This window comes from Tauraco erythrolophus, chromosome Z (assembly GCF_009769465.1).
Source record: "Tauraco erythrolophus isolate bTauEry1 chromosome Z, bTauEry1.pri, whole genome shotgun sequence".
In the NCBI taxonomy this organism is placed as follows: Eukaryota; Metazoa; Chordata; class Aves; order Musophagiformes; family Musophagidae; genus Tauraco; species Tauraco erythrolophus.
The window spans coordinates 8,763,246-8,835,334 of record NC_141496.1 but is presented as its reverse complement, the minus strand read 5'-3'; positions in this window follow the sequence as shown (position 1 = coordinate 8,835,334).

The window sequence follows — 72,089 nt, the reverse complement described above, 5'->3', positions numbered from 1 at the left end:
GATGAGAGATTTGAGAGATGTCAAAACTGGAAAGTCTACTAGAACATCCCAGGATCACTGCTGTCCCTTATCCCAGAGTGTATGGTTGCTTGTGTTAGAACTAAATTCCTTGGCATTTAAAGGCTAACCATTCCATTGCAATCCATTTACTGTTTAATTATTCTCCCTTCTGAGAAGTTAAATTATTTTCCAGTGCTGAACTTTGCTAATATCTGCATCTAGTTAACTTTTGTTATGCTTTGGTTGGTAAGAATGAAAGACCCCTGAGTAACTTAAGTGATTTCAGATAAAGGTGAAGTCCTTCTCTTTCTTCTTTTTGGCAAGATAGTTAAACTAATCTGTTTATGCCTCAGTTTTTGAAGCTATTTCTTGGTCCTTAGATGCTGCTTCATCTCTCTCTTTGTTACAGATGGTAAACTTTATATTTTATCCACAGTATCATATGGGATGGATGCATCCACCTACTCCATTCCAAATACAGAACAGAAATATATACCATGTATTTCTGCTTTTTCTAAGTCACTATTTATGTTTTAACCATCTGCAGCTAGCAGACGTTCTTTTTTGTTCGTATTATATTTTAAAATACTTCTTTCATAATCTTTATTAGTCAACAGGATTTTTTTTCTTTGAATTCCCTTGACTGATTTCTACATTATTTAACTAGTAATACATATTTTTTACCATATATTTCCCTATTTCCATATTTTCTATATAGAAACTTAAAAAAGAAAAAAAAAAATCAGACTTTAAAATCTGGATTTAAATTGGATGACTTATCATAACAAATCTCTCTTTTTCACTTTCTATATTTTAGAATCTGACTACTGACAGATGATGCAGAATTTGCTTAAATAGTTTCAATGGTTTTATTTCCATTTCAGATTTGAATCTTTTCTCAATAATTATTTGAGAAAATATTTATTTTTCTCGATTTCAGGGTATTTTTAAAGATAACTAGAATGATAGTACAAAAAAATGTAATGTAGAAACATCATAAATTCCTAGAAGACTTCTAACATTCAGGTCAACAAATTATGCTATATGATCTATTATGTTAAGATCTTGTATTGAATTAATGAAACTAAAATACTTTTTCTTGTATTGTAAAATAGTTTTGGCTTGAGTTCTTCATGACACATTTTTTCAGGCATTTAAGCAAGACATCTATGGTAACCATGACTGTTTTAAGATTTTTAAAATTTAGATGCAAATTAAAAACTTGAATTGGGTATCTTAAATGCCATCCTTAGATACTTCCAATAATGGATGCAGAATTAAAGGATGTGTTCCTTGCATGACTGTTTGTGAAGGGATTTGTCATAATAAGGAGCCTACAGGCTGGTTTTAATATTTAAGTATGTGCAACTTGATTGTCATAGTATCATTTTCCCTCATTTATGTTGCTTTAAAACCCTCTTGATAATCCTAGAAAATCTATTAATTGTAAATGCTATCCTGTATAATGAGATTACCCTAAGAAGTGCTTTGAAAGAATAAGAGGTAGCGAAAAGGCTTTAAAAAATACGTCTTAGAAGGTTGTGCCAAACCTATGCCAGGAAATTTAAGATTCCCCAATTCAAGATAATCAAGCCATATTTGACTAACATAGGACAATCTTTAATTAAACTAATTTTTAACATCAATATCTCCCTTTGTCAAGGTGAATTAAAGATGTAAGGTATGTCCATATACCGAGATCTAAATACAAAGTTTCTCCACTGGCAATAATAGCGTTCCTGTATACTCTGACAAAAAGATGTGTTTTCCTGATCCATTCTGAAATACCTGAAAATTCAGTCATACTTTAGATGGTATATATAGACAATGTAGCACAAATAATAGTTCATTTAAAGTTAGAAGTTTTAGATATTTTTGAGGCCAAATGAAGACTCACTCTGCTTAAAGTCATATGGCGAATGATTCACCTCATTTACAGTCACTTGATTAAAATCTCTGGCATCTCACCGAAATTAGTTGTCTTGGCTCCAGTGTTAGTTAATGGAAAGAAATAGACATTTGTACGGAGTAATTCATTCAATAGTAAGAGAGAGGTGTGTGGAAAGAGTTGTCCTGTGCAGTTCCCCCTCTATCATTGTTGTTCATAACCAGAATTTAATTATCTAGTTTGGATCAGCTCCTTACTTTGAGATGGCTAAAACTGGATAAGATCAACACCATCTCCAATAATTACAACTTTCCTAATAACACATAATACAATTCCTTTCCTCTATTGAAGCATATATGTCTAAGAATCTTAAAGTGCGCTAAATAATTACGTTGTGAAACTCTTTGCTTCAGGATGAAGTGGTTATTGCAATTTTACATGTATTACAAAAATGATTGGATATGGTCATGGAAGAATAATTCACTGAAATCTGTTAGATGCAAAGACACCAAGCTCCAGGGAAAAAAAGATTTTTTTTCTTGAAAACCATTACAGCTATAAGAATATTCTGTACATTATCACAATATATATATTTTATATTTACAGTCTTTCTTGGGATTCAAATATTGTACATGTGTGAGATGAGATACTAAGCTAAGTGGTTGCTTGGTCTGTTTTAATATAGTTAATTGTATATTCTAAGTTCAGGTAAGGTTAAAGTAGTACTACTAATTTTAAAATAGAATTCATAGGCCAGTAGTTTCTACATAAGTCTGAGAAAAAAAAAAAGTGCTTTCTGTACCCTTTGCCACTGGGAACCAGAAAGTGAAACTAACCTGTCTGCTTTGATCGAATGAGGCAAGTGAGGTGCAAAAAGTACAGTACACAAGATTTTTTTTAAAACGTGACAGTCTTTGTTTCAGAAAATAAAAGTAAAAAAGTAAATATTAGTGAAAGCCTGATTCAAAAGCTGTTTTGTTTTCTACATGAGAGATTTTAAGGGGCATCATAATTTCCTATCCTTTGGGACAGCCCCAGGCAAAATTAACAGAACTGGCACAATTAACATAAGATGAATATCTGCTCAGGTATAATTCTCAGTCAAATAAGAGAATTATCAGGCCCTGATACAAGTATTTGGAAACAAGAATTCTGTTAAAAAAAAAAAAAAAAAGAGAATAAAATTTCTGCACTTCATTTTCATTCCACTGTAGATGTATAATAAAACTCCCTGATGTTTTACTGGGAAAACAAACAAACAAACAAAACTCCAACATCAACAATGACAACAACAAAAAGACAACAACAAAAAGACAAAAAAAACCCCACACCCAAACAACACACAAAATCCCCAAACAACAAACAAACCACCAAAACCCAATCAAACAAAAATAAAAGAAAAAGAATGTGATCTTGGATTATCCAATAACCCAGGAACTAAGGACAGCTACATAATGAGAGATAAGGAATTTTTAGATCATGTTCTCTTGCCATCACTTGTCAGTAGCATAAACTGTTATCTCTCCTCTTGAAGCTGTTCAATTGCATATAAGTAGTTTAGTCTTTGGCAGTGTTGATACTGTGGCTAGAGTTTTTGTCTACCAGGTGAGGAGTACAGAGTCATAGCTACTCAAGAACAGGGAAATCAAGGCTTAGGGCTACGCCAAAGGCCTCTCCTCTCAAGAAGGTTTTGGAGATATTATTTCCCAACAGAACTTAGTAAAACTGAGACACTCTGCAGTCTGACGAGTGCACTCTGCAGGAACTTTTGGCTGCAGGGAAAAGATATTTTCTGAGGAAAAGAGTATATTTCACCATTAAAATACCTACTGAGAAGCATAAGTTTATTTATAAATTTGAAATATGTTAAAAATTAGAAGGATTAGTTAACTAAATCTGAAATTTGCAAACTGAAGTTGTTAGCCACTTTTACAGCACATATAACTATAATTACTGTTCTCCAGGTTTTAAACTACTCAAAGTCAGTGATGGATACCCAAAACTTATGCAATGGCACGAATGAACTGAAATCTGTTTAGTTATTCTGATTCATTCACACCAACTAAGTAGATGAGGAACAGGCTACTGTTTTTTCTGATGTTTCTATTGTAGTAGCCCATGGCAGAGTGAAACTGGTGACATTTGCCTTCCATATCACCTATCCTTCCCTTCTGAATGCCCCAATCAAAATTACCTACCTGAAAATCCAAGAATCTTGACCAAGACTTACATTAACTTATTTTTCCTCAGAAAGTCATATTTTGAATTTCTGTATTTTCTTCTAAACAGTGCTCTGGACACTGTGCGTCATTTAGTCTCATAGCATTTTTGTCAGTAGGTGTGCAGTACAAATAACTGGCTGCTACATGTTGCATATAAAGATATATATTTAAATCTGGATAGATGTTGCCATTGAATCAACCTTTTGTATAACATTTATGAACTCTATATAAAGTCTTTACAATTTTTCAAGCATATGTTCACATATCTTTTATTCATTAGTCAAAAATAATACATATGAATGAGATTTACTTTGGACAAAATATGGAGTAATTTGCTTTCTGTTCTTTCAATAAGTTAGTGAGAACAGTTTATTTCATATTTTTGCTGGATCTGCATCAGCAAATAAATGATATGTTGACATGATCTGGTTTGTCAGATCAGCAACGCACTTAAGCATAGATCTTGATGTTAAAACCACTGAAGTACATACTTGCTCTAACCATATATTTACAGTCCATTAACATTCAGGCATTTTAGGCCCACTATGAATTTAAGCATGTACCTAAATAGATTTTTTTTTTTAAATAATAAAATAAAAAGAGAGTAAGTTCGTCAGTACTTTTGGGTAGCAGGCAAAATGAGAAGTTATTTTCAAGGGTTAAATGTTCTTTGTTTTGTTTTGTTTGCTTATAAATGCTATTTACAGCTTCTACTGCTGTATTTAAAATCCTAATTCAGTTGTCTAGTAAAGTTTACTGCTTTGATAAGGTACTTGTCTTGATATACGATTAATGGTTTTGCTAATTTTCAGTTTATTGTGAATCTGATCCAGTAATATTTAAATCAGTTGGTTTTGGAAATTTTTTTTTCTTTCCTTGAACAATAGAAAACTAAAAAAAAATCTAAACTCTTGCCTCCAAACATTTGAATTTCAAGTATTGTCAGTGACTGAATTACTTAATCTTAAATCTATTAATCTAATTTGTGAAGGAAGAATATTCCAGCAAATTTACTAAAACCCCAGTCCCTACAATACATACACACACAAACTGTAAGTTTCTCAGTTCAATTAGACTGAAATTAGATAAGTGTCTATCCTTTTAAACTTTATGCAACTATTTCCTGTTAGGTAAATTACAGCAAATGCAGGAAATTCTCTGAATTCTCATGTGATTAAAACACCCAGCAGAAAGCTTTCACTTCCATAAACTTTATGCTTAGAAATGCATATATATTTTTTAAATGAATAAAAGAAAAAAAAAGAAACAGCTTTTTTCCAATGAGAGCTATTAATATTTTATGTCTTGCTGAAGAGCTGCTTCTTTTTCTCTTTCTTGTTGATACCAGAGAGGCTATTAGCTCTTTATTTTTATGTCTCCCTTTTTCTCACCCCTACCGTGCCCCACAGCCCAAATAATAACAACAACAACTTCAATCTGCCTCTTTCTGGTCGGGACACCGTACTCACTATCTTTCCACTTTATTAACTTAAGCATTAGCTTTTTGAAGCGAGCAAAATTATAAATGACATGTAATCCTATGCTGGGTGGCAGAGGGCTGCTTTCTGAAGCCGTGATTGACTGAGGTGAACAGGGAAAGGGAAAAATTTGTTCTGAGGGTTGCAGAGTGCCAAGCGATATGTCATGGCCTCTGGCAACAAGAGCAGCATTGTATTTATAATCAGTGCAACATGCTGAGAGGGCAAATTAAGCTGCAGGAAGCCCAGCTGTGGCAGTGACATAAGGGGCCATACTTTACTCCATATCCTTTCGCAGATGTTAGCTTGTGCTGGAGCCGCAGCCCCAGCGACATGTTTTGGGTCTCACAGAAAGAAGGCTCTGCTCACAGATGAGGAATCACTCTTTCTCAGCTTGTGTGGCGTGGATCCTTGTATTTCACAAGCCGTTTAGTTCTATAAATCCCAATGGCTGTCCACACTTATGAAAACTGTTCCAAAAGAGGTTGACAGACTCCACTGTAAATTAGGGTCTCTGTTCAACTTGGGCCGGAGTAATAAAATGAAGGCTAGTGCGAGGTCAGACCCAATAAAGCAAATGTCAAAATTATGTCAGCAGGAAAATATGGAACTGACGCATCTTTAGGACTTCAGAGATAAATATCTGCCAGTGATGCACTGCAGGTCAGTGCCTGGATCACACAGCCTTTGAAAGAAGGAACACAGATTTTCTGCAAAAGTCCTTTTTTTGCAGTTGCTATTCGTATTAGAATGAGGCTGAAGTTTGGAACTGCAGTCAGTCTACTCGTGATGTTTCTGCTGTGCAATTCAGCGTGAATTTTAAACTCTCTGTTGTCAGTTGCTTTTTAATCTCCACTTCAAGATCTGAGAGACAGGGAAGTGTTAGTGCTACTCAATGCTGTGCTAGTGCTTGGAGAAAGGGAGGTCAGAACTCCAATAAAAGGTAAGGGAACAAAGTGCCAAAAGCCCATGTTTACCTAAACCTCGAAACTTGCATGTCAGTGGTAGCTGAGTGCGAAGCTATCTTGAAATTCTCTGAAAATCCCACACCTCAAAGAAACTCTTCCGCTAAACCAAAACCCATTCAGGTTTGTTAATTTTACATCAATGAGTAGAGATCAAAGTCCTCTTAGCTGAGATGATTAGAAATCTTGCAGCTTGGGATATCAGCACCAAATGACATCAAATCCTGCCTTTTTGAGGAGCTTTGGAGTTGGACACATTGTTAAAAATATCGACAATTTCACCAATTTCTTGCAAAAAGAGAAGCAAAGAGAGGAGGAGTATGGCAAAACCATATAAGAAAATAGACATGACAAGAAACAATTTAAGAGTTATACAGTTGACTTAAATGATATACAATTATTTGTTCAAACCAAGCTTTTTTTTAAACTCACATCCTTTTAACATCTGTTCTTTCTAGTTTATAATATGAGTCTAGCAACTGGTTTTGCTTGCACAGAGTGCATGAACCACAAACATTAATTAGACTGTAACTGAAAGAAATACTTCAACTTATTACTGTACCAAAAGTGAGATGTAGCCCCAAGTTTTAGCTTAGATGAAGTTGTACTCCAGTCTGGGTATTTCTTATGCATCTTGGACCAAGCATGATGGTGACTAGTTGAAAATATGTTTTTTCTCTTGACATTAGAGATATCAAGATAGTGATAGCGAATTAGCAGAGAATCCATGTGGTTTGTTATATTAAATATTAGCTTTAGTGAAAACATGCAAAAAAGTATTTTAAAACGTTGCAAATTATTTGCCAAATTCCATTATTTCTTAATCAGGAGTGAAAACTCTTCAAATCATCAGAATGACAATTTTCAGAGGAAAAAAAATATGAAACTACTGGCATGTCTTCCGAAGAAATGTTACACTGACAATCCTGGTGCAAACATCTAGCTTTATTTCACAGAATCATAGACTCGTCTGGTTGGAAGAGACCTTCAAGATCATCGAGTCCAACCATTCGCCCTGCACTGTCAGGGTCCCTAAACCATGTTCCTCAAGACCAAATCCACACGGTTTTTAAACACCTCCAGGGATGGGGATTCCACCACCTCCCTGGGCAGCTTGTTCCAATACCTCACAAACCCCTCTGTAAAGAAATTCTTCCTGATTTCTAACCTAAATTTCCCCTGGCGCAACTTGAGGCCGTTCCCTCTCATCCTGTCATTCATAACGTGGGAGAAGAGACTGACCCCCACCTCCCTACAACTTCCTTTCAGGTAATTGTAGAGAGCGATAAGGTCCCCCCTGAGCCTCCTCTTCTCCAGACTAAACAGTCCCAGCTCCCTCAGCCGCTCCTCATAGGACAAGTTCTCTAAACCCTTCACTAGTTTTGTTGCTTTTCTCTGAACCTGCTCCAGCACCTCAATGTCCTTCTTGAAGTGAATGGCCCAAAACTGGACACAGTACTCCACGTGTGGCCTCACTAGTGCTGAGAACAGGGGGACAATCACTTCCCTGCTCCTGCTGGTCACACTGTTTCTGATACATGCCAGGACTCCGTTGGCTTTCTTGGCTGCTTGGGCACACTGCTGGCTCATGTTCAGTTGGCTGTCGACCAGCACCCCCACGTCCTTCTCTGCTGTGCAGCTTTCCAGCCACACTTCCCCAAGCCTGTAACGCTGCAGGGGGTTGTTGTGGCCCAAGTGCAGGACCCGGCACTTGGTCTTGTTGAATTTCATACAGTTAGCCTCAGCCCATCGATCCAGTCTGTCCAGGTCCCTCTGTAGAGCCTCCTGATCCTCAGGCAGATCATCACTACCTCCCAATTTAGTGTCATCTGCAAACTTGCTGAGGGTGCACTCGATCCCCTCATCAAGATCATTGATAAAGATGTTAAAGAGAACAGGCCCCAACACTGAGCCCTGTGGAACACCACTGGTGACCAGCCACCAGCTGGATTTAACTCCATTCACCACCACTGTCTGGGCTCGGCTGTCCAGCCAGTTTTTGATCCAGCAAAGTGTACACCTGTCCAAGTCATAGGCAGCCAGCTTCTGCAGAAGAATATTATGGGAAACAGTGTCAAAGGCCTTGCTAAAATCGAGGTAAACAACATCCACAGTTTTTCCCTCATCTACTAAAAGAGTCATTTTATCATAGAAGGAGATCAAGTTGGTCAAACAAGACCTGCCCTTCATAAATCCATGTTGACTGGGCCTCATCATTTGACTGTCCTGTACATGACGCATGATAACACTAAGGATGATCTGTTTCATGAATTTACCTGGCACTGAGGTCAGACTGACAGGCCTGTAGTTCCCTGGGTCTTCCCTCTTACCTTTCTTGTAGACAGGCATCACGTTTGCCAACCGCCAGTCAGCCAGTACCTCCCCTGTTAGCCAGGATTGTTGGTAAATGATGGAAAGTGGCTTGGTAAGCACTTCCGCCAGCTCCCTCAGAACTCTTGGGTGGATCTCATCTGGCCCCATAGACTTCTGCACATTTAAGCTGTGCAGCAGTTCACTTACCGTTTCCTCTTGAAAGAAACTTTGATAATGCTCTCCATCTCCACCATTTGGTTCTAGAGGCATATCACCCAGTGAGTTAGTCTGACCATTAAAGACTGAAGCAAAGAAGGCATTGAGTACCTCAGCCTTTTCTTCATCCCCAGTCACTATTTGCCCCATTACATTTAGCAAGGGTGGAGATTCTCCCTAACCCTCCTTTTACTGTTAAGGTATTTGTAGAAAGTTTTCTTATTGTCTTTTATGTTAGCTGCCAGATTAAACTCCAGATGGGCTTTTGCCTTTCTAATTTTCTCCCTGCATCGTCTCACAGAATCCTTGTAGTTTTCATGAGTGATTGGCCCCTTTTTCCACAGGTCACAGTCTTTTTTTTTTTTTCTTGAGCTCTAGCCAGAGCTCTCTGTTCAGCCAGGCTGGTCTTCTGCCCTTCCGGCTCGTCTTGCGGTTCACTGGGACAGCCTACTCCTGGGCTCTGAAGATTTCCCTCTTGAGAATTGTCCAGGCTTTCTAGACCCCTTTGCCTTTCAGGACCAACTCCCAAGGGACCCTTCCAACCAGTCTCCTAAGAAGGTTGAAGTCTGCCCTCCGGAAGTCCAAGGCAGCAGTTCTGCTGACCCCTCTCCCTACCGCTTCTGTGACTGAAAATTCTATTATTTCATGGTCACCGTGTCCAAGACAACCTCCAACCTTAACACCATCAATGAGTCCTTCTCTATTGGTAAACAGCAGGTCCAGCTGGGAGCCTTCTCTGGTTGGTTCCCTCACCAGCTGTATCAGGAATCTGTCTTCCAGACACTCCAAGAACCTCCTGGACTTTTTCCTCACTGCTGTTATTCAAATTCCAGCAAATATCTGGTAGGTTGAAGTCACCCACAAGAACTAGTGGCTGTGATTGTGAGACTTCCCCTAATTGTTTGTAAAATATTTCATCTACATCTTCTTCCTGAGTGGATGGTCTATAGCAGACTCCCACTGTGATGCCAGCCCTATTGGCCTTCCCCCTTATTTTGACCCACAAGCATTCTACCCTTTCATCACCATAGCTGATCTCCAGACATTCAAAACTCTCCCTAACGTACAGTGCCACTCCCCCTCCTCTCCTGCCTGGCTTATCTCTCCTGAAGAGCTTGTAGCCATCCAACACAGCACTCCAGTTGTGTGTATCATCCTACCATATCTACGTGATGGCAATTATATCATAGTTTTCCTTTTGCACAATGACTTCCAGGTCTTCCTGTTTGTTGTCCACGCTGCATGCATTGACGTAGAAGCACTTTAGCTGGGCTAGTAATTTCTTCGCCTTTTCCTTGAAGGGAGAAGGCCTGACTCCTGTTTGACCTCTCCCTGTCACTGCCTCGACTCCTGGCAGGTCAGTGACCATTGGGTCTGACTTGTATCCAAACATAATGCACTCAATCTCTGCTGGTGCAGCATACCCACGTAACTCTCTGGGACATTGTCCGATTAACAACGTTATTCAGCTCTTAGGTTTAGTCCCAGCAAGCCAGACTGTATCCCCTTCCCCCTTTGAATCTAGTTTAAAGCCTTATCAATAAGCCCTGACAACTCCTGTGCAAGGATACTTCTCCCCTGATTTGTCAGGTGTACCCCATCAGATGCCAGCAAACCTGGTGCAGTATAAAGCAACCCATGATCAAAGAACCTGAAGCCCTGCGCAAGACACCGGGCTCAAAGTCAGGTATTGACCTGGTGGGTTCCCTGTTTATTCCCTCTTCATTCCTTGCCATTAAAAGGATTGAGGAGAACACCACTTGCGCTCCTGATCCCTTAAGCAGTCTCCCAAGGGCCCTGAAATCTCTTTTGATTTTTCTCAGGCTTCTTGCTTGGGGAATTTCATCACTGCCTAGTTGGAATGTTAGTAGCAGGTAATAATCAGTAGGCCGCACAAGAGCTGGAAGCTTCCTCACCACGTCTCTAACTTGAACCTCAGGCAGGCAACAGACTTCCCTGCGCAGTGGGTCAGGTCTGCATATTGGACCCTCAGTTCCCTTCAGAAGAGATTCACCTATGACAACGACCTGACATTTTTTCTTTGTTGCAGCAGTTTTTAAGTTAGGCTTATTTTGATTGATCCTAATTGAAGTTTCCCTTCTTAGTGAGTTATCGCTCTTGTGGTTGGTTGACTCAACCTGCAAAGCCTCATATCTATTACTTACGGGCACCTGGAAGGGTGGGGGACTTGTTAAGGCAACGCGCCTGCTACATCGGGCACGAACTTGTTGCCATTGCCTCTCATCATCCTGATCGTTATGTTCACCCTGGTGACGATGGGACAGGGAGCCTTCAGTATCTTGTGTTTCTGTAGTCAGTGGGGTCTGTCCCAGGGAAGGCAGGATGCTGTCCCAGTAGTCAATCTCCCGCTCAATCATCCTGATGCTCCTCAGTCTGTCCACCTTCTCTTGAAGCTTTGTCACTAGTTGGAGGAGTTCCTCTACCTGGGCACATCTCCCACAGGAACGCTCACCACTGCCATCCTGTACCGGTGTCATATCAGAGCACACACTGCAGGCTGACGCCAGGGTGGCTGCGTGATTCCACTGCACTTCTGTTTGTACAGTTGCATCGGTCATGGTGGGTGTAGCTCTTAGTGAGGCAGCAGGTCTCTGCTGAGTGGACACCATTCCTCACTGACCTGGGTAAGCAGCGCCGCAGCACCTCAGCGCCCTTCTCCCATGCCCTTCCTGGCAAACTGCCGCGCCATGCCCTGTTTGCCCATCCTGGTTGCTTGCACTCCCTGGGTGGGTCTGTTGTAGGGGTGGGAGGGACCGCCGTTGCTCTGGCAACGTCCAGGCCATGTCAGCATCTCTTGTGAAAGCTGTCAGCTCCTACTCAGGGGGTCTCTTCATTCCCTCGGCATCTCCTGACTTTTCAAGAAAAGCCCGTGTGTGCCAAGGTCTGCCGCTCCGCAGTGGGTTGGTCCAGCCCTGGTGCAGTTCCTTCGGCGACTGACATTTCAATCATTTAACTCACTATAGACTTTATCCATTCGGAATACTCGTAGGATTCTGATGAAAAGTTTGGAGAGGAAGATGTTATTCCAAGCTAAAAATGTGTCAGTTTACTTGAGTTGAATCCAAAATCTTGAAATAGCCTTTTCATTGTTACGTCCTTGGAGCCTTAAAAAGTTTGGACTTTTGGCCTTTCAAATTTCCTCATTTTTATATAAATTCTACTGATTTTGCAGCCATCAACTTGCTGTTAATCAGACATTCATGTTCTGCAGAATATGTACAATTTTGAGGCTCCAGAACTTGGTATGATATTTAAATCTCCTTACTTCCTTTTTGTGCTATTGTATGCCTCCCAAAACCTTCTGGACACATACTCGCAGATCTGAAACACTTACTTACACTAAACTACCTTAAATCTGGCTCATTGTTGAAGCTGTCAGGGAATATTTTCTTACAGCATCCATCACACAACACCTCGACTATACCAAACTTTAATTGTGCAAATTCTAATCTGTCTGCTTCTCCTGCACTGTTCAGGATCAAAACGCACATGGAAGTTTAATCGTACCTGAATTCCTAATAATCTAGGTAAGGCAATGTTGCCTTGCGTGTCAAACACTTCAAAGAAAATAAGGATCTTATTTCATCACGGACATCAATTAATTATTCAGATGACATTTAGGTATCATCTAAATTAATTATATGGCTTCCATTAGTGCATAGATCTAGGTATTCATCTCCACAACAATTCCAAGAGGCTCCAAGAAACTATGGCCTAGATTTATTCTTCTTATTCAGCTTAACAGCTATGCATTTAGTTGAGAGACTGAAACAAAAGCCTAGTCACCTTGAGCCCTGTCTTCAGGAAAAAACAGATGTCTCTAGACAGTTAATTAGCTCAGATATGGGGTGAATCATTTCCTGAAAGTGCCACCTTCTCCATCAGCTACTGGCGGAAATTAATTACAATTTGAATTTGGACACTCTACAATAGATTGGATGTTTCTGGACCTAGATGATATGTCTAAGAAATGTGTGGCACAGCTCAAGATGGAAACAATAAAAAAAAATCCCCGTGTCTTTATTAATTTTGACTATGGTTTCCACTCCTCAAATTATTCTATTGACTGTGTTTATTTTTTTAAGTTGCTTTGAAACTTAGACTGAAGTGTAACTGAGACTGAACTGTATTTAAAGCCATGACAAGAGTTTTTCCATATGATACTGTCTTCTTTGAAACATCCTATAGTAGTCTACAACTTCTTTCCATACATAAGTCAAAACCAAATGAATATCATTCAATAAACTGTTATGTCCCTTTTTAGAATAAATCCATTATATATATCCATATCAAAAACCTAATAAGAAATGGTAGCGAGTGATATTGTACAGATATCTATATGAATAAATATACCAAAAAAGGAATAATAATCAATACTGAAAAATTCTGAAGGAAGATGTTTCTTGATGGAAATGTCTTTTGATCAATAGTACTTATTTTAAATAATGTCCTCCTCTTAAGAAATTAAATGAGACAGTCAACTTACACTGATATTTCAAGATGATCTTCAATTAAATCTATGTGGTTTTAAATCCAATAAAAAAGGTTGCATAAAAGTTGATACATATTCCTATTGGATTGTTTAATTTGAAGATATTTTTGACATTTTTACTTTTATAATTCCAGTCTGAATCATTCAATGTTTATACATTCAGTGATAATATTTAATTTGTGTCATTACTCAGAATGGAGATTCATTTTTTGATGTTGGCATTTTTGCATGAAAGAAAACAAACAAACACCTTTTTTTCAAAAAACCCCGAACTGTTCAAAGAAGAAATTGCTGAAAAAGGAGGCTAAATTATATAAAGTAAACCAGGATTTCTTTTATGTCCTGACATAAGCTACTGAGACTGGAAGTATTCTTGATCACAGCAAAGATTGTCTTTGATGCTGACCATGCAGGCTAGTCATCCAAGATGTACACGTTTTTCTCTGTTAATGTACAAGTTTAAATTATATACTCAAAACAATTGTGATCTGTACATGCTATCAATTCTAGCATTACTAATATCAACGGACATGTTATCAGGATGGTTTCAGATTTTTTTATTTTATTTTTTAAATGTCATAATTGCTAAGCCATGAAAGCAGCTCCTGGAACACTACGTATCAGGGCAGTTTGTGATTCATTTTGCCAGTGCAAATATGTAAGGGCCTTTATTAATTGATGGAGTGTATCAGAGATGGTGGATTCATTTGGAACAATTAATTCAGTGGTTGGCAAACATCACTATTTTTAAGGGTCCCCAAAAGTAAGCCCTGGAAGGACTGGGAGCCCAAGATTGCTGGTTGGCTTTCAAGGATCATCTCCTCCAAGTTCAAAGGCATTGCATCCCTAAAAGGAAGAAATCAGGCAAAAACACCAGGAGATCTATATGGATAAGCAAAGAACTCCTGGCTAAAATCAAATACAAAAGGGGATTGCACAAAGCATGGAAGCAGGGACTGGTAACCCGGGATGAGTACAAGGAAGTTGCTCGTGTACTCAGAGACCAGGTTAGAAAAGCTAAGGCCCTGACAGAGTCAAATCTGGCCAGCGATATTAGCAATAACGGAAAAGGATTTTATAGGTATGTGAGAGAAAAAAGAAAAATGAGAGAGAATGTGGGGCCCCTATGGAAAGATATGGGTAACCTGGTTGCTGAGGACATGGAGAAGGCTGAAATTTTCAACAACATTTTTGCCTCAGTCTTCACTGGCAACCACGCGAACCACACCACCCAAATCACAGATGATGTTGGCTGGGTCTGAGAGAGTGAAGAACCACCCAGAGTAGGAGTAGATCAGATCTGGGAACACCTAGAGAACCTGAAGGTGCACAAGTCTATGGGACTTGATGAGATACATCCATGGGTCCTGAAGGAACTGGCAGCTGAAGTTGCTAGGCCACTAGCCATCATATTTGATAGGTCCTGGCAGTCTGGTGAGGTTCTTACAGATTGGAAAAGGGCAACCGTAACCCCCATCTTTAAAAAAGGGAGCAAGGACAACCCGGGAAACTACAGACCAGTCAGCCTTACCTCTGTGCCGGGTAAAATCATGGAACAGATTCTCCTGGTAGCTGTACTAAGGCACATAAAAAATAACCAAGTGGTTGCTGACAGCCAACACGGCTTCACTAGGGGCAAGTCATGCCTGACTAATTTAGTGGCCTTCTACGACAAAGCTACAGCTCTGATTGACGTGGGTAAAGCAACAGATGTCGTTTTCCTGGACTTGTGCAAGGTGTTTGACACTGTCCCGCATGACATCCTTGTCTCTAAAATGGAGAGACACGGATTTAAGAGATGGACCACTCGGTGGATAAAGAACTGTCTGGATGGTCACGCTCAAAGAGTTGTGGTCAATAGTGCGATGTCTACATGGAGACCAGTGTCAAGTGGTGTCCCTCAGGGGTCTGTTGTGGGACCAGTGCTGTTCAACATCTTTCTTGGCGACATGGATGACGGCATTGAGTGTACCATCAGTAAGTTTGCCGATGACACCAAGTTGTGTGGTGCCATGGACTCACTTGAGGGAAGAGATGCCATCCAGAGGGACCTTGATAGGCTTGAGAATTGGGCCAGTGCAAACTGCTTGAGTTTCAACAAGTCAAAATGCAAGGTCCTTCACCCGGGTCGGGCCAATCCTAGGCACAAATACAAATGGGCACAGAGTGGGTTAAGAGTAGCCCTGAAGAGAAGGATTTGGGGGTGTTTATAGATGAGAAGCTCAACATGAGCCGGCAGTGTGCTCATGCGGCCCACAAGGCCAACTGCATCCTGGGATGTATCAAGAGAAACATGGTCAGCAGGTCAAGAGAGGTGATTCTCCCCCTTTACACTGCTCTAGTGAGACCCCACCTCGAATACTGCATCCAGTTCTGTTGTCCCCACCATAAGAGAAACATAGATCTGTTGGAGTGTGTTCAGAGGAGGGCCACAAAGATGATCCAGGGCCTGGAGTACCTCTGCTACGAGGACAGGTTGCAGGAGCTGGGATTGTTCAGCCTTGAAAAGAGAAGACTTCGGGGGAACCTAATAGCTGCCTTCCAATGCCTGAAGGGAACCTACAGGAAGGCTGGGGAGGGACTTTTTACAAGAGTGTCCACTGATAGCACAAGGGGAAATGGGTTAAGTTGAAGGAGAACAGATTTAGATTGGATCTTAGGAAGAAATTCTTCAGTACGAGGGTGTTGAGACTTGCGAATAAATTGCCCAGAGAAGTTGTGGATGCCCCCTCCCTGGAGGTGTTCAAGGCCAGGTTGGATGGAGCCTTGAGTAGCCTGGTCTAGTTGAGAGGCGTCCCTGCCCATGGCAGGGAGGTTGGATTAGATGATCTCTGAGGTCCCTTCCAGCCATTCTATGATTCTATGATATACTTGCATTTTTTTGTTACTTTTTTTTTCTTTCTTCACTTTTACAAAATAAGTGCACAACTAGACACTTAAGTTTCAATTTCAACTAGACACTTAAGTTTCAGTTTATGCACAAAAAAATATGAGGTGATAAACTTTGTCAAGCGCCGTATATCTAGCTATGGATTGTATCAGGATTTTTTACAGAGTCGACAGTTAAGCTGTGGAATTTTGTATTGTGGGATATAGAATCATAGCATCATAGAATGGTTAGGGTTGGAAGGGACCTTAAAGATCATCTAGTTCCAACCCCCCTGCCATGGGCAGGGAAACCATCCACTACACCAGGCTGCCCAAAGCCTCATCTAAACTGGCCTTGAACACTTCCACGGATGGGGCAGCCACAACTTCTCTGGGCAACCTGTTCCAGTACCTCACCACCCTCAATGTAAAGAATTTCTTTCTTATATCTAACCTAAATCTGCCCTCTTTCAGTTTAAATCCATTGCCCCTTGTCCTATCACTACACACCCTTGTAAAAAGTCCCTCTCCAGCTTTCCTGTAGGCCCCCTTTAGGTACTGGAAAGCTGCTATAAGATCACCCCGGAGCCTTCTCTTCTCCAGGCTGAACAGACCCAACTCTCTCAGCCTGTCTTCATAGCAGAGGTGCTCCAGCCCTCAGATCATCTTCCTGGCCCTCCTCTGGACTCGTTCCAGTAGCTCCACGTCCTTCTTGTGTTGGAGACTCCAGAGCTGAACACAATATTCCAGGTGGGGTCTCACGAGAGCTGAGTAGAGGGGCAGAATCACTTCTTGACCTGCTGGCGACGCTCCTTCTGATACAGCCCAGGATACGGTTGGCTTTCTGGGCTGCCAGCGCACATTGCCGGCTCATGTTGAGCTTCTCATCCACCAGCACTCCCAAGTCCTTTTCCTCAGGGCTGCTCTCAATCCATTCTCCATCCAGCCTGTACTTGTGCTTGGGATTGCCCCGACCAATGTGCACTGCCTTGCACTTGGCCTTGTTGAACTTCATGAGGTTCTCACAGGCCCACTTCTTCAGCCTGTCAAGGTCCCTCTGGATGGCATCCCTTCCCTCCAGCGTGTCCAGAACATGACACAACTTGGTGTCATCTGCAAACATTGTTGCGAGTGCTCTCGATCCAACTGTCCATGTCTCCAACAAAGATGTTAAATAGCACTGGTCCCAGTACCAACCCTTGAGGAACACCAGTCATCACTGGCCTCCACGTGGGCATTGAACCATTGACCACAACTCATATAGTACATGCAAAAAGCATGTGTAAGTTCAAAACAGAAAAGAAGAAACTGAAGGAAGAATATTCTAATGTACAACAAAGAGGCCACTTGCTGTTCGGAAAGTTCTTGTGCACATGAACCATTGATGTCTGGGAGAACATATCAGGAAAATGTTTGCCCTAATCTTATTTGCTTCTCCAGGCAGCTGCAATGGGCCAGGGCTGGAAACAGGGCGCTGGGCTGTATGTATTTTGGTGTGACCTGCTCTGGCTTCTCTTCTGTTCATACTTCTGCTCACTACTTGAAGGGATCAGAGATCAGACCTTTGCTCAGTCACACCTTGGCCTCCCTGCTGTGACTGCCCACAGAGGTCCCAATTAATAGCAATTTCAGTGATAACTTGAGTGATGGGCTCCCTGATGGCTGAATTCTCTACTGATCAAAGTCATCATTGCTCCATTAACTGCAACACAGCAATACCAATTTATACCAGGAGTGAGTAAAGCCCCGAGTTATTGAAACGGGTCTGTAATCACTACATTCATTTTAAATAGAGTAACAGGAGGCCATTGGGATCAGAGAACAACAGCATTTGTTGTCAGTTGTGCCCGAAGAGGTTAAGGGCTGCACCTTTAAGCAGAAATGGCATTCTTTTCAACTTATTCAAATAACAGTACTATCAATGGGAGTAAGAAAAGATTTTCATGGAGAATAGACAGATTTCAGTAAAAATTTGTTTAAAATGAACAAGTAAACTGCTCTCAGATTAAAATAACAAAGGAAGAGATTGTTTTTTTATTCCATTATAGCTAAAACTAACCACATTTGGATGAAAGCAATTGGTAACCAATTAGCTGGAATCCTTTACAGTCAGTTTTTTGCAGTTTTTCCTGATATGCTTTTCTTAATACCTTCTCTGAAACGTGTTTTTGCTTTTCAGTGAGAAATAAATAGCATGAATAGGAAGTTGTGGGGTTTTTTTCCTTGCTTGAAAAATAATGCTGAAGGAATTGTTTTGCAGTTGAAAATTAATGTAACCCATTATGTCCAGGAAATTTCTTCAATACATTACTTGCCAAGTCTTTGGTCCTCGCGAAGAAAATAATTTTAATTTATCTCATTTTTCACAACTGAGCCAATGATTGTTTAACCTAAAGTGCCATTGTGACTAAGTAAAGAAATATCAGGGTTCTTGGTCATTTTATTGGAGCTCAGCTATTAAGTCCAGTAGGTTAGCACTGAGAATCTCAGAAATTGCCACTTCTGAAGGAAAAAGTCCTAGAGAATGTAACAGAGGATGAAAATATTTCACTTGGCTTTTTTGCATTGCTTTAGAGCATTAAATAGAAAATTGTATCTTTGCCTTAAAGCTCAGAAAGGTGGATAAAAACAAGCTGTAGAAAGATTAATTTTCAATTACATGTTATAAATGTTTGGAGTTAATTTCTTATATGTTTATGCATTTATTAGGCCTTATATAATACTATTATTATTGCTTTATTGTTACATCCTTGTCATGAAGGTCTTACAATAACTAAGTGAAAATGTGGTGCTAGTGTTAAGTCTGGAGACTGTAAAGTATTGTTGATTTAATGTACATGGTTAGTATTTTCAAATTTCCCTTGAGAATTCAGATAAATGCCTTCCACTAAGTTATGTGGCTGAGGTCCTAATGTAGGCACTCATGCTTGTGTTCAACTTTATGTGCTTTTAGCTGTTCCACTCAAATCAATATCTTCAGAGGTATAAGACAAACCAATTGACAATTCTGATCTGTAATTTTTGTCAATATTCTGAAATTCACCTATGGAAATTCAGCTTTTCTGCCAAGGTAGTTATGAAGAATATTCAACCTTTCGTCTGTTGCATTATGATAAAAATTCAAAAGCACCCATTATAGGAATAGTACTGCAGATTCCCAAATCAGAGGTGCCTTTTGCTAAGTTAGCTAAAAGTTACCTCACTTAAAGTAACAGAACTATATTATTTCTTTCAAAAACTTCGGAACTGAAAAAATGTAATAGTTTCACGATTCCTAAGTGAAGAGGAATACAATTTTTTTGTGGTTCTAGATGCATAATTAAAATTCAAACCAATAAAATGGAAAAAAACTCAAGGAAACGGTTGATACAGAAATTAAACTTTTCCAAATGATTCAGTTCAATATTTTGATTCATTTTAAAAGTATGGAATAATCAAGTTTCATGAATTGCACTTTTCTTGCAAAGATTTGGGAGTCGTAGCTCAAAAATATTTGCAAGGCTATTTCTTACCCAACTCTATCCATTAGATGTAGAGGTCTTAAAGGCGTAACTTTTCTGTCTTTGCAATGCACCTGTACAACAGAGAAAGAGGCTGCCGGTTAGACAGGCTGCTGGTTGGAGAGCCTTCTCCACATGTTTTTCAGCTATCATGCACGACATGAGAAAACCTAAAAAGAAGCCTGAGTACTATTGGCACTAGATTTGATTTAATGACAATTGTAAGAATTTTAAACTTAGATACGAGCAGAAAATTATTTCAAGAAAAATGAAAAATCATCTTTGGATTTGCAAAAAGATTGTGGTTGTCTGGGAGATTTATTAGAGTATGATACATCCATGTCAATGTTGAGAACAAAATCATTTGTTGTTCTCCAGGGCAGAACGAATATGAAGGGGCCTATCTAGGTTTGCTCTGGACACTACCTTGCCTAAAGGCCCCAAATACCATAGAATCATAGAATCATAGAATGGTTAGGGTTGGAAGGGACCTTAAAGATCATCTAGTTCCAACCCCCCTGCCATGGGCAGAGAAATCCTCCACCACATCATGTTGCCCAAAGCCTCATCTAACCTGGCCTTGAACATTTCCAGGGATGGGGCAGCCACAACTTCTCTGGGCAACCTGTTCCACTGCCTCACCACCCTCAACGTAAAAAATTTCTTCCTTATATCTAATCAAAATCTCCCCTCTTCCAGTTTGAATCCATTGCCCCTTGTCCTATCACTACACGCCGTTGTAAAAAGTCCCTCTTCGGCTTTCCTGTGGGCTCCCTTTAGGTAATAGAAAGCTGCTATAAGATCGTGTGGAGAAAAGGGAGATGGTATAGGTCACAATATTTTTAATCCTTTTTATCACTAGCTAGAATTAACCTTTGTTTTTATCAACCAAAAGAATGCAATTAATAATAATATATAAACTAAATAAAATATATCAAAATAAAGACATTTTAAAAATAAGGGGAGAGAAAGATATAAATACCACATGCTTGTGTTTTCTCCATGCTCTGCTAGAAAAATATAGGCAAATTTTAATGAATATATGCATGAACTATGAGCAGAAGAAGCAAGAAAATCAATGAGAGTGAGAAAGAGAGAGAAAGAAAGCAAATACACCTCAACATTTGATGCAGACTTTCAAGGCCAAAAAGGAATTTAACAGCCTTTCAGAACAGAAACTATGATGAAATTTGATCTTTAACCACACTAAATCTTAGGGGTACCTTTCTACAATAAGAGCAAGAAAATGCAAATGAATTTAAGTCAGATGAAAATCTTTGATTATACAATGCATTAGTCAGATCCACACTTAGATTACAGTGATCAGTTCTGGTCATCACGTTACAACATAAAATATTGAAACACTTAACAAGGTAAAGAGACAGGAGATGAGTTTGATCTTAGGCTGTGATTATATTGTATTAATGGCTTCCTATCATATTACCGTCTTCTCTATCTTATTAGAGAAACACCACTTCCTAATTGAGTAAGAAGGCAGCCAAAAGAAGCAGAATTTTAGAAACTGTTATTATTGTTGCCTTTTTAGCATTCCTTTTCATAAGCTGTATATTCCGTCCTTATTTAAAGAAAAGAACATTAAATTAGGCTGCATATTTCAATTGATATCATGTGATTCACTGATCAATAAACCTAAACAAGAGCAAAGAATTACATATGCAAGACATTCAGTCAAAATATCTCACACTGCATGCCAGGAAGGAGAGGCCATGTGCAAAGGAAATACAAGGCAGTGTATTTGAAAACGAAGTATTTGAAAACGAAGGCAGTGTGCTAAAAACATAATTTCGTTCACTGATAGAGTTATACTAGGTGACTTGGCTACTGATGTCTAGGTAAGTCACACTGTGAAATGTGTAGTGGCTAAACTGTTCTTATCTGTGATCCTGTCATTCTTCTGAAACTCACCTATCAACAGGAAAGAAATGGATCATGGGGACAGTGTAAGCCATACCCTAAGTCAAAGATAGCCAAAAAGATCTTTAGTGCCACAAGGATTTTTTGCTGCTGATAGAATCAGGGTTACCCCGTAAGAGAACAAGCAGGCAGCACGGGACAGCCTTGTGTTAGCAGAGGGATTTACTCAGTCCACATTTGGGAACTTGCCCTGTATTAAAGCTCCACGTGCTGAGATTCCCTTCATCATGAAAACTCTGATGAAGAAAAATCTTCTCAGGACTAAACCAGAAAACTAACACTCAGGGTCTTCAATTCCACTGCCCCTTCTGTGGACAATCTCCTGGTACTTTTTAGCCTTCAATGTTGCAGGAGATCCTTGTAACCCTAATACCCATATACTCAGATACAAATAAGCAAGTCAGAGAAATAAATATAAACAAACAGATGAGCTTGTTTATTTATACTCTTCTTGTTATCAGGAAATCGAATTCATCTGTTTCTGGGAAGCTAGTACTTGAGAAGTTTTAGGAAACCGTGAAATCAAAGCTCTAACTTGGTCAAAGGAGATCTCACTGACATTTCTTTTTTCCCAGAGGAGCGTTAGAAACTGCTGCTATAGTTAGAGAAAAGTAATCAAGATCTGAAAATTATAGTGCTACACTAAGCATTTTCATCACGTATTAACCTCTTCTCATAACTACTTTTACTACTTTTCTTTTTCTATTTCCCCTCGTTTGAGGAAAAGCAGATATTTTTCCTTTAAATATAAACAAAGATTTTCTTCCACAACAAAACTTTTGCCATTTAACTTGCTCCCTTTTCATTGTGAGATAGTTTATAAGAATAATTTGTAATACCATTGTTTAAATAAGATACAAAGCCTTCATACTGGGAAACATAAAATACACAGAGGTTAACGTTAGTCTTATGGGCATCTGTCTTTGTTCAATAGGCAATGGAAAAGCCTATTGAAAGAGATCCTCCAGAGGGTGATTTGGAATGCTGTCTGGACTCTAAATTGTGCCGTAGGGAGACGTATGTCTCACCATCACTGTAGAAGAAGGCTGGGCATTAACTATATTAGTCTATGTCAATGAATCCAAAATGGGGGGGAGAAAAGAAAAAGAAAAAGAAAAAGAAAAAGAAAAAGAAAAAGAAAAAGAAAAAGAAAAAGAAAAAGAAAAAGAAAAAGAAAAAGAAAAAGAAAAAGAAAAAGAAAAAAGAAAAGAAAAAGAAAAAAGAAAAAGAAAAAGAAAAAGGAAAGAAAAAGGAAAGAAAAAAGAAAAAGAAAAAGAAAAAGAAAAAGAAAAGAAAAAGGAAAAGGAAAAGGAAAAGAAAAAGAAAAAGAAAAAGAAAAAGAAAAAGAAAAAAAGAAAAAGAAAAAAAAGAAAAAGAAAAAGAAAAAGAAAAAGAAAAAGAAAAAGAAAGAAAAAGAAAAAAGAAAAAGAAAAAGAAAAAGAAAAAGAAAAAGAAAAAGAAAAAGAAAAAGAAAAAGAAAAAGAAAAAGAAAAAGAAAAAGAAAAAGAAAAAGAAAAAGAAAAAGAAAAAGAAAAAGAAAAAGAAAAAGAAACAAGAACAAGAACAAGCGGGGGGGGGGGGGGGGGGGGGGGGGGGGGGGGGGGGGGGGGGGGGGGGGGGGGGGGGGGGGGGGGGGGAAGATAATAAAAAAAGACCAAAGAAGAACAAAAAACCCTACCACAACAGAACATAATCAAATGGATAAACTTACCCTTCTCCCTACTCTTATATTCAAAAATGCTTAGAATGCAAAGTCAAGCAGTTAAAGGTTAGGAAGTTCCTGACCAGAGATCATCTCTAGCTGATATAGCTTCTTGTAGAGGTGGGAGATGAATTTTCTAGAACCTAATGCACTGACTTCATTGATACTGAGTGGACTGAAGTTTGATGGAGCACAGACTGAGATTTACCGAGGGGTTAAGACTGCTGTAGCCTTTTACAAGAGGAACTCTCCATTTCAAGTGACATGAAAAGCTCATCTCTGTTGCAGCTCTGTCAAACCTTAGTCCACTTAGCATCAGTGAAGTCCTTGCATTAGGCCCTTTGTTTATTCTAGCTAAACTTAGTCAGTTCTTTTATATTCCCTATTTTATTATTACTTTTATTTTTGCACATTATAGTCCCAAGCTGTTGTCATTGTTTGGTTGGTTGGGTTTTTTTCTTCCTTCACTAGCTGAACCACAGTGGAGTTTTGCAAAAACAGCTAAAAAAGATTCTGTTTTGGATATGTCATATTTCATACATTATTTCTGAGGGTGTTACATTTTGATATTTCTTTTTAGGGGGAAACCAGAATTCATTGTCTTACCAGGGAAAGAGGGAAAAAATTCCCACAAAGGTAGAGAAACAAGAGGCAGGAAGAAGAACAGTGAAAGTTTAAAATCTTTTTCAAGTGTAATAATGCTTTCAAGTTTAATTTACAGTCATCTCTTTGTTTTGAATTATATAGGACTAGGCTGCAACAGCAGTGTTTAAACTCATGGGGAAGTGTGTTTATGGGGAAGAAGGAGTAAACCCTTCCGATTGTCCTGCTTAGTGTTCCTGTACTTGCATATGGGACTACAGCAGCTGCTCATCCAGTATTACACCTAGTGAGGAGCCGTCGTGGCTCCAGCCTTAATTTATCCATCACCTAGAGAAGCTTCCCAAGCACAAAACAGTAACTAAGCTCTATGAGGTAACTTTCAGCCTCAGAGGGGTAGGCAGTAGGAAGTGACCACGTCCAGCCAGCCTTCAACAATTTCTGCAGTTTGTTCCTAGGTAGTGCGGTGGCGCGCTGCCCCTTGGAGTGAGTAGTTGCAGGTCCCTAAAGTTTTGAGCCAGTCCCTAGCACATAGATTATGTGCCTGTGAGCTGTCTCCTGTTGCTGTCTTTCTGCCAGGAGTCCCGCTACAGGCATTTGACTCATGCATAGATGCTGCAAGGCACAACTGAATAGAACACATTCCAATAAAATAACAAAACAAACCAAAGAATACAACAGTGAGAGAATAAATATTCCATGAAACTCACGCCAAGGTTACATGTTTAACAGTTTTCCACTTTATTGTCAATCATTTGAATCTCTTAGAGTGAGGGCAGACATTTTTATAGCTCTTTCTGTTTAGCATTGGACATTTGAAGTGGCACAACAGAAACGGAGGTGAGTTTTTAGCTATAAATTGTGTTTTGCAATGCGAAAGCTGCATAATAATGAATGATATAAGGGTTTTTTTATTTCCATTTTTCTTCTTCACCCAAGAAAGGACCAAATCATTCTGAAAACACATTAGAAGTCAATGACAAAGTAATAGAAAATGCTGACATTTGGAAATATCTTTCTGAGAAAGTTCTCTAAGCACCAGTTTTTAGAATCTATTCCACTCATGTAGATAAACCTGGAGGCAAGGAGCACAGGTGATGTCCTTCATACTGATTGAAAAATCGAATCTCATTAATATGAGAAGAGCAGTGGTTAAATACCTTTTTCATCAACAGAATACTTGTATTTTTTCAGATTATTAGTTAATATTTTTATTATTGATAATAACTATCAGTGATATCTTCACATTCATACAGTGCCTTTTCTCTCATAAAGGCCTGGTGTCTGGGCACCAAAATCACTTCCCTAATCATGGAGATGCAGCCTTGATTTTTATCTGTGACCTGTGATGCTGCACAGAAAGCAAAGAGACAAATCCCATGAATACTAAAGCATTTTGTGCAATTCGTTTTGCTCTTGAGAGCAAAATCTTCAGTTTCAAGCTTTGGTACAAAGAAGTGAAATAGAACAACCTAACTTGGAGTACTTCAGAAACTTCATTATAGCAATGGTGTATCTTCCCGGTTAAAAAAGTTAAGCTTGTACTTAAATATACATTTACCTGACTTAAGCTTTACTATCAAGATATAAGTCATCTAGTTGAGTCATCCATCTGTGTCCTCTTCACATCTTGAAATGAGGGAAGGATCACCAGGACTTCCATACTCTCAGCCTGAGGTCGATACCTAAGAGACCCGGCACAAAGAGCCCTCTGCAGTCATTCTCCACTTAATGTGCAGAAACAAATTATTCAACACCCAACTTTTAGAGGTATAAAATTAATTGAACTAGGTCTTGCCTTAGTCAACAATATTATGTTCAGAATCCCTGTTTATTGACTGCAGATCATATACAGGATAGTTTATATGGATACACACACACGTGTGTGTTTATGTCCATGCAGACATTTAGAGTGATTATAAATATATATGCCTAAAGAATTTAGGAAGAAAAGCACTTCACACAGATGACTAAATTTGGGAAACTTGGAACTTGTCCCAGGTTTCCTATCTGGTGAAAAAAAAGGTGTTCAAATTAAGGACTAATGGGAAAATAAATAAAAAAAGGGAAAAAACACCCCAACAAGCATTAAAACAAACAAATAACAATCTCCTCAAAACCATAATGTGACAAAAAAAAATATTTGTAGTTGTAGATATCCATTTGTTAAGTAGATATAATTGGCTGAAGTATTAAGCGTAAACAGCTAAACTAAATAGATTCATAGATTCATAGATTTCTAGGTTGGAAAAGACCTTAGAGATCATCGAGTCCAACCATCCCTAATCCCCATTAAACCATATCCTCAAGTAGCTCATCCACCCTATTCTTAAACACATCCAGGGATGGGGACTCAACCACCTCCCTGGGCAGCCTATTCCAGTGGCTGACAACCCTTTCAGAGAAGAAATACTTCCTAACATCCAACCTGAATCTCCCCTGACTAAGCTTATGCCCATTTCCTCTTGTTCTATCTCCCATCACTAATGTAAAGAGCCCTTCCCCTAACTCCCCACCATATTTTCTCAAGTATTTATAGGCCGTAATCAGGTCTCCCCTCAGCCTCCTCTTCTCCAGGCTAAACAGCCCCAACTCCCTCAGCCGCTCCTCATAAGTTTTATTTTCCAGCCCCTTGATCAGTTTAGTCGCCCTTCTTTGGACTCGCTCCAGGAGCTCAATATCTCTCTTAAAGCGAGGGGCCCAAAACTGGACACAATATTCCAGGTGCGGCCTCACCAGTGCCGAGTACAGGGGCAGGATCACCTCCCTGCTCCTGCTGGTCACACTATTCTTGATACACGCCAGTATCCCATTGGCCTTTTTGGCCACCTGGGCACACTGCTGGCTCATATCAAGCCGGTAGTCAACCAACACCCCCAGGTCCTTTTCCGCCAGGCAGCTCTCCAGCCACTCCTCCCCGAGCCTATAGCGATGCTTGGGGTTTTTATACCCCAAGTGAAGGACTCTGCACTTGGCCTTATTAAAGCTCATGCCATTGGCCTCAGCCCAACGATCCAGTCTGTTCAAATCCCTCTGAAGGGCCTCCCTACCCTCAAGCAGATCAACACAGCCTCCCAGCTTGGTGTCGTCCGCAAATTTACTGAGGGTACATTCAATCCCCTCATCCAGGTCATTGATAAAGATGTTAAACAGAACTGGACCCAGCACTGAGCCCTGGGGAACCCCACTGGTGACCGGCCTCCAGCCGGATTTAGCCCCATTTACCACCACTCTTTGGGCCCGGCCATCCAGCCAGTTTTTAACCCAAAGGAGGGTGTGCCTATCCAGGCCAGCAGTTACCAGTTTCTCCACCAGAACACTATGAGAAACTGTATCAAAGGCTTTACTGAGGTCCAGGAAAACTACATCCACAGCCCTTCCCTCGTCAACCAGGCGGGTCACCCTGTCATAGAAGGTGATCAGGTTTGATTGGCAAGACCTGCCTTTCATAAACCCATGTTGACTGGGCCTGATCACCCGGTTAACCTGTATGTGCTCATTAATAGCACTCAAGATAACCTGTTCCATGACTTTGCCCGTCACCGAGGTCAGACTGACAGGCCTGTAGTTCCCCGGATCCTCCTTCCGCCCTTTTTTGTAAATGGGGGTAACATCCGCCAGCCTCCAGTCCAGCGGAACTTCCCCAGTGAGCCAAGACTGCCCAAAGATAATGGACAGGGGTTTGGCAATGACATCCGCCAGCTCTCTCAGGACTCTCGGGTGGATACCATCAGGCCCCATAGACTTGTGGGCATCCAGCCGAAGGAGCAGATCCTTGACCCGTTCCTCTTGGATCACAGGAGCTTCGATCTGCTCTCCCTCCCTGCACTCAGACACCGAAGGCCAGCTCACCTGGGAACTGCTGACCTTATTATTAAAGACTGAGGCAAAGAAGGCATTAAGGACCTCAGCCTTGTCTTCATCCCTAGTGACTAACGTACCCCCTGAGTCCAGTAGGGGCTGGAGGTGATCTTTAGCCCTCCTTTTGTTATTAATATATTTATAGAAAGACTTTTTGTTGTCCCTTACGGAGCTGGCTAGTCTAAGTTCCAATTGGGCTTTTGCCTCCCTGATTATCTCCCTACATGCCCTAACTTCCTCCCTGTATTGATTCCTGGATGCCTGCCCATTCTTCCAAGACTTGTAGACATCCCTTTTTCTTTTGAGATGTTCCCAAATCTCCTTTGTTATCCAAGCTGGTTTTCTACCCCGGCGGCTCGACTTCCGGCACACAGGGACAGCTCGCTCCTGTGCCTCCAGAATTTCCTTTTTGAATAGTAACCATCCCTCCTGCGCCCCCTTACCCTTGAGAGCTGTCTCCCATTGGACTTTGTTAACCAGACTTCTAAACAGCCCAAAGTCAGCTCGCCCAAAGTCCAGCTTGGCCGTTTTAGTGTTCCCTCTCCTAACTTCCCCTAGAATTGAGAATTCTATTATCTCGTGGTCACTAAGCCCCAGGCGTCCTCCAACCTTCACATCTCCCACAAGACCTTCTCTGTTCACAAACAGCAGGTCTAGGGGAGCTCCTTCTCTAGTCGGTTCACTAACCAGTTGTGAGAGGAAGTTGTCCTCCACACTCTGCAGGAACCGCCTAGACTGTTTCCTGACTGCCATGTTATACTTCCAACAGACATCAGGCAGGTTAAAGTCACCCATAAGGACAAGGGCTAGTGAGCGCGAGACTTCCCCCAGTTGTTTAAAGAATAGCTCATCAGTCTCACTGTCCTGATAGGGTGGCCTATAGCAGATACCCACTACAATATCCGCCTTCATAGGCCCCTCTTTGATTTTCACCCACAGACATTCTACTAGGTCATCCCCAACATTTAACTCTAAACAGTTTAGATCTTCCCTTACATACAGGGCAACCCCACCACCCCTTCTACCTCTCCTATCCCTCCTGAAGAGTTTGTAGCCATCCATGGTAGCACTCCAGTTATACGAGTCATCCCACCATGTTTCAGTGATGGCAACTATGTCGTAGTTTCCCCGGATAGCAAGAGCTTCCAGTTCCTCTTGTTTATTGCCCATACTACGTGCGTTTGTATAGAAGCACGTAAGTTGGGCTTTCGACCCCACGGCACCCCTAGCGGGGGAAGTTTTATTACCTGAGCTGTTATTTTTGGGATTCTCTTTAACCTCTAGGCAACTTGTGTGTTGCTCTTGACTACACATATCACCCCCTAGTATCACTGAGGCAGCAGGCCGAAGGCACCTGCCTACACTCCCTTCATCAGACAATGGAGGGCCGTCCTCGGCTGTTAATCCTCTAAGTCTGATAATACCCCCCACCCCCTTCACATCTAGTTTAAAGCCCTGTTGATGATCCCAGCTAGTTCTGTAGCGAGCAGCCTTTTCCCCTGTGGAGACAAACCCGCCCCGTCCCTAGATAGAAGATCTGGCATTAAGGTCAGCCCGTGGTTAAAGAAGCCTAGGTTGTTTTCCTCACACCACTTTTGTAGCCAATTATTTAAATCCTCGATCTTTGTTTTCCATCTTGTGTCATGTCCTAGAGTCGGTATGATAGAAGAGAATATTACTTGGGCCCCCGATCCCTTCAACATTCTTCCCAAAACCCTGAGATCTTTCTTAATAGTCCGGATGTTTCTTTTCCTAATGTCATCCATACCAACTTGGAAAAGAAGAAGAGGGTAGTAATCAGTGGGTCTGACTATAGATGGGAGTTTTTTTGTTACATCCCTAATTGTTGCCCCAGGAAGGGAGCAGACCTCCCTGTGTAAAGGGTCAGGTCTACAAATCTGGCCCTCCACACCCCTCAAAAGGGAGTCTCCTAAAACAATCACCCGCCTTTCCTTTTTAACTGAGGCTGTCTTGATGATACGTGTGGTCCTAGGGAAGGATACTAGCGTGTGTGTATCATCATCCTCCCTGGGTGTTGGTTCCACTTGTAGAGCTTCAAATCTGTTGTGTAATGGAACCTGGGAGGTAGTTGCAGGAGCAGAGGGGGCAGGCTTGCCGCGCCGGGCAGGGACCTGCTGCCATTGCTCATTCCCACCTGGATTCCTCTTCCCGGCCAGGTGGGGAGAGGTTGGGGGCTCCTCAGTCTGAGAAGCTGTGGTAGCCTGTTGGGTCTGCGGGCGGGAGCACAAAGTACTGGTCCATTGGTCAATCTCCCTCTCGCACTCCCTGATGGCCCTCAGCCTGCTTACCTCCTCTCTGAGCTCTGTCACCAGGCGGAGGAGTTCCTCCACCCTGGCACAGCTCCCACAAGTGAGTTCCCCGGTGGCAACCTGAGCCAATACACTTGGGGAACAAGACCTGCAGCTTACCTGGGTGGCAGCGTGCACCCAGCGGGGGTCCGTCTGGGAGGCTGCGTCGGTCCTGGCTGGCCCCAGGCTGGAGGCAGCCTTCGCTTTATGCCTAGTGACCACCATGTCAGTCAGGGACTTCCGACCGGGCTCAACGCTCTGCCTGCTTGCTCTGTCTGCTCGCCCTGCCTGCGCGAACTGCCGCGCAAACTGCCGCGCCCCTCACTCTGCCGCGGTAACATTTTCAAAACTTATTTTTTATAATAAAGGTTTTTGCAGAGATTACTGTCTTCATCAGAGCTGTTGGCGTTGCTCAAGGAAAAGTATGTGCTTTATGAAAGGAAAAATCCAAACACAATAAGGATCTTGAAGCTGAGTGTTGTTTCTATTGAACTGTGAACTTGAGGTTGAATGTAAGTTTTACACTGACTTGGCTGTAGTTGTCACATGAACTTCCCATTTTGTAGAAATATTAAAACATGGAGAAAGACATTGAGAATACCTCTGTGCGTGAAGGAAGAGGGCAGCCTATGCATAGTTGGTTTGCTCTCTTTGGAAGGAAAAAAAAAAAAAAAAAAAACATAAGCAGAGGTAAAAGTACTTATGTTGTTAATATGGAACTTGAATAAATTTTATTTCAAAAATAGAAAGCTGAATGTTCTGGATTTTTTATTACAAGAAAACTCTTCCAATGGAAATTACCCTTTTCCAGATTTATTTTATGTATATAGCTACAGATAGACATACAAGCACACATCTTTAGTGGTCAAGTAGCAAAAAAAAAAGCAACCAGCTCAGCTAACAATCATCACTTAAGGTTTTCTAAACACTATATAGTTACTACAAGGGAACAGCAGAAAATTTCTTTACAAACAGTACTTTACTGGCTAAGAAAGCCTTTATTTTTTAAAAAACTTCATCCACAGCAAGGGTGGGGGAAGGAATGGAGCATAGTGAGGCTGAAGCCAGGGGCAGGATGGTAAATATATTTGTATTAAAAACTGGCACAGCATCCTGAGACAGCCTTTTTGAGGCTACCATAGATGGGCTGTCCGAATGTCTACTGTGAGCTGCCAGAAATCTCAGAAGAGTAACAGTTCAAAATTTTTTTATTGTACACCTGCACTACTAATGTAAGCATATCTGGAATTCCTCTTTGGCACTAATATGATCAGGAATGGAGCAATCATCATGTGAAAAGCTCCATAATGCTTCAGAGCAGGGTGTCGTGTTAAAATTGCTTACTGAGAGTGAATTCTTTGGAGGAAACCATCTCATGAACATTAATTAAGTTCAAATATTTGTGCATCTGGCACTGTTGAATTTTCTGTAGCAGATTTTAAGACTGTTCTGCTAATGCATCAGAAATGGGAATCCTTAGAGCTCATGGTTAAATCATGATCTGGACCAAGCAACTCAGGTACAAGAAATGGCCATGGGACCTGTTCAGATTGCAGGGGAAGCAATGGAGAGGGAACCACATGTTCCAGACACTCATCACATTTTGAGCACACTTCTCAACAGCAAGTTCAGGTAAGTGTGATGAGGGCTATGTAGAAGAGGAAGAAATAGGGAAGTTTGGAGCCTTGGGGCTTTTTTGGTATACAAAGAAAGCTGATGGAGAGAAGGACAAAGCAGGCAGGAAATTCAGAATGTATAGAGGGCAGGAAACTGATTTGAGGAAGCTGCATTTTGCCAGAATGAAATATTTTCTGATCAGTTTCATGTCATTATTTGAAAGGTAGAAAAAGCCCCAAACTCACATTGCAATCTTTTTGAAACGTACTTGCTCTAATCAGAACAAAATTTTGTGTCTTTTTGATGGACAATTTACCAGCAGTTGCTTTCCAACCCTGCATCTATTCAGACAAACAAATTGCAACAAACCAGGAAGGGTAAGAAATAGGAAGAAGAAAGCGCAGTTCACAGGCAACACTGAGAACAGGACACATTGTTCTGCTGATTGTTCCTTTAAGCATGATAATCATGTACAATGATGTATTCGCTTTAAGAGGATTCTCCATGTGGAAAATGTTCTTGAAAGGTTTAAACACCGTGAATGATCCAAAACTCATCATAGTGTCATGGGAACAGGGGCAACTTAGAAAGCAGCTATAAAGAAAGGCAAAGCAAGTGGGATACCGTAGTGGAGAAGAGAGCTTTGTAATTTGCTTTAGACACAATTAAGGATATTCTAAGTAGGGCCAAACAGCCTTGACTGATGCAGTGAAGGTTAAACTGTTTTTCAGACAGAGGAAAGCATCTTTCAAGATGTTCTCTTTAAGTGAGCAGAAGTCGGGTTAAACTGAGGTGGCTGCAAATACGAAAAGTAAAAACTTACGGGAGGAAACTAGAAAAACAAATGGTGCGATTTAGGAGAGGTCCTGAGGAGATGTAAATGATTTCCAATGTGTATAGATCATGAACTTCCCTGAAAATATCAAGCACAGTTCAATGAAATATTTTCTCTGTCCCTTTCTCCAACACTCCTCTCTCTCTTCCTTCTCCTCTTTTTTAATCCCCTCTTTTTTTTTTTCTTTCTTATTTTCCCCCCTTTTTCTTTTATTTTCCTTCTTTCTCCATCTGAAATCAGCCTGGGTAGAATCAGGCATGACAACAGCACTCCTATGTAGAAGCCAGAGACAGTGAGGAGAGGAGCACTACGAAGTGAGTGCGTGAACTGCCTAAGCCAAGAATGCTCAACTGGCACTCAGAAGACGGTGCTTTTCATGACCACCTACACTTGAAGAGGTCATCACTTATCTCAGGAAAATACATTTAATAATCTTTGCAGAGATTCTTTCTTCTCAGCTGGGCTCAGTGGGGAGGATTTTCTTGCATCTTCTCTGACAACAAAAATCATTCTGTTATTTTTAGATCAAATCTTTGACCTAGGAGACTACAGACCAACTGGTCTAGACTCAATAGCAAACAAAGTTTTAGAATATATTTTGAAAGAAAAAGAAATTTAAAGCTAGAAAGACGAGAAAGGAAAAAAAGGTCTAGAAAATATGAACTGCCAAACTGAACTGGTACCATTCCATGATAACTGATTTTCTAGACAAGTGAAATTTAATAGATCTAATCTTCCTGGAGTTCAGGAAAGCATTTAATATGGTCCATTCTAGAAATTATTATTGAAGCTAGAGGGGATAGGGATTAGTTGAGGACTTAGCTGAGGAGTTATAAATGCATAAGGAGCTGGCTGGTGAATTATTAGGGAAGAGGAACAGTACTCTTGATCAGATAGGCTACCCTTTTCATTACTTGGAAATAGGAGCACGTTATTTCAGACTGCTGGTGACACAAAGCCAGACACTTTGTCAACACAGAGGGGAACCAGGGTACTGTGGAAAAAAGAGCAGACTGAGGAGTTAAGTAATAGAACTAGAAAGGACTATATTAGGAAAAGCACAGTGTCTTGCACTGAGGCACAAATCGTCTCATTTCATAGAATCATAGAATCATAGAATGGCATAGGCTGGAAGGGACCTCAGAGATCATCTAATCCAACCTCCCTGTCATGGGCAGGGACGCCTCTCAACTAGACCAGGCTACTCAAAGCTCCGTCCAACCTGGCCTTGAACACCTCCAGGGAGGGGCATCCACAACTTCTCTGGGCAATTTATTCCAAAGTCTTACCACCCTCGTACTGAAGAATTTCTTCCTAAGATCTAATCTAAATCTTTTCTCCTTCAACTTAAACCCATTTCCCTTTGCCCTATCAGTGGACACTCTTGTCCCTCCCCAGCCTTCCTATAGGTTCCCTTCAGGCATTGGAAGGCAGCTATTAGGTTCCCCCGAAGTCTTCTCTTTTCAAGGCTGAACAATCCCAGCTCCTGCAACCTGTCCTCATAGCAGAGGTGCTCCAGCCCCTGGATCATCTTTGTGGCCCTCTTCTGAACACACTCCAACAGATCTATGTCTCTCTTATGGTGGGGACAAGAGAAATGGATGCAGTATTCAAGATGGGGTCTCACAAGAGCAGAATAAAGGGGGAGAATCACCTCTCTTGACCTGCTGACCAAGCTTCTCTTGATACATCCCAGGATGCAGTTGGCCTTGTGGGCCGCATGAGCGCACTGCCGGCTCATGTTGAGCTTCTCATCTATAAACACCCCCAAATCCTTCTCTTCAGGGCTACTCTCAACCCACTCTGTGTCCATTTGTATTTGTGCCTAGGATTGGCCCGACCCAGGTGAAGGACCTTGCGTTTTGACTTGTTGAAGCTCATGCAGTTTGCACTGGCCCAATTCTCAAGCCTATCAAGGTCCCTCTGGATGGTTGTATGTTCAAAGTTCTTGAACTAAGAATAATGGAAGAGGGAAGAAACAATATGTGTAGATCAGAAGTTGTTGATCACCAACAAGAGGTGTCAATAACAATGTCAATAATAACAATAATAATTCTATTTGAAGGAAGCATGGTTGCAATTTTACAAGTCAATTGGTGACATCAAGCAGAGTCCAATCTGTTTTGAACAAGATGTTAAGAAAATGCTGAACTAGAAAAAGTATTTGGGACTGCAGAATCCATTCTTTGACAGACGAGTAAGACAGCTTGTTTGGTTTAACCTGTGAAAATAAATGGCGAATAAAGGTACAATTTTTCTATACAAATACATTGAGGTGAGAATATTGGGGTAGTTACGCAAGCTAGAGCCAATGTTGCTGCAAGAAAATGATGATAGCAATTTATTCATAAACCGTAAGGCTGAAGATTAGCTTTCCAGAAGGAGAAACAAGATTCCTCAGCATCAATGACTACAGCGAGCTGAGATTATAAAACTGAAGTTTCCTACATCAAACACAGGAACAGCCCTGATAACTTGTGGTAATAAATAATCTGTCCCTTACCTGTAGCTTACTTTGCTCATACATTATACTTTCAATGTTTTGTTTCCTTGTAGGAAAGAAGCTGGACACTAGCACATTACCGTGTTAGTATACAGTCAGTTTTTCTTCCGTAAACTGTGTATATGGGCTTACAGCTGAGAATTCACCCCTAGACGACTCATTGTAACCACCTGTCTTCACTCTCCTGGCACTGTTACCACACCTGCAGAAAGATTCTGGAAATTAAATTTGTAATTGTTACATACTGAATATAAACAGCTGGAGTCCTTTCCTCTGCTCTATTCTGAAGCAATGAAGTCACAAGAAAATGACATTGGGTTTGAATCATTGTCACCAGTTAGCAAAAGAAAAATATAAAATGGAGAAGTTGAGATAAAAAAACTGAGATACACTCAGATGTTGTTGAATTTGTACAGAAAAAAAAATATTTCTAATCAAATTGAAAAAAAAAAAAAAGACAAATGAAGGTTTCCTTGATCTTTACCTTAGGGAATTATCTCACTGTTAATGATTTCAGACTGTAAAATCTTTGGGGATAAGAATATAGTCAAACACACAGGTTCTAGTCTCTGTTTCTTTTCAGCCTTCCCGTGTTTCTCCAGGCAAATTGCTGAAGGTAAGATACAAAGTGAATCTATTGGACCCTCCAGCTTCAGCACTTAACTATCTTCAATAAATCTCATGCCTCATTCCACCAAAGTGATTCATAAGCCAAGTGTCAGGTTGGCAGATTACCAGACATTACACGTAGTGACTTACAAAGCCCACGTGTTGAGCAGGCAGCAGAGCAGAGCTAGTCAACAGGCAAAACTAACTCCAGAAATGTCACTGGACTCTCTTCCCTCTCTAAGGTGAAAAACATCCAAATTAATGCTTTCCATCAGCAACCTGTCCAAGATCGGAAGACTGGGATATCTACTGATAGAAGATGGCTGATGGAAAACCTGGTGCATTGATACAGTCTGTGTCCTACCACAAGATAAAAGTCCACAACTAGTCAACACAAAGCACCACACAGACCAACAGAGACTTCTTGCTAAATCCTGCTCAAAGGGTGTTGATGGATTAACTCTTCGCTCTTAGGCCTTATGCCGGATGAACTGTTGGCTACCATTCTAACTTTAGGGCAGATCCATGACCATCTACAGGTGGGATAGAATCAGTCTCAAAATATAAATCTGTCGCTTGTCTACTACAAGTTGAAACAAATGGCTTATGTGTCCTCATGTGATCTACATCGAACTTGTACTGCTGCATAAAGAAGGATGTTCAGACATTAAAGACAGTGAAACTACTAGCCTGAAAACAGGCAGTTTTTTGGAGGACACAACTTTTGCATGCTCACCTTTTGGCTAACGAGCACGCATGGAGTATGAGATGGTTAGCCAAAAGGAAAACGACTATACCTCATCCATTGTGTGGAGAATTCCTTAAATATCATATTATAAAGTCAGGTCAATTATGGGGTCCACTTTCACTGCAGTTAAGAAAACTGACATGGAGGCAGCCAAAAGACAATTCAGAACAAGCTTAACTCTATTTTATGCTACATTGTTTATAAAACCTCCAAATTATAAACCCCCAGATTCTAGAAGTAAGCCAATGATGGAGAATTCTGAATTCCTTTCTTTATCCTGGGGGCATAAATCCTTTTCTGATACTGGAAAATATTACAGCTCTAGTCTCCTTGCACTTCAGCCCCTTACTCTGAAGAGTAGAAGAAGAAAAAAACATCCTACTTCATAAAGATGTTGTGTAGAGAAGTATATAAATTATTGAGATCTGTTCTGATACAGAGAGGTCGTATATGTATGTGTGTCTGCATCAGAGGTAGCTAGCTAGAATTGATTGCTACATGAATAAACATTTACAGCTTCAGGCCCTGCAACAGCAATGTCCCCTCTCTCATGTCGTCTCTGAGTTTCCAAATGGTCATGTCCTGCACAACTCTTTGCAGACTGTATATTGGAAAGGGCAAACTCTTGCTATTCTCTGTGCTCTACGCTAAGCCCTTTCTGCCCCTATTACTGTTTGGTCTTTTACAAGGTTATCCTGCTATGAATTATAGGATGTAATTAAGGAAGATGGTTTTAATCCTCTTCTTTGTAAATGTACAATCTATTTATACAAGAACCAGCTACAGGATATTGTGAATTTTGTACAGTTTATAGCTGAGGGTGACCAAACCAATTTCTCTGGATAGAACAAATCCTCCTTACCCTTACCCTTCAAAGTTCAGACTGAATTTGGTCCAAATTGCCTTTTCTCCAATTCAGAAAAAGTTTCATTGATTTTATGTTTAATTTTCATGTGAAAATGCTGTGAAACAGATTGTTCTCACGGTATATTCAACCATGACCTAAAGTAGAAAGTACCAGAAATACCATGAGGAAACTCGATCCTGGACAGATCTCTAGGCAAGATTGCCTAGAGAAATTAATGAATGAAATAGAGGTTAAACTCCTTGGAGAGCACACAAATGCTAAGGTTCACTTTAAGGGGTAACTATAAAGGTCTGAGCAAGTCATAACAATAAGAGGTTAAACCAGAAAACATAAATCATTGCCTTTTAAGCAAATCATGACTGAGCTAATCTAAATTGAAAGACTTCAGATAGTGCCACTAATTGTGCCTAGATTGCTGAGCAAGGGCATTCTGCTGTGCTCTACACTACTCTGTCCCTAAGCGTCCACACTGAGGGACATATTACACAGTTTGTATAATCATTCTATGCCTGCTCTGTGCTGGGGTTTCATTCCATGGAAATTAAGGCGCTTGGCAGCATGACACGTCTCAGTCTCATCCTGACAAGTAGTCAGTGTATGGTCAAAGAGTGCACTTCAGCACAGTTTTTTCTTCATCCTCCAGTTTATAGACATTGCAGTACAACTTTAACATAATTTTTAGCTTCTCACAGTAGCATTTGGAAACATCATCCTCAATCTAGGCATTATAGAACCACAGGGAGAAAGAACTATGCTCCCAGAACTTCAATTTGACATGAGAAAAAGGTAATGCTAAGATGAAAGCAGAGCAGCAGGAAGTGGTTTTGTATCCTAACCTTGGTATCTTGCCCAGACCATTCAACAGCTCCATTTGCACCTATTGTCTGTTATTCTTTGCTACTTGTACCATTGTGCAACAAGGAGGGCTGGGACTGTCCAGATCTTCATCAGCATGGCTCTTCAGCCAGGATTGTAGTGCTGTCTTCTCTGATATAGACTGGAGTGCAGAGTGATTTGCAAAGCACACACACATTACTGTGCTACACAGTCCTTCAGATCAAAGAAAATTTGTCCAGAGTCTTCAGAACCCTCTGACACCATTGACTGACAGACTGAATCTGAAAGTTTGGGCAGCTATAAATTGTTGTGCTCCTGCTCAAGCCATGATGGAGATCATCTATGGATGGGGATGGATTGACTGGGGACTGATATGTCACTAGTGAACGCTAAACGTCTGCTGGAGCAGAGAAGGATGATGTGGTGACCTCTACATACCTAAATCCTATAGAAATTAATTCTGGGATAAGTCCAGAGAGACACTATTGATTCTGATAGAATTATTCTGGATGCATAGCCATGTAACAGAAAGCACAAATTGGCCCGACATGTAATCTGCTTTGGGATGAAAGGCACTATTTAAATGGAAGATGCTATTATTATTATTATTTCCCTTCTAGGGGTAGTGAAGCCAGTAGCTTTCATCTTCAAGCAGAAGGGGAGGGTGGAAAGAGAGTGATTATTTTTTCTTTAATAATAGAAAAATAATATTATACAAGATGTAAGGATGCCATTCAAAATAAATGTCAGTGAGAAAGCTAAAAAAAAATAAAAAAGAAAGGAAAAAGGAAAGGAAGGGAAAGGGAAGAGAAAAAAGGAAACAAGAAGCCAAGAAAAACTGAAGTAGATTTGACCTCAAAGGAGCTGAAATTGAGTTAAAGTTTACTACTGAAGTCAGGTTTCCCTTAGGGGGTAGGCTGCCATTTAAGATATTTCTTCTCTTTTGCTTGTACAGTATAATTCCACTAATACAGTGCTATAGGTCAAAAAAAGAGCTCTACTACAGCCAGGCTCCAATTTCCATTTACTAGCAAGAAAAACTTCCCCTTGTATAAAACAGCTTAGTATTATTTTGTGGAAGAATTGGCTCCCGAATACTACTTTACAGAAGAAGGTAACCTGTATCCTGGTAGTCTGAAGGAAAAGCTACTTCTTCACTGCACTAGCACTTGACAAATTATTCTCCCGACTCTCCTACTGACTCTCTATGAGCCTCTTCGTCTGCATTTTGTGCTAAAAAAAAAAGGGTTCTCTGTATATCCAGTAAATTTTTAGGAGGAGACTGTTATTTTCATTTTCTCTTCACCTTTTCTTGAATTACCTTCTCTCTCTCCTTCTCACCCCTCCCTTCACCCACAGTCATACACAAAAACTTTTCTTCCACTGAGATGAAAACCCACGCAGACTGACATCTGATTGGACTATGCCAGAGGCATAATTAAGCAGCTTTTAAACCTGACACTGATAATGAAAGATTAAGGAGCAAACCAACACTAATCAAAGAAACAAATAAACAAAAATACACTGGAAAACTCCAGGTATACACTTTCCCTCAGCTATGGTACTTGACAGTGCTACTTGTAACAGCAGGTGATAAGGAAGCTTCAGACAGAAGAGTGATTTTTGAGTTGATGGTGCCCCTTTAAAGGAACACAGGGAGACTATATACCCCACTGTGCTGGCATCAAGCTTCATTTTTCCTTGTCTTCCCTGCTCTGAAAACCAGCTTGCTGCTGCCCCTGGCAGAGCCTCTGTTAGCAAAGGGAACTATCTTCAGACTCTGATGTTGCTTGTCAAGGCTGAGAGGGTGTGATCTGTCAGGAGGGAGAAGAGAAGGTTGAGCCAGAGACGGGTTTTGTGCTGTCTGGGGGTGCTGGAAGTAACAATCCTGAATTCCATGTATCCCAGAAGGAGCTTGAGACTGAATTTAAAAGATGTGTTTATAAGCACCTTTTGCAGTGTTTCAGTACTTGTTGGAAAAGAATGATTCTGAAATGTCCACACTTTACATGTGAAACTATTCTGGCATGTATCTATCTACCTGAAAGCTTAAATGCATCTGATTTGTCTCTTTTGTATTGATCCTTTTCTTCTTTTTGCTAAGATTTCCTTAAAAGTCTGGCGCAGGCATGTTAAAACAAAGAGAGTCTACTTCTAATTTATTTAACAGCTAAAGAGACAGTGGTTCTGTTTCTCAGATTAATTTTTTTTCATTACAGCATTTTGAGTGCTCTGTTATTCCTATCATCTGTTGCTTTTTTGGTTAGGCCAACACACTGTTTCAACTGGAGGATCAGAAATCCTGCAATTTTGAATGTAAGACTACAAATTTACAAAGTCTTGTGCTAAGACAAGAAGGTGAGATGAGGACAGAAAGTGTATTACTTACCTTTTTTTTCAGCCTCTCTTTGTAAAAATCACATGTTTCAATATAGGCCCTGGGAAATCAGTAGAAATGAACCACTCCAGAGATCCTGTTTATCTGGAAACCAGCCAGATTTCTAAATCCTGACTGCACTTGCTATCAGCTTGTTTGTCTGTGTAACGAGGACTATATTATCAATGACCTTACGATCATCCTCAACACTCAGGAGATGATAGGTCCACCAGATGCCCAGAGCTGGTGGTGCAATAATCATTCCTCTCATTTAGCATAAGATGGGTGGGTGTGGCTGCAGCTGGAATGCTCCAATAGCTACCAGCTAATGACAGTCCTGCTTGTGTACACTACCTTCTTCCTTGCAACTTTTCTATTTTTCTTGGGGAAAGGGGAGAGCTGGAAGAAGGCTTAATTTGATATTTTGTTGACAATTTACAAGGATATCACAGTAGTACCAATGCAAAAAGTATGATTTTAGATGTCACTGAGGACCGGATTTACGACCACCAAAACCACTACTACTGGGACATAAAGCATACTGAGCACTGGGTTAAGTCACCTTCCTGAGACTCAGGAAACATTTCTCGCCCATATGAGGTTTACGCTAATTGAAATCACTAATACACCTCTCCTTTTGTTATGTTATCTTGATTAACAGTAAGGTCTTGAAACAGGCAAATAAAAAATTCAAGCCTCTCTATTCTATACTAAAAGACTGGAATAAGTACCTTCAAGATGTACTGCCATACTGTTTCAAAGTGAAATCAAAGTTAAAAGGCTGCCTATGTTGAAATGATTCATCAGGACAGCATGGGCATGAGGGCACCGTAAGACATCTGGGTAGAACTCAAACCTGTAGATGAGGTTCAGCGCTTAGTTTTGTGCCGTATCTGATCTTACATCTGAAGCACAGGTAAAAACCAGCCTGAACAGCTGGCAATTCAATATATGCTTGATCTGGGCAGAATTTGAGAAACTTTAAAAGTAAGTTTGCTGAGGTGATCACTAAACTGTCTACTTTTTTTTTTTTTTTTTTTTTTTTTTGTGTCAACGAATCTTACAATAAGGCCAGCATGTCTTCTGAAATTTTTGGTATTTCATTTTCTAATACTGAGGGTTTTTAAAATGTTTTTATGTTTTTCAGTATTTGCTGTTTTGATACAAACTGGTATTTGGCCGTCAAAACCTGCAAACAGTCACGACGTTTTCTGTGAATCTCATCAAATTTCTCATTTTGAGACTTAGGGCAAAAGTACTTTTTGGCTTGTTGGTTCTTTTCAAAGCTGACACCAATTGAGAATCATAGCTGGAGCATAAGAATTCAAAACTTAAACCAGAAAGTGGTTCCTCCCACAGTGCAGAGTTATACTCTGGGACCCAAGACCACAAAGTAATGTGGACATTGAAAGTTTTCATGGCTTCAAAAAGCAACAGGGATAAATACTGGAAGAAAAATCCACTGAAGAATATGAAATATGGAGATCCCATATTTGACTGCACTACTACCAGAGCTACAACTTTTAAGATCTGAGAAAGTGTGTAGAAGAAATATCAGTCTCTAGCTGGCTTGTTACATTCTTTCTAAGGTAGCCCCTGTTGATCTCTGTCATGGACAGAACCTCAATCTGACACAGTAAGTCCGTTCTACTGCACTTGTAACATCAAGTGATATTAAAAGAAAAAAAAAAGAGAAAGAGAGAGAAAAAAATTACTCCAATTGCGCTTACAGCCAGGGAGAGAAAATTAGCCCTGATTTTTTGATCTGCAGCCATGTTCTAAAGCCAAGGATCACCCCTCATTTCTCATGACTCATGTTAACAAACTGATGGAGTCAATACAGCAGCACTGTTGACCAATTTGTCTTTGTCACACAAAAAAGGGCAATAAGGTCAAGACCTTCAATGTTTACTAAGGTTCTCAAGCCTTTCAGGTGACCTACTTCTATGTGGTGATTTATGGTTTCCCAACGTAATGGAGTGGAATATTAAGGTTTTGATTAATATTCCTTTTAGATTTTTGCCTTTGATCATGAAACTCAGAACAAAACCTGTGAGCAGTGAGAGGGAGAGGGTGAGGGAGAAAGGAAGGAAGGAGCCCCAGGCAGCACCAAACAGAGTCAGTCTCATTCCTTTGGTTCCTCTGACCCCAATCCACCCGGCTGTAACTGTGTAGATTTGTGTTTGAAAGAAAAGCAGCAAACAGCTACTTCTTGGCTCCTGTTTGCATGAGCACAAAATATTCTATGTTGCTCTTTTAAGAGGATCTTGTTTTACACGGGATTTTAATAGAAGCGTCCAACAAGGTCAAAAATAGTGACCTTCTGAAATGAAAAGATTAACATTTTTATAGATAGGAGAGGAAAATAGGTAACTTGCAGTGGAGCATGAGAATTCTATCTTGTTTTTTCTTTTTTTTTTTTTTTTTCTTTACAACAAATAAGGTTTATGGATTGCAAAGAGGAGACTGCCTCATTAAAAACATAAGTCTTTTACAGTATTTTCCAATTTAAAGCTGCATGCAAGTAGCTCAGGATCAACCAAGAAAAGTCTGACTCACTAGTTTTTCAATTTAGTTTGTTAATAGCCTGCCTTTCATAAAAGCATCAAGCACAATAACAAAAATACCTAAATCAATAGGATGATGCAGCAATGCCTCACAGAGATGATATTTTTGAAATAAATATATACCATTCAGCCTGGCCTGCTTGACATCAAATTTATATACTCAATAAGAAAGCATAATTAATAGTCCCAAGCTGTATTTTCTTTCACCTATTTCACGTCTAAAGAAGCAGAGGTTTTTGTCAAAAAGAGGGGGGAGGAAAAGTTGAGAAAGTGTTTCATTCATAAATGAAATGAACCCATTAAAAATTATTCTCTCCTCAGCTCCCCAACAATGTCTCCTGGGGACTAGTGTGTATTTTATTAAGAAACAGAAGTGTGGAACGTGCTTGCATTTCACAAGGTCTGTGGCCAGGTGATTTATCTTCTCTCTTTTTCCCTGCTGAATTCTTGGGCATTCACTAATTTTGAGGGAACAAAGGAGATGAACTAGAAGCCCTGATTTCCTATTGATGTCGACACGTCTGTACCAGGGTCCACCCTATCTATCTATCCCCCTGTCTGCCATGTGGACCTGTAATCAAATTTAATTAGCTACTTTGATTTTCAATGCTGTCTAAAGACTTCTAAAAAAATGAAACGGAGTGTCTCGTGTGACTTGGAGAAGAAAGAAGTGTTGGACATGGGACTACTTTTTGAATCAAAAGCAGTTTGGTCCTTAATTGACTTGAAGGGTTTTGCAAGTCTCCCTGTCCAGTGGGGAGGGAACTACAGGGAGAAAGTTATTGACATTGTGTGTTTGCAGGCAGCTCAACTAACAGCCTCGGCTAGTGTCAAGTCTTCCTTTTTAAACAAAGGAAAGAGATCACAGTTCAAGTCATTGACTGAATGGCAGAAGGGGTTAAAGCATTACTGCCCTCCACCTCTTTATTTCCATTCCAGATGATTATCCCTCCTGGAGCAAAGTTAGCCAATATGGTCAATTTCTGGCCATACCAAAAGCCACTGTGGGTTTCACAGGAGTATCCACATGCCTTTAGTGTTTCTTTTTGCTATCCGTTCCACATCTTGGATGTTTCATGAGTGTAGTACCCTTCAGGGTGTCTTGGATTTTCACCTGTCACAAGTGTATGGTCAGAAATAACAGCATAATAAAATAAATCTGAATTCTGATTCACTTTTCATTCATCCTGGAAAACAAATAAACAAGCAGAAAAGCCCAGTATTCCCAGAGGCTTGTGTCTGAGGAAAAATGAAACTATCAGAAAAAGAAAAGAAAGAAAGTCTTCAGGATTTAGTCCTATGTTTTATGACTGAGCTATTGCTGATTTCATTTTTTTTTTCTTTTTCTTCTTCCTTTTCTGCAGCATTGTCCCAATATCTGGTTGATACCAAACATAGCAACTCATTCATTATCCTGAGTATCTTCTAAGCCAAACTCCACCCATAAATAGGGCTGCACTGACTCATAAATCTCTGTGGCTAGATGCCTGAAAATGCTTGTAGAATCCACCACTGGGTTTGGACATAATAAATAATGAAAAATGAGGCTTGGTAGTTGCCATATTTTGTAATGAATTGTAGCTAGGGAAAAGAGACAATGGGAACTATCCTGAAACTTGCAAGATTAGATAGACCTATTTACAAAAGGTTTTATTTATGATGAAGTGAAATAGTCTTTGTAGAGTTTTCCTTGTCACATAATGACTTAAAAATAAACATAAGAACTACCACAAAAAAAGAAGAACAACAAAAAAAACACAAAAAACAACAAAAGTCATATACTTCTGTGTCTCCTACAGAAAGTGTAATTAAATTAGAGTTTCCATAATAGGTTTTTACCAAAAATAGAAATTTCCCATGGAACGATATGAGGTCTGATGACATTTTGGTTTTGTAGGGGAAATATTTTTATCTCCATACAAACCAGTTTCAATCTCAGAATGGGAAGTTTAAATTATATATATTCTTCAGATTTTATTTCCCTTAAAACATATATTAAAAATAGATTATGGATGTAGCATTTCAAGCAAAATTAAACATCTTGATATCTCAACACAGAGAGTTCAATTTAACCCAAATTTTTATTGTTTTTATCCCAAAAATCATCATCCTGCAGGCCATTTTGAAATCTCATGGATTGACTTCAGATCCAACACTGAACAATAATTATACAACTAAATTAATAAGTCAGAATAACATAATATCTGTGGAACTGTGACTGCTAGTTTCAGCTACCTCTACCAGATATTTCCAGTGAAGGTTTAAAACCACAATATAAGAGTCATTAAAATGCCATCAGTTACAGTCACTAAACCATAGTATCTGATGTACTGCTTTATTTTTCTATGCCATATCTTTCATATTGTGCTGTGGCAAGTGTTGACTTTTTAATTGCAGTTGCAGTATGTCATCTAATTGAGCAATATTGCAGTAAGGAAGATGCTCTCCCTGAATCCAGCTGGCAGTTAATTTACACCCAACACAAAAACAGCTGAAGTCTACATTCTTTTAAAACATAGAATAAATGGCACAAATAGCCTCTGACTACTACAGGCAATCTTTGATTTTCTGTGGTTTTATTCAAAAATTAAGACTCAAATTCCTTCATATTTAAATAAAGGTTTGAGAGTTTGTTCCTACCTTTAGGGAGAAATAGATTGTTATATTTCAAAAGTTAATGTTTGTGTTAAAATATGGAGTTATACTTCCTATCTTTTATTGTAAATTAACTGTGCTACTTAAAACAGAAAGCGTTCCAAAGTCAGTTTAGGTGCTGGAATCTGAGAAGGCAGTAGAGATACTTAATTTCAAGTCTACAGAATACTTAATATCTAGTCACCTAAATTCAGAAAACAGATTAATTATATCCATCTGAATCTTGAAATGCGAAATTAAACCAAGACCTAACAGCTGCCTAGACACTTGAGAAAAATCTCCATCCTACAAAAGACGAAGAAATTTCAAAATCTCAGAGAGGTTGAGCTTGTGTGCTCTACGTTTGTGTCATTTTAATTTTGGATGTAACAGACTGAATCATACACATTCTGGACCTTGAGCAGCAAAGGAGGCCAATAATTACAGCACTCTTTCAAGAATTAAAAGTGCAGGGTTCAAGTGCACATCTTTCCTGTCCCACGAGAGGTCTTTAGTTAATCAGGGAAGGATTGAGAGTGTTACTCAGAATTAACTGAAACATGAACTTGAAGGGAATGATTTAAATACTTTTATGAATGTCCTGGCTTATAACTGAGGTTGTCTTCAATCAGCTATGCTTGCAAAAGAAACCAAGTAATCTTTATAAGTCTGTAATCTTAGCTAGCCATGATGTTCTCTTGTCTGAGAATGATAGACTAGTTTGGAAGGGACCTCCAGAAGTCATAGAATCATGGGATCATAGAATGGTTTGGGTTGGAAGGGACCTTAAAGGTCATCTAGTTCTAATTTCCCTGTCATGACCAGAGACACCTTCCACTGGATCAGGTTCCTCAAAGCCTCCTCCAACCTGGCCTTCAACACTTCCAGGGATGGGGCAGCCACAACTTCTCTGGGCAACCTGTTCCAGTGTCTCACCACCCTCACAGTGAAGAGTTTCTTCCTTAGATCTAATCAGAATCTACCCTCTTTCAGTTTAGAGCCATTACCCCTCATTCTATCACTCCACTCAGAGGGTGTTGAGGTACTGGAACAGGTTGCCAAGAGAAGTTGTAGATGCCCCATCCCTGGAAGTGTTCAAGGCCAGGTTGGATGAGGCTTTGGGCAACTTGGTGTAGTGGAGGGTTTCCCTACCCATGGCAGGGGGATTGAAACTAGATGATCTCTGAGGTCCCTTCCAACCCAAACCATTCTACGACTCTATGATTCTATGTCATTGCAAAAAGTCCCTCTCCCACTTTCCTGTGGGTCCCCTTTAAGTACTAGAAGGTTGCTAGAAGATGTCCCCGGTGCCTTCTCTTCTCCAGACTGGACAACCCTAACTCTCAGCATCTATTCAGAGGAGAGGTGCTCCAACTCTAATCATCTTCATGGCCATCCTCTGGACCTACTTCAACAGGTCCATGTCTTTCTTGTGTTGAGGACCCCAGAGCTGAACGCAGTACTCCAGGTGGGGTTTTAAGAGAGCAGAGTAAAGGGAAAAAATCCTCTCCCTGGACCTACTGGCCAGTCTTCTTTTGATGCAATCCAGGATACGGTTGGCTTTCTGGGCTGCAAGTGCACATTGTCATCTAGTCCAACCTCCTGTTCAAAGCAGGGCCAAGTGGATCAGATTGCTCAAGGTATATATAGGTAAGTACTGAATATCTTGAAGGATTGATATCCCACAACCACCCTGATTCAGCGTTTGACCACTCTCATGGTAAGTGTTTCCTTTTTTATACCTAATTAGAATTTCCTATGTTACAACTTCTGCCTCTTGTTTAGAACCTCTGAGGGCAACCATAAGATTTTCCTGAGCCTTCTCTTCTACGTGTTGACCAGATCCATGTCATACATGGTGTGCTGCAGTCTCTTGACCATGTTGGATCTGCTCTGCTGCACTTTCTTCACTATGTCTGTGTCTCTGTTGTGTAGGGGAGCAGTATTCCAGGAGAGAGCTCTCATACACCAAATGGAGGGGAATAATCACCTTCTCAGAACTGCAAGCTTCACTTTTGTTAATAAAAGCTAGTATGAAGTCAGTTTGATCTGTGCAAGGCCACACTACTAACTCATGTTCAACTTTTTTGCCACCAGGATCCCTCAGCTTCTGCAAAGCTGCTTTTTATGTGATTGGTATCCAACCTGTACTGTTGTGTGGGGTTATTTTATCTCAGATATGATGGCAAGTCAGGCAGGGAAGTGACCTCACCAACAAAGGGCAGTCTCACAGCACCCAACCAAGGAGAGCAGAGGAGGTCCAGGGAGAGTAACCAGGTTGAGTTGGCCATCCAGTGGTCATCAAACAAGTTCCTGGAGGTCACACAGTTCCATGGAGAATAAACAATCCAATGCCAGGATTAGATCTGAAGACAGTGACCTGGATCAAAATAGTGTCCTGTGATTGCCATGAAAGTACAGCACAGGGAGTCGTATCTGACATCAAGCTGGGAAGTCAAGTTTGCAGGTCAGAATCCAGGCAAGGACCTGTATTAATGGGGTACACAACCAGGCATGGGCATCACTGCAACACAGTGCAGCAGAGCTCAAACAGCTCAGATAAAGGTCAAGAGCCCTGGATTAAAAGCTTCCAAGAATAGGGAGCTCTTAATGATGCTTCACTCACCTCTTTTTTCACAACATTTTGAACCATAAATAGGCACCTGAGCCATATAAGAGAGCTGGCCTTAAGCATAGGCTGCCAAACTAAAAGGAGAAAGGATTGCACTCAGGGCACTGAGACTGGTGAGCATAACGATCTGTGAGGCAGCATATTGGGTGTAAGTGCAAATAATTGTCAAGAGACCTCCTTGAAACTCCCAAGTTTGTGTCTGATGTCTGATTTCCAGAAAACAATTTTGAAACCTCGGAGTTCTTTTGGGAAGTTTATCTGAGAAGTACACCTTTTGCAGTTTCTTTAATGTTTGTTAAATATCTTACCTACTGGCTATGCTTCAGGGGTGTTTTAATTAGCAAGACAGGTTTTTGCTGCGGTTTTCTTTTTGCTTGTGTCTACAGGCATTTTAGCACTAACAAATTACAAGGGAATATCCTGAATTTAGATAAAATCCCCAAATCTGTAGACTTCTCCTTCTCTGCTTTACCCTTTAATTCCAAAGTACAGTTTGGGAAGTTGAACTAAAGTTTTTCATCACTTAATTTTCTGTCTGTCTAGTATGTCATGGTGACAAATGCAGAACATCCTGGAAGCCAAGCAATTTGCATGATGCAGTGGGATATGAATGATAAGGAACTGTCTGCAGTAGTGTTCAGTGCAGCTGAAAGTCCAGACATTAGTGGTTAAAAAGAATATACAGTCTCAAAGAAGAATTTGTGGCACTGATGATGAAAACACAAGGTTACAGAATAAACCCAAATTTGAACTACTTGAAAGATTCTATTGTTCCTGGTGTGATACAGAATACTTTCTAAGCTGAAGCTATTTTTAAGTGAATCCTTAAGCCTCAGTATAACCACATAACAAGACTAATTCAGAATAACAATCAACCTGATCTGGTGTTTAGTACAATCAACTTAGAGATTAAAGGTCCAATTTCTAAATCAGTTGTGTATACCACCTACTTCCAGAATCCTTGAAAATTACTTGCATTTTGTTACCAATTCACAAAGAAACTCTATAAATCCGTGGGTTTCCAAATCAATGTCTTCCTGTAGTATAGGGAACTTTCAGCTTAGTGCTTCACTCTGTTTATCCAGACAGTCGAGATAATACACGATAATAACAGAAGAAGAGATGACCAGGAAAGAAAAATACATAGAAAGAAAGGGAAATATTTCACTATCATTAGGGAAGATATATGAATTGATTTTTGTTTTTTCTTTTTATTCCATTGACAGAACCCCAGAACTGGCTGGTGCAATTCCCAGAATGGAGAAAAATAGGACAATAATATCAATAAATGACTCACAAAAATGGATCTTCCAGCTCCTATGACATCACAATAATCTTGAGAATTGCTGGAAATCTTTTGTGTAGTGCAATTGTGAAATTCACCCCCAAAAACATTCAATAGAAGACATTGCAGTTCTGAGCTCTTTGAAGAACTCTAGAACTCTTCTTCACAGCTTTCATAAAACCAGTAGAAATGAGTCATGTAAAGTGGTCTTAGCAATATAAAATTTAGTATAGTAAGTATACTGTATCAACGACAAGAAGAACAAAGTTGGTTTTGCACATGTGTATTTTTTCTGCACTCACAGTTCTTGTATTTGGTACAAAAGGCACCAGAAAGAAAGTATCAAGAAAGAATAATGAAAAAAGTAGGGATTTATTAATGTCAAAGATTCTTCTCCCGGATTCTTTTAACTCCCCCCCCCCCCCCCCATTTATATTTTCTTTTTTTCTTTCTTTTTTTTTTTTTTTTAAAGTCAAATTTAAACTTAAATTCTGTTCTCAAAAATTCTGGTGAAAAGCTGACTCATAGCACAAACTTTGAAGACATATCTATTAACCCATAACATCATATGTTCAGATCCAGGCTTCATCTTCAGCTTCTCATTACCAGCTCTCAGCTCCTTAGCTCCTCAATTCTTAGTTACATCTAAAATCTACGCTGCCTGGAACTGGAGGCAGAAGGAGAGAAGGAGCTGGGAGCTTTGTTTTTGCATTTTTTGTGCGTGAGTGAGTTGAGACCTACTTAGGTCTTTAGCAGAGCTAAAAGGGCCAGTAGTCTCTAAGGAACTTGGGTGTATTAAAAATATTTCCAAAAAAATAACATTCTAATACAATCTTAATATTCAATCTGAAAGAAGATACGGGACTCTATTGAATCATAGAATCATAAAATACTAGGTTGGAAGGGACCTCAAGAGTTGTCTGGTCCAATCTTTCCTGCTAAAAGTCCAGCTGAATCTTAAAAGTGTTCAAAGTTGGGGAATCCATCAGTTCCCTGGGGATGTATTCCAATGGCTGATTGTTCTCATTGTGATTTATTGGCTTAGTCCTGCTCAACTACAGCCCCAAAATACATTAACTGTCACAAAACATCACAATAAAAGAAAGGAAAGATTATTGTGAAATGTCTCTCATCAGTGGTCAACTTTTCTTGTTTTTCTTGGTTTTATTTTTCGCCCCCACCAGACCTTCAGCAGATGCTCTCCTACAGGTGAGCGTTTCCAACGACAATCCAACCATATTCTTTTCAGTGAGATGTGGGGTTAATTACAAGCTTGACATGTTGTGGTTTTATTGCTCGCTGTTTCCTAAAATGTCTGACTCTTTCCAGGCTCTCCTCCATTCTGCAGACATGCACTTGAGTGCTTTCCACAAGTAAATATTGGTTTAGCCCTAAAACAAAATGTCCTATCTCTATGCATTTTGCATAAGTTTATGTTGATAAATAAGCTAGCAAGTATATGCATTACACATAAGGTATTTTTTAAAGAGGATCTGGATTTTATAGACTGTAAAATATGGATATTGCTCTATTTATCTTACTGTAGCTTCATGGAAAGGTGACGGTGGGGATTAGAATGCTATACTTCATATACATGCTGGAGCATACTTTTACCTTCCTTTCAACCAATAACCCATCTAAAAGAGGGGTAAGAAGGAGGAAAAAGCAAATGTGAAAAATAAGCAAATCATCTAGAATGGTGTAAAACAGCTAATGACTGACTAGTAACTTTAAATTCAGCTGAATTCAACAGATGTTGTTTCCTCCACCCTAATTAGTCACCATATGAAACGCCAAGTCATACATGACCTGCCATTTAGTGTGCGTTTCTAGTCTAGTCATACAGATTTCATTTCCAGAGCTTGCAGGAAACTCAAAGTCTTGAATGTATTTCTCTTCACAATATTGATGTGAAGAAGCACTGACAGCTCAGTTCATGGATGGAGTTGTTAGGGTATGCAGATATGGTTTTTGAAGATCCAGTAAGAAATGAAAAACAGGAGAAGGAGTAGAAGCACTTTCTACAGGGCAGAACAGACGAAGAACTGCAGTACTTTTTTTTCAGATATAAGTTCTTTATCCATCCTTTTTAAAAACTGAAGTCTTTAACATATTCCAGTTATGTTAGCTCAGTGTTGTTCTTGAGTTAGGAAATGCAAATCCTCATCATGGCTGAGCACTCACTGAGATGGAATCTAGCCAACTTGAAGAATCAACAGAGCAAACAGTCTGTCTGTCTGTACATCTCTAAAGCCTGAAGCCATATCTAATGCAGTAATCCCTGTAACTTCAACCCTTACTGGTTTTAAACCATCCACCACAGCAGTATCCTAGCCTGATATTTCTATCTGCAATTGCCATAATTATCAATTATAACACGAATGGATAGGGATAACTTTTGGTTTTATCATCTGAAAGCAGCACAACATTTTGTGTGGCTTTTATGTCATCTAAAGTCAGTTATCTCAGGTCTTAGTATAGACATAGCTGATCCCAGAGATAAAAGACATTAAAGGACTTCAAACCAGACTTCAAGGGGGAGTGAGATAATATCAGGCTTGCCTGAGAAAAAGTGAGAACACCTGAAGAGCAGCAGAAAGGAATTCCAGACACGCCGGCCAGTAAGACAGATTCATCGGGCGCTCAACTTAAATGCCTCTATGCAAACATACATAACATTGGGAATATGAAGAGGAGTTAGAGGTGTGTGCATGCCTGCTGTGCTATGATCTTATTGGCCTTTAGCCCCCGCGGGGTCAGCCATTGCAGGACTGGGAGGAACCACACAGAGTTATCGAAGCGAATGACCTGTGGTGGTAAAGAACGCAGAGGGTCAAACAGCTACAATTCGGCCCTATGTCACTACAGCTCCCCTCAACCTCTGGGGGCGGGATGTTTTGGCGGCTTGGGGAGTATGTATTGGGACAAATTTTTGATGGGGGCCACTGTACTGAAGGGCGCACAATATCCTACGTTGCCTTTGCGATGGTTAGCAAACAAACCCATCTGGCAACCCCAGTGGCCCCTACCAAAAGAAAAATTAGTCGCCCTTCATCAACTAGTTAAGGAACAATTACAACAGGGACACCTTGAACCTTCTACCAGTCCCTGGAATACGCCTGTCTTCGTAATTAAGAAGAAATCAGGAAAATGGAGATTGCTACAAGATCTCCGAAAAATCAATGCAGTAATGGAAAGCATGGGGGCATTGCAGCCTGGTATGCCCTCACCCACCATGATTCCAGCAGGGTGGGAAATCTAGATCATTGATTTGAAGGACTGTTTTTTCACGATCCCCTTACATCCTAATGACAAACCAAAATTTGCCTTTACTGTACCTGCGGTTAACAACGCTGAACCTGCAAAGAGATATCAATGGAAGGTCCTGCCTCAGGGCATGAAGAACAGCCCGACTATCTGTCAATGGTACGTTGCTCAAGCTTTGTCCGGAATCCGTAAGCAGTTCCCTGAAGCATACTGCTACCATTACATGGATGATATCCTGGTAGCAGCATCCACCCAGGATGAGCTGCTGAAGATACAGCCTCGGCTACTCACTGCTCTGCATTCTTATGGATTGCAAGTGGCTCCGGAGAAAGTTCAACAGCATCCTCCTTGGAGATATTTAGGAGTCAAAATTTTGGACCAAACTATACAACACCAAGAGGTGCAATTCTCGAGTTCTATTAAGACCTTGAATGACGCTCAGAAACTGTTGGGCGTCATCAATTGGTTACGTCCCTATCTAGGGCTAACCACGGCGCAACTTGCGCCGCTCTTCAATATTTTAAAGGGGGACCCTGAGTTGAATTCACCTCGAAAATTGACTCCTGAAGCACGACGGGCACTAGAGGAGGTTCAACAGGCCATTTCTGCTCGTCAGGTTTACCGAATAGATCCCTCCGTTGATATTACCGTTTTTATTACCACTCCAGATTCTCATCCAACAGGTATCATTGGCCAATGGAACAAACAGTGGTCTGACCCCTTGCATATTCTGGAATGGGTCTTTTTGCCGCACCAACCAAAAAAGACAGCATCTACGTTATTTGAATTAATTGCTTGTCTGATAATCAAATGCCGTCAGCGCTGTCTACAATTGGTGGCAGCAGATCCTGCAATAATTGTTCTGCCAGTACAGCAGGAATACTTTGAGTGGAGCCTTACTAACAGTGCTCCTCTCCAAAGTGCGCTGGAAAATTTCTCAGGACAAATTGCATACCATCTGCCTAGCCATAAATTGCTGCAATTGGCAAGATCAACAAGCTTTACCTTGCGGCCAAAAAATAGCCGAGTGCCAGTACAAGGACCCATCGTCTTCACTGATGGGTCTGGGAAAACTGGGAAAGCTATTGTTACCTGGAAGGAGGAATCTGAGTGGCAGGTGCTGGAAGGCCATGAGTCAGGCTCAGCCCAGTTGGTTGAACTAAGGGCTGTTGCCATGGCCTTTCAACGGTTCTCGCAGGTACCTTTGAATTTGGTCACCGATTCTGCTTATGTGGCTGATATAACGCAACGCTTAGATTGTTCACTTCTGAAAGAAGTGAATAATGCGGCTCTGTTTTCTCTGTTAAAAACCTTATGGTGTGCAATTCAAGATCGAGTTCACCCATATTACATTCTGCATATCCATAGTCATACTAATTTGCCAGGCTTTATAATGGAAGGCAACGCCAGGGCTGACATGCTAGCTAACCCCGCATGGGTAGCACCTCAGCCCGATAAAATCGCACAAGCCAAGGCATCGCATAATTTCTTCCATCAAAGTGCACATACCCTGCAGAAACAGTTCCACTTAACGCCCACTGAGGCTCGGGACATTGTCAGTGCTTGCGCTGACTGCCACGGACTTGCGGCACCTCTGCCATCGGGGGTAAACCCCAGAGGCCTAAAGGCCCTGCAGCTTTGGCAGACGGATGTAACGCATGTTCCTGAATTTGGCAGGTTTAAGTATGTGCACGTGTCTATTGACACTTTCTCCTCAGCTATGTGGGCAACTGCTCATACTGGGGAGAAAAGTCGCGATGCCATTGCCCATTGGAAGCTCGCTTTTGCGGTCTTGGGCATGCCTTCTTCTATAAAAACCGATAATGGCGCGGCCTACGTCTCACAGAAGACGTGGCAGTTTTTACAGCTATGGGGTGTAAATCATACTTTGGGTATTCCGCATTCTCCTACTGGCCAAGCCATTGTTGAACGCGCTCATGGCACCTTGAAGCGTGTTTTAGAAAAACAAAAAGGGGGAATGCATGGAGAAACCCCACAGAGTCGCCTAGAAAAAGCGTTATACACAATTAACCATCTTACGGTGCCATCAAATTCAAATAATCCCATTATTTTGAATCACTTTCTTTCGTTGCAGTCTTCAGGCGAGACGCACCTGCCCCGAGCGAAAGTCTGGATACGGGACCTACTCACTAAGACGTGGGAAGGCCCGTATGAGCTTATTGCTTGGGGTCGTGGGTATGCTTGCGTTTCCACAGATACTGGGATACGATGGCTACCCGCAAGATGCGTCCGCCCTGACCTGCAACATCGGAAACAGAACAGGCAACATCCGAACGATGGCCAGGACGGAGATCATCCGTCAAATGACCCTCCTAATGGAAATAATGACATCGGCCATCAACCTGTTCCTTCCACGAGCAGAGACTAAATTTCAAGTCTCCGTCGGAGTCCGAATTAATAACTGAATGTACAACTGGTTTGCTAGATGTATCTCCCATGGTATTGCTGAAAAATCTCCCTGCTTGATTTAAATTAATCTTAAAACAAAAAGGGGGAATTGTGGAGAAATCTTTTGGCTGCTGCAGCATCCTGTGAAGGTTCTTTCCCTATGCAGGTTAGCTAAAACACCTGTGGCTCGTTACACTGGGAAAGTTACCTTGAAACAGGTGCTGTAGCATTCAGCCAATCACTCTGGGAGATGGATGGTCAAGTGACCAATAGCCTTGACCCATCTAGCAAACCATGTGACTCCTGACTATTTAAGGCAGGGCGTTTACTTCTAAGGGTGAGGCATTTCCTCCTGAGCCTTGGAGGAGTGTGGGCCTTCCTTAGAGTAGAGCCTAAAGCCTTTGCATTAGAGCATTGGTCTACTTGGAGCCACCTGAAGCCTTCCAGCTGCGACAATGGAATGAATCCTACGACTGCGGTGTTGGAATGGAAGGTTACAGGCTCTTTAGGAAGGACAAGCAGCGGAAGCGAGGAGGGGCATGTCATCTTCTAAGTTTATGACTATTTGGAGTGCACGGAGCTCTGCCTGGAGACAGATGAGGAGCTGACCAAGAGCACATGGGTCAGGATTAAAGGGAGGGCAGGGACAGCTGACATTCTAGTGGAGGTCTTCTACAGGCCATCTGACCAGTAAGACTGAATGGATGAGGCCCTCTATAAACAGATAGAAGCAACCTCATGTTTATGAGACTTGATCCTCCTGGGGGACATCAACTGCCTCGATATCTGTTGGAGACACAAAAGAACAGGGCATAAGCAATCCAGGAGGTTCCTGGAGTGCATTGATGACAACTTCCTTCTCCAAGTGATAGAGGAACCAAAGACTGCTACGCTGGACCTTTTTCTCACCAACAAGGAGGAGCTGGTGGGGAACGTGAAGCACAAAGGCAGTCTTGGTTGCAGTGAAGTGTGAAGTTCAAAGACAAAATTCTATAGGTACATTGGTGATAAAAAGAGGACAAGGGAAAATGTGGGCCCTCTCTGGAAGGAAACAGAAGACCTGATTACACAGGATATGGAGAAAGTTGAGGTGCTCAATGACATTTTGCCTCAGTCTTCACTGGCGAGAGCTCCAGCCTCACAGCCCAAGACAGAAAAGGCAAAGGCAGGGACTGTGAGAACAAAGAACCGCCCACTGCAGGAGAAGATCAGGTTCAAGACCATCTAAAGAACCTGAAGGTGCACAAGTCCGTGGGACCTGATGAGGTGCATCTGCAGGTCCTGAGGGAACTGACAGATAAAGTAGCTAAGCCACTATCTGTCATATTTAAGAAACTCTGGCAGTCTGATGAAGTTTCCCCTGACTAGAAAAGGGGAAGCATAGCCTTCATTTGTAAAAAGGCAAAAAAAAAACACCCAGGGAACTACAGGCCAGTCAGTTTCACCTCTGTGGCCGGCAAGATCATGGAGCAGATCTTCCTGGCAACTATGCTAAGGCACATGGAAAATAAGGAAATTATTGATGATAGCCAACATGGCTTCACTAAAGGCAAATCATTCCTGACAAATTTGGTGGCTTTCTACTGTGGGGTTATGGCATTGGTAGATAAGGGAAGAGCAACTGACGTCATCCATGTAGACTTGTTGAAAGCATTTGACATTGTCCTACATGACATCCTTGTCTCTAAATTGGAGAGAGATGGATCTGATGGATGGACCACTCAGCAGATAAGGAATTGGCTGGATGATCACACTCAAAGAGTTGCGGTCAATGGCTTGATGTCCAAGTGGAGACCAGTGACAAGTGGTGTTCCTCAGGGATTGGTACTGGGGCTGGTGCTGTTTAATATCTTTGTCAACAACAGGGACAGTGAGATTGAGTGCACCCTCAGCAAGTTTGATGATGACATCAAGCTGTGTGCTGTGGTCAACACACTGGAATGAAGGAATGCCATCCAGAGGGACCTTGACAGGCTAGAGACGTGGGCCCAGGCAAACCTCATGAAGTTCAGCAAGGCCAAGTGCAAGGTGTAATGGTGCACATGGTCGGGGCAATGTCAAACACAAATATGGGCTGAGAAGGGAACGGACTGAGAGCATCCCAGAGGAGAAGGACTTGGGGGTGCTCGTTGAGGAAAAGCTCAACATGAGCCATCAATATGTGCTTGCAGCCCAGAAAGCCAACCATATCCTGGGCTGCATCCAAAGTGGCCAGCAGGTCGAGGGAGGTGATTCTGCCCCTCTGCTCTCCTTTCATGAGACCCCTCCTGGAGTACTACGTTCAGCTCTGAGACAGGTAACCAATTTCATCTTCCTCAACTACATGCTGTCTCAGTGTGAGCACTTGATCACGTTACTAATTCAACTGTGAGATTTTTTCTCCAATTAACAGACCTCATTCTATCTTACTGAAAGGGGAATGTGATAATCTCCAGTAGGATCTGTACTGCTGCACCTCCAAGTGTCAAGCAGATCTCATGCAAGCACACAAGCATATCAGTTGTTTCCTCAGTTCCTAGTGAGTGGCTGGATGCTGTGGACAGAAGACAACCCTCTACAGTTGAATTACAGAAAGTATAATAGACACCTTATGAGTGAGGATACAAACATATTCTTCCTATATCAAGACAGACTCTGCTAGAATGTCTGGGGTTTTTCCTCCCCCACTCTCCCCACTCCATGTCTTCTGAATCACTTTTATGTTCCTTTCTTCTTAAAATGTGTGACAGACAGGAAACCTTGGTGACAGCAGCTTTCGCTGCTGTTCAGAACCACTGCTTGCTTTTGAAGGATCTTCACAAACTGAGTGAATCAGCCCATTCTAGATTTAACCACACCATTCCTTTACTATATAAATAAAGTAATTAGGATCCATAGCTATGGGCAAGATTCATATCACCTTGAGGACTGTATATTCACACACACAAAAAGTATTTCCCCCCCTCTCAAAGAGTTTGTAAGATATTACAGACAGCAGACAGGCAAGCAAAGTGTAAGAAAATGATGAGAGAATAGCAATTTCCATAATCGGTAATATATTTGCAACCCTTGGGCAGTGTGACTATTGTCATGCTTACTTATTTATTTATTGGCCTTGAAGCCAAGCAAGAAGAATAGAAGAGGATATGAAAGAGGATAAGGAGACAGATTTGTTTAAAAGAAATCTGCAACAGCAGTGAGCACCATTTGAGGAGGTTGTAATATCTGAGACAGTGAAATTTTGCTTAATCAGTGGGCCCAACTACTGCCTAAATTTGGCAACCTGTTTTTTGATGTGGGTGTTTAGCCAGTACAATCTCCCCAAAATTAAGAGAGCTCTGGCCATAGTTCTTCTCTGAAATATTAGGACTGGATGCAATGTATCAGTGAAGCGAAAGCATGTATGAGAGAATCAAAACAATGTATTGGCGAAGTGATGCATGTTTTGGTGAAGTCTAACATGGTCCAGTTTTATCATAATTCCAGTCAGACACAATTGCAGACAGGTATGTATTTTCCATTTGTCAAGGGGCCATCCATATATTCCAGTGGGCTTGCCCATGATCCATACGTTTTCTCCTCATCCCAGCTCAACATCCTATCTCAACAGTCTCTCATAGTGTTCTGGTTGCGAAACTGGTAACTGCTGGCCTGGATAGGCACACCCTCCTTTGGGTTAAAAACTGGCTGGATGGCCAGGCCCAAAGAGTGGTGGTAAATGGGACTAAATCCAGCTGGAGGCCGGTCACCAGTGGGGTTCCCCAGGGCTCAGTGCTGGGTCCGGTTCTGTTTAACACCTTTATCAATGACCTGGATGAGGGGATTGAATGTACCCTCAGTAAGTTTGTGGACGACACCAAGCTGGGAGGCTGGGTCGATCTGCTCAAGGGTAGGGAGGCCCTTCAGAGGGATTTGAACAGACTGGATAGTTGGGCTGAGGCCAATGGCATGAGCTTTAATAAGGCCAAGTGCAGAGTCCTTCACTTGGGGTGTAAAAACCCCAAGCATCGCCACAGGCTTGGGGAAGAGTGGCTGGAGAGCTGCCTGGCGGAGAAGGACCTGGGGGTGTTGGTCAACTACCGGCTTGATATGAGCCAGCAGTGTGCCCAGGTGGCCAAAAAGGCCAATGGGATACTGGCGTATATCAAGAATAGTGTGACCAGCAGGAACAGGGAAGTGATCCTGCCACTGTACTCGGCACTGGTGAGGCCGCACCTGGAATATAGTGTCCAGTTTTGGGCCCCTTGCTTTAAGAGAGATATTGAGCTCCTGGAGTGGGTCCAGAGAAGGGTGACTAAACTGGTCAAGGGGCTGGAAAATAAAACTTATGAGGAGTGGCTAAGGGAGTTGGGTCTGTTTAGCCAGGAGAAGAGGAGGCTGAGGGGAGACCTGATTACGGCCTATAAATACTTGAGAAGGGATGGTGGGGAGGTGGGGGAAGGGCTCTTTACATTAGTGATGGGTGATAGAACAAGAGGAAATGGGTAAAAGCTTAGTCAGGGGAGGTTCAGGTTGGATGTTAGAATTTCTTCTCTGAAAGGGTTGTCAGCCACTGGAATAGGCTGCCCAGGGAGGTGGTTGAGTCCCCATCCCTGGACGTGTTTAAGAATCATAGAATAATAGAATCATAGAATCATAGAATCATAGAATGGTTTGGGTTGGAAGGGACCTTAAAGATCATCTAGTTCCAACCCCCCTGCCCTGGGCAGGGAAACCCTCCACTACACCAGGTTGCCCAAAGCCTCATCCAACCTGGCCTTGAACACTTCCAGGGATGGGGCATCCACAACTTCTCTGGGCAACCTGTTCCAGTGCCTCACCACTCTCAGAGTGAAAAATTTCTTTCTTATATCTAACCTAAATCTGCCCTCTTTCAGTTTAAATCCATTGCCCCGTGTCCTATCACTACACGCCCTTGTAAAAAGTCCCTCTCCAGCTTTCCTGTAGGCCCCCTTTAGAAGAAAAGGGTGGATAAACTACTTGGGGATATAGTTTAATGGGAGATTAAGGATGGTTGGACTGGATGATCTCTAAGGTCTTTTCCAACCTAGAAAATCTATGAAATCTATGAAAATCCTATCTGATTCAATCACTTGACCATAATGGCAAAAAGGTGTAATGAAAAAGTAAGGGAGAAGAGTGGAATTAGAAATAAGTGGCAGGTGTAGGAAAGTGGTGGTTTTTAAATAAGCAAAACACAACAACCAGCACCACACTGTATGGACCTGTCCTTGGACCCACTGACAGGGAACTTTGGCCTGTAAGGATCCAGTGATGACATTTTCCACTCCAATTGTATATATTATATTTTAAAGCATTAACTGAGTGATCAGTTTCTGACATGTTGTCTCCTGTGTTCTCTTCGTCTCTTTGTGCCCACACAAAGAGTTTAAATTAGGTTCCTAACTTTAAACATCATACCTGTAGGTCATTCTTGTACTCTGTGCAATGCAGAGAATGGCTGAGATTACTTGAAACAGTGTAAAAGGCAAATCTTTTCCCTCTCTGTTGCATTCCATTCTGAGTACCAATCATCCAGACAGCCTTGACTCATACAGGTAGGGGTTTTTTTCATCCACTTGCCTCTCCCAACTGCAGTCCAACTGCAGCAGATCACTGAGTGTTGCTTCTGTCTCCTGACACTTGTGCCTTGCTGTGCAATGTTGCAAAGGTTTAGCTGCCCCTAAGCACAAGAAAGGAAAATGCAGTTGTGCTTGTGTATGTGTGTACATTACTATTCCTCTAAGGATTGCAATGCTTTAATATTTTTGGATTAACTCTTGATCAAACATTGATGAATCATGGTATTTTACTGAAAAGCACAATCCTTAAGTCAACCACCTAATCTAAGAGAAGAAATTAAACTCTAAACCAACATAAACACATTACAAGTCATTAGTGTAATTAAAAAGGAATGTATAATTAAAACATTTGTGTATTTTAGCTCAAATTCATCTGCGGTTGGAAATTTTAATGAACTGTTCATCAAAGAAATCTCTGGAGTCTGAGGGTAAGTTTAGCATAACAAGAAATTGAATGTTTTCTTCTCTTCAGCATAGGAAGCTCTGTTCCCACTGGCTTCGAAAACTAAGCTGTCATTGGCTCAAGCAAACTAATAATGATTCTAAACGGTTATGATCGTTTCAATGTTTTAAACTGATGTTATCTTTTTTATCCCCTAAGAATCATGTTTTTCATAATTACTTCTCTTTTGTCCTTTCCTTAAGACAAATGATTTTGTAATTAGTGATGAAGGAACCAGTGATCACTCCAAGACATCTGTCAAGTTGTCATGAAGTATCTGTCCCTGTAGCTATATTTAAACTTTCTGTTTAATAGCCTCTTGCTTTATTTCACCATTACATCTCTGTGGTACCATAAGCAGGATACCCTAATGATCAAGTTCTATAAAACACAGAGCAATTAGATTGTAAGACATATTGCTCCCATGAAAGTCCTTCCTTCTCATAACGTAGCTCACTCTCTTTCCTTTCCTTTACCATCCCCCAGCCCCACACATTCACTTGCAGCATTCATTAGCTGTTATTGGACAAGACAACTGTGTCAACAGATAGCCTGATGTTTGGCCATATTTCTGCCTTTGAAAATTTCTTTCACGCATCTTTTTCATACCCTTGATGGTCTGAAGAACAGCCTCATGAGTAAAATATCAGAACTAGTCTAATCAATGTGACTGGAGTTTAGAAGATCCGCACTACCCTCCTAGGTCTACAGTGTTGTTTTTTGTTTTTTTTTAAGTGACCTTAAACTGCTAATGATACTCTATTTTCTTTCCCTCCCATCCCCAGGGCAGAGATTGTCCTATTTTGAGTGTGTCAAGGCCTATGGAAACCCGTGCCTGGCAGGGTTCTCCAAGGACTACAGAAATATACAGAGAGATTCATAATATTACTATAATGTACATCAAGGCAAAGCAAGGATATGATTGTGTATTGTAATATTTATTTCACCCTAGGGTATATTTTCAAGTCCTGTATCCCTTAACATAAATCAGCTTGTTTTCCTCTTCCCCATTTTTAGACTCCAGAGTATTACTCTTTGTCTTAAGAATGGTACTTTTCCAGAAATTATTCTCTAATGAGGCAGGAGAAAAATGCTTTTGAATATACCTGAATAAAACAGAGAGATTCTCGAACACAGAACTATATTTTAAAACTAAAAATAATAGTGTGTATACATAGTGACACAAATCAGTATTGTACCAGATAGATAGATAAGCGGATACATGAATCAATTGATGATTCATAAAAGAAAACATTCTAGGTATATAGTCACTTCTATGTCATGATGATAACAGAGATGTGAAATTCTAGACAGACAGCTATTTTGCACACTGTTCATCCAAAATGAGCTGAACTTTTCAAAGCATGTCTTTTATCCTCTTTGATGTTCTCTGGACCTCTGAATACTAAGCTAGAAAGTATATTATTTTACAGGTCTTTGTTGTATACAGTCAGAGTTATGTTTTTAACTGCGTCTTGGTACTTCATCTATTCAGAATGTGATATTAACAGAAATAAGGAGAAAGAAAATCTGAATGATTCAACCAACTGATAAGACCAAATGGATCCTTTTACATCCAAATAGCTCACTGAAAGTGAGATGAGATGAACAGGTATGGAGATATTTTGCTATTGAATATTGTGATCTGGTCAATGAAAGTGACTGCACCTATTAGTGCAAAGACTATTGGGCCAGAGGGTGGGATGGAGAAGGAAGATATATTTACCATGCTTGTTCTTTAATTAACAAGCTTGTGTATCAAACACGAGCAACACTCTAGGTTGTTTTGTTCCAATACAGTTTGTCTCCTCTATGCAGACATTAGGTAAAATGCTCTGGCCTGTTCCATGCAGCAGATCAGGCAAGTTGAATATAATGGTTTCTTCAGGCCTTAAATCTACCAAGTGAGTTTCAAAGTCACAAATGGAAATGCAGCACTCAGCCCCCACTGACAGTCAAGGAGAACAGGGCACCTCTCTCTCATTTGTGTCTTTGAAAATCTCCTGCTATAATCTATGAAGTTTCGTCTATCACCAGCTAAATTTCCATAACCTTCAGCAACAAAATGCACAGACCCTCTGGGTGAATGAACTGTGTAAGCAATTTTTTCAACTTTGTTTTCAAGCTCCCATGATGGATCCATTAGTTACTTCCTGATGCTTGATTTATTTACACAGAGATCAAACGCAAGCTTTATTGCAAAAAGAGAAAGGGGATGGGAGGAGGGAGAGAATCCAGAGATAATCGAGACAAAAGCACTACGATGAAAGAGCTAGCCCTTTGGAAACATGAGCTCTAATTTAGCTTCAACAAATCCTTTTGCCTTATCTGAGAAGGCGTATATACATGCATACACACACACATATGCACACTTAGACACATATACAAAATGATACATTAAAGTGTTTTATACTACTGATGTAATCAGTCACACAGCAAAAACTGTCAAAGTCAGTATTTTCAAGATTTCTCCAAGGAATTCAGACTATGCAAGAGATGTATGTTTTTCATTAGGGTTTACACCAACATTTGGTGTAATTAATCCTAATGTTTCAATCTTTACATAATAGGCTTATTCAGAAGAATAAAGTATTGCAGAGCAAAGGGAAGTAAATCCCCAGTAGAAGCCAGTATTCATTATACATGAAGGAAGGATATATGATTCTTTTTATGGTCATAGGTTTTACTTTCTTTTTTGCAGCTTTATTCCCACAATTTTAATATCTAAGAAAGATGCAAAGAAGTCAAAGACCTGACTGTGCTAGGGCCTATACAGAAACAAAGTCTGAGGCACTCCCCATCCAAAGAAACTGCAGTATACATAGACAAATGTTGCAGTAGCAGGGGTGGTCAAGTCACTAACCACTGTGGGCCACCGTATCCCAGAAAGAGTGAGACATACTCTATCTTTCAGAAGATGCCTGCACTTTAGTCTCCACAGTCAGTACAGACAAGACAGCTTTAAGTATATTTGCTGGGGTGATGTTGTTTTGCAGCTGAGATGGTGAGGAGACTGGTGTGAATTACAAAACCTGTCTGAGATGGGGGCGTACTCTTGAGAGACTAATGTGAGCTGTGCTGTTTCCCATACTTGAGTTAGCTGGATTGGAGATAAACTAGTTATACCTTTTTAAAAAAACCTATTCAGACTGAAAAGTTGTTTTAGTCTATCAGCCTTACAGGACATTTCCTTTCCAGCAACACGACCCTGCTGAAAAGCTAAACTGTAAAAAATCCTGAAACTTTAGAATCTGACATCAAGTTTGTAACTGCTGGTACCTCCAAACATTCATAGTAATGGAAAGAAAAATTTAATAACCTGAATGAAATACTGCTATCGGTTAGTTAATGAAGACATAATTTCAAAGACAGTCACAAAACCTTTCACTTCACTTCTGCAAACATTCCTACTGAGTAGAGGCCTCTGTTGCCTTTTCTTCAGTTTTTCATTCAAAGGAAGAACAGAGAAGTTTCCTGGTTGTGTGCATGCCCATTCTAATCTGAATAAGGGTATGTGTATTTGCTGCTTCTTACATGGAGCAAAGCATATTTCTAAGTACAGATGTGGCAAGGGAAAACAAAATATGGATAAGAAAAAATAAAAAAGACAATATTTTACTTTTTTTTAAAAACCTCATTGTCAACACGAGGATTTAATGAGTTTAATTCAGCATAGAATCATAGAATTATTTAGATTAGAAAAGACCTTTAAGATCATCAAGTCTAACCATTAACCTAACGCTGCCAAGTCCACCACTAAACCACATCCCTAAGCACCACATCTACCCATCTTTTGAATACCTCCAAGAATAGGGACTCAGCAACTTCCCTGGGAAGCCTGTTCTAATGCTTGACAACCCTTTCAGTGAAGAAATTTCTCCTAATGCTACAGAGCCTTCACCAGCTTTGTTACTTTTCTGTGGACATGCTCCAGCACCTCAATGTCTTGATTTGAACATGGATTTGAGCACAGAAAAGCTGAAGGCCTACTCTAGAGACCCATTTATTTGTTTGTTTATTTATTTATTTGAATAATCAACTTCAGCAAGATACATATTTTTTCACAAATTCAACATCTTTAGTAAACAAAATGAAACAAAAAGATATTTTTTTCTGTTGATGTCTCTTAAACTAAGAAATGTTTTCTCTATTTAACTTATCTTTGCTAACAACGAAAAGTAAAACATAAGAACAAAACCAATTTTTTTTTAATTTTGAGTTCTCTTGTCAGATCAAAACCTTTACTTCCAAAATAAAGAGAAAAAGAAAAAAGAGAAAAAAAAATAAAGAAACAAAACCTTGTTGGTTTCTTGGCTTTTGTGTTAATTAGGGTCACTTTCATCATCTTCATAAGCAGACTTTTCTTTCTTGGGGTTTTTAGGTGAGTTTTTTGTTTTGGTGTGATTTTTTTGTTTGTTTGTTAGTGTTTTGTTTTTTTTCTTATTCTTTTCTTCCTATGCTCTGATATGAAAGAGATTGTAGTAATGCTTCAACCAATCCCCGAAGGTCTTTACAGATAATTTCCAGTTGCATTACTGATTTATTTTTGCCTTGACCAGATGGCTCCAAGTTCATGTGACTGTAAGGGAGTGCTTTTGATTACCCTATTTATCTCTCCCAGTGCTCAGTTTAAGGGTCAAACCTTGTGTAACACATTTGCCAGATAAACTATTCAGTGCTTCTGCCTTTTGGACACCATACTTCTGACATATGTTCTGTGCCTCATTAAACACAAAAGTTATTAGATTTAATAAATGTTTTTACAAACTCTGTTTGTAACAAAAGATCTAAGTTTCCAATTTATTTATTTTATTCACATGTGGCTAGTGGATTGTTTTGACTTTATCACCTGGAAATATGGGTGAAATTGAAAGGGAACATCCTGAATATGACAGAGGAGGTGAAAGTAGAGAGGCAGAAGCTGGGATGGCTTTTTGTTCTTTTTTTTCCCTTGATATAGGTTATAAATGAAAAGACGAGCAGAATGTTTTTAATGAAACCAATAAAAATGCAAAGGAAGATTTAATGTTTAAAGTAACGATAAATCAAAAGTGACAACTGAAATGCAATATTGCACCATGAGATTGAGGAAATAAATTCATCCATAGGGCAGATGTGCCTGCTGTAAAAAAAAAAAAAGCGATAGAAAAAAAAAGAAAAAATATTATAAAGTTTTCACTATTACTGAAACAAAGTAAGTCTTATAAAATCAAAATGAACTATAAATGCAGTACTGCAAGTTGAATAGAAATTGTTCAGACACACCCATGTGGAAAAACATACACTTGTATATTCACATATAAGTTTACACATACATGTATATAGGAATAAAATATCTAAAGGAACATAAGTTCAAACAATTTGAAAATAAAAAGGCTCATAAATACAGTCATAGCTTATTTCTAGTATCTTTATGGATAGTAGAATGAATAATTACACAGGACAAATAGCGGCTCTGTCCCACTACCTCAGCTGAAACCTTCAAAATGAGAATTAATTACTTGGAGGAAAGATTGTCTTGTAATAGCATTTGCCTGGGACTAGGACCCCTGTGATCTGAATCCCAGCTCTGTCAGAAACATGCTGTGTGACCTTGCAGATCTGCTCTGGCCTAGATTTTTCCTAGCTAAATTTAGGCAATTAACTGAGGTGCTTAAGTTGGGAGCTAGGAAAAACTGGCTCTCTTTCTAGTCAATGGATGGAAAGAAGTACCTCCCATATTCAGTTAAGATTTTGTATGGACTGAGTTGCACTTCAGAGTTGCCTATATTTTCTAAGTACTACAAAGGAATTCTAAAACCAACACATACTGAAGTTGGCAAGAATTCTGGTTTTTAGTTCAGTCCTAGCACACTTATTCAAGCTAAATTGAACTTTATTCAATAAAACAAGATAGTTTTGGGAGGTTGGAAATGAGTCTGATGCTTTTCAGTGTGAATTTCCTCTTACCTAACTTCTCTTACTTGAAGTGGGAATACTGATGCTGTGATTGAGGTGATTGTCACTCAGGGTTAAACTGATTTTCTTGAACATCCAGTACAAGCCTTTGCAAATGCTGATTGTCATGGTGCATCTTCTAGAACTGTACGTCACCACTGTTAAAGTTCCATATGTAGTTATAGTCCTTTCCAAAAACGGATTGTGAAGTGTGTTGTTTCCTTATAAATACATAAGAAATTGAGAAGCTCAGACCTAAGAGGTTTTGCTTTCACCATCCATGAAGAATTTTGAGTTCTGACAAAAAAAAACCCACCTCACCTGGACTTTGGCTCTTAACTTGGGAAGATCGAGCCTCCTAGGCATCAAAAATTGATACTTGTGGACCTCTCTGATGTGCAGAAAAGGGTGGGAAGGAAATCTAGAAAAAATCCCTAGATTGTGTGTCTGTGTTTGCATATGCACACGTATCTGTGTGTGAAGTTTCTGAAAGGGCAAAAGTGTGCAAAGGAATTAGATCATGAGGGAAGGTAAGACAGACAAAGAAAGAGAGAAAGAAAAAGAAGAAGATGGAAAGAGAAAAAGAGAGAAATAAGAAAAAAAAAATTTGGTTATACCTGGCCTTATATTTTTTAAATTACCTTGTACTCCCTTTCAATTTTCACTTCAGAACTGCTCCCCCCTCTTTTTTCTCCTTCTTTTTTTTTTTTTTTTCCTTCATTATTTCAATGGCTACATCCCTGCTCTGATGTGTCAATGGTTGTGGAAAATCCTGTGAAGCAAGGGCTTAATGAAATGGCAGCTGGAACAGAGGGATAAAGTTCCTTTGGAGGAGCTTCAAAGGGGAGAGAGGGAGCAGTGTTAGCGATCAGAACAATGGTGCAGGGATGCTCATACACAGGCCAGGCACATCCAGCTGGCTGTTTAGACTCGGTGCCCTAATGAGGCATGAAGCGAAATGGGTAAGTACACAGTAGGGGAGAGGAATCGAAAGGAAGACAGAGAAAAAAAAGGAGGAGGAGAGCATTCTTATATTTCACAACAAATTATTTAAGTATTAAACAATTTGCCAAAAGAAAAAGACTAGCCTGTTACAAAGCACGGGTTAATTTTTTAATCAAAACCTCAGGAATCCTAAATTTAGTCTTCCTTGCCTTGTCTTGCCTTGCCTTCTCCCTTCCCTTCCTTTCCCTTCCCTGTTTCAGCTTTTATAGTATTTTCCCCAATTAATTTTCTCATTTTTTCCCCCTTGTTATGTAATTATTGTTACCAAGCCACTTTCCATCTTTTACCAATAATCCTGGCTAACAGGGGAGATACCAGCTGACTTGGAGGTTGGCAAACGTGACGCCGATCTACAAGAAAGGTAAGAGGAAAGACCCAGGGAACTACAGGCCTGTCAGTCTGACCTCAGTCAGATGATAAAGCCCAGTCAACATGGATTTATGAAGGGCAGGTCTTGTTTGACCAACCTGATCTCCTTCTATGATAAAATGACCGGTTTAGTGGATGAGAGAAAAACTGTGGATGTTGTTTACCTCAATTTTAGCAAAGCCTTTGACACTGTTTCCCATAACATTCTTCTGCAGAAGCTGGCTGCCTATGGCTTCGATGGGTATACACTTCACTGGATCAAAAACTGGCTGGACAGCCGGGCCCAGACAGTGGTGGTGAATGGAGTTAAATCCAGCTGGCAGCCGGTCACCAGTGGTGTTCCACAGGGCTCAGTGTTGGGGTCTGTTCTCTTTAACATCTTTATCAATGATCTGGATGAGGGGATCGAGTGCACCCTCAGCAAGTTTGCAGATGACACTAAATTGGGAGGTAGTGATGATCTGCCTGAGGATCGGGAGGCTCTACAGAGGGACCTGGACAGACTGGATCGATGGGCTGAGGCTAACTGTATGAAATTCAACAAGATCAAGAGCCGGGTCCTGCACTTGGGCCACAACAACCCCCTGCAGCGTTACAGGCTTGGGGAAGTGTGGCTGGAAAGCTGCACAGCAGAGAAGGATGTGGGGATGCTGGTTGACAGCCAACTGAACATGAGCCAGCAGTGTGCCCAAGTAGCCAAGAAAGCCAACGGAGTCCTGGCATGTATCAGAAACAGTGTGGCCAGCAGGAGCAGGGAAGTGATTGTCCCCCTATTCTCAGCACTGGTGAGGCCACACTTTGAGTACTGTGTCCAGTTTTGGGCCCCTCACTTCAAGAAGGATATTGAGGTGCTGGAGTGGGTTCAGAGAAGAGCAACAAAACTAGTGAAGGGTTTAGAGAACTTGTCCTATGAGGAGCGGCTGAGGGAGCTGGGACTGTTTAGTCTGGAGAAGAGGAGGCTCAGGGGGGACCTTATCGCTCTCTACAATTACCTGAAAGGAAGTTGTAGGGAGATGGGGGTCAGTCTCTTCTCCCACGTTATGAATGACAGGATGAGAGGGAATGGCCTTAAGTTACACCAGGGGAAATTTATGTTAGATATCAGGAAGAATTTCATTACAGAGAGGGTTGTGAAGTATTGGAACAGGCTGCCCAGGGAGGTGGTGGAGTCCCCATCCCTGGAGGTGTTTAAAAACCATGTAGATTTGGTGTTGAGGAACATGGTTTAGGGACCCTGACAGTGCAGGGTGAATGGTTGGACTTGATGATCTTGAAGGTCTCTTCCAACCAGACAATTCTATGATTCTATTATTCTATTATTATAATTGCTATAGTTTATTATTTAAGTGGAAGTTGTAGAAATATTACTGAATGAAGACAACCCCAAAACTGTACAAATTGCATGAAGAGATATTAATAGTCTAAGCTATATTAAGAAAAAAAAAAAGAACAAAAAATATCAAACCCCAAAAGCACTTATGTCAGTCCAGCTTTGAAGATTTCATTTAAAAAAAAAGAGATACAGGGTTACTGTTATGCAACTAGACAGAAACCTCATAATTCTACAGTGCTCTAGGCAGTATTTCCAATTGCAGAGCATTAGCCTGTGCTGAATCTCATACTCACAACAGTAAAGCTTTGATCCCCACTACTTGAGTTAACTGATAATAGAAAACAATAATAGACCATAGTTTTCGAAGTTGAGTAGTCATAGTCATTAAAATATGGTCCTAACATGCACCTCACAGAACCACTCCATCTGCAGAAATACTTGTGAAGTATTTCTGAAACCCCATAAAATATTTATATTTCAAGGTTTATTAACAATGTGGCCAGAAATCTCCAAGGTTTCAGCTACATTACATCTATAAATGAATCTGGGGAGCCAATTAAGTGTGGTTATCCTAACAAGATTACAATATTGTAAAAAGCTCTAGTACTTCTGATAAATTACTCTTACTGATCTAAAACTTGGAATGGCACAGTTAAGATCCAGACAGAGGATAGGTATTATCCATGTTGTGAACACAACTGTATTGCAGAATAATTAACTTGTTTCATGAATGCTTGCAATACAATTAAAGGGATACGGGCAGGGAACCTTTATAGCATTCTTGTTTTAGACTGCCGGGGCTGGACATTTCATCACCAAGTCTAACAACAGATTTGAGTTAACAAGATTAATCTCTCATTTTGAGTTCAGTTAAGAAGAAGCATAAGCCTGTCTTCAAACTTATTTATTGCTAATATTTCCATTACCTGGACATGTGCCTAGGCACAGACCAGATCTGAGCTATCACCCCTATGGTGGTGGGGCACAGACTTGCTTAGTGCTCTACCTGTGTTCAACTGGTCCGTCCTTCTGGTCAGCATGGATTAAGCCAAGTCCCAACTGACTTGCAGATATCTCCAGGTTCGCTTTTCCTTCATATAGCAAAGACATTCTACACTGGAGTTGTTCATCTGTCTTTTTAAATCTGCAGAGAAGATGCATAAAGCAAGCCAGTTGAGTAAGCTCCATGGTTAGCAGAGAGAGAAAAGAGATTGATCCTTCTAGTTTGCTATAAATCTGATTTATTTAAACATTTTCTTAAGGATGGGTGTGGTATATAAATGTTTATTTTCCTTCATTGCCTTTATTAGGAACAAAGGGTAACTAACTTAAATGTCAGTGTCTATGTTGTAAGTGTTTGCATTTAATTTGAAGAATCCTGACCCTTATGTCACTGCTGACAGGGTTTGTCTTCCCCTTTCTGTGCTCTCAAAAGCTTAGCCCTAGCCCTAACAACAAGAGGCTCGTTTACCTCCATTTCTTTTGAAGGCCAAGAATTTTATCTGCTCACTGTTACAGTCTGTGTCTTGCTGGGAGGTGGTATTTCTTTTATGGATCTGCGCCACATCTGGAATTGAAATTTATTAGAAAACTTCTTTTCTTTAGTTCTTTTCTGCCTTCCCTCCCAACCTTACTTTTCTCGCCTTCCTTTCATGGACAAAGGTAAGCGTGAATCTATCCTTGTCATGCATGACAAGATTTCATTTTTTACTCTGCAGGTGGTAAGGATGGAGGTTGAAAAGATGATGCAGTTCCTCTTCACCTCAGCCAGAAACAGGCTGTCTGCTATCCACACATTCAACATTACTCTCTTCATACTTATTTTGTGAGCAAGTGCTGTATTAGCAGAAAGAACCAGAGGATCAAAAAAAAGAAGGACAGATT